Here is a 72,089-nt window from a genome sequence, read left to right on the forward strand (position 1 = left end):
GATTCGAGCCACCAATCACATTGAACCATGCATTGTATTTAAACAAAACATATCATTAATTGCCAATAGTAAATGTCAATCATAAGATTAAACCAAAAGAGTTGTGTAGCGGAAGCATATAGTAAATCGTTAAACAACTGTTTCATAATGAGTGTTCAAAACCAATGTATCAAATATATGTTTATCCAAGAGCCTCGATCCATGACCACTCCAGCACTCCCAGATAGCAAGTCCATGTCAAGCAATCTAACGACATGCAAACATGCAGACAAGTGTGTCAGACGACGCTGGTGAGTTCAAAGTTTTGTTAACGCGTTTAGTTACCAGATGTGTGTTACAACAGTTCAACGTTTAGTTTTGATGTTGTTATTACTCGATTACCGTATGTGGCGACTAGATCTGAATGCCCAACCCCAATGCCTCCATTTAGGCATTGGTCATGAGGTCAAGGTATCAAACAACCTTGAATAGATGTAAGGGGTCTTATATGAACACGATGAGAATGCCCAACCCCAATGCCTCTAACTAGGCATTGGTCATGAAGTCCAGGTAATTAGTTCACGCCCGTCCTTTCGGCCCGGTGTGAGGGTGCCAAACCTAATAGCGCTATCAACTAAATACCTCGTTGCTTCTTCAGCAACACGGTAGATGTATGGGGTCTTACATGATTTATACTATGTTCAATAACCAACATCCCAATTAAACAGTTTACCCAGTATTCCCTTCAGAAACAGAAACGTTTACCAGATGTCCCAAACCACCGGGACGCATGCATGGAAAAGTGCAGTGAACTCACCTTAGGTTTGCTCGGTAAGATTGTTTACTTGATTAACAGTTGAACAAACACGTCCTAAAAGGGTTACCAATAACAGTCAGTTTTTCATGCATTTTGCGTACGACTAATTAACGCATTCAAGTTTCACATCAAGCATATTCATTGCTCACGTAACACACACATGTAATCCAATTAACGACAGTTTATTCATCCACCTAGGGCACCAACCAAATACTTAACAGGTAATCACTCAAGCATGTCGTGTGCATACATACATAATCTGCTAGTACACCCTTCTACCTAGCTATTAAACATATATGCCCCAAAAATAAAGCATGTATGCATCACAATTACAACCTTCTAAACATTCATTGTCCGTCCAACATTGCTGGCCCAAAACCAATAGTTCTAATAATTTACTTAATCAATTATCAGCCCAAACATTATATACCTGTAATCTGTTGAAGTGTTCGGTCCAAACAAAAAGTCCCAAATCATGTGTATAATGTTCATAACAGTGATCAATTAACAATAAATCTTGCAATCTAATTAACAAATAAATCACTACTCATATGTATATGAAACCCTCTCCTATTGATACAGCAATCGAGCCATAACAATTAGATTAACCAATCCATTATCAAACCATGCTGACTTGTATTACTACTTCCTATAAATCAGACTACATCAAGAAATAACTAATCATAATAAACAGATTAAAAATAAAGATTCCATATACAATAACTTAGACAAAGTTGTGCAACAATTTTCATCACAAGTCAATCATGAATAAGCAAATAAAGAATAATCAAATCATAGCTAACATGGTATGGAATCACTAACCAGGTCTTTGATTAATGGGATGGTATCTCACGAGTGGGGGGGGGGGGGGGTATCTACTACCTTCGTAAATCACAGGAGGGGTAGGGTTTTGATTTGGTTTGTGTTTCAAGTTTTATCTAAAAAAAGCATATTACGTATCATATAATGTGAGGATTTTGGGCGGTTCACATTCTTAGCCGAAGTGGGCTCAGGCCCATCCACTTGGGTTGTCTCACATCTAACGAAAATGTGGCCGTTGACTAGTTTCCATTATAAGATTATCATTATCAATGTTTCTATTTCCTAACCAAGTTACATTTATCTACATGCCCACTATCAAAATTGCAATGCATCGATGAGACTATTTAAAATATAATAAGAAAATGTAAAGATCAAATGAAATAGGATTGTTATGTTGCAATTGGAGATTTTCAAGTAGTTCCGTGCACATCAAATATAAAACCAATGTTTCCACAAGTGGGCCGACCCCTAACACATTGTGTTAAATCACAACTGGGCCCAATTGATCAAAGTCCATTCGGAGAAGTTTGGGCTCAGTTCATGTTCGTTCGGGCCCAGGCCGGAGTGAGGTGTATCGCAAAGGTTGTTAATATTGCCCAACGACTTGCGGCCCGAAACAAAACCAACAAAACAACGCGGAACGTATAACACATCGAAGGGGAAATAATAAGAAATTAGATTAGAGAGTTAGACGTTACTGACCTCAAAGGTTCGGATTGTCACAATTTTAGCCTTTGCTTGCGATGACTAGAACAAAACTAGGAAAGCCCTTGACATTAGAAGTAGCTAGTGGTGAACCCGTTGTACTCGACTCCGTTCTTCGAAATTGCTAGTTGAATCTCAATAACCATCTTTTCCCTATTGACCTCACACCGATGCAACTCGGGAGCTTCGATGCTATAGTAGGAATGGATTGGTTATCAAAGTACCATGCTGAGGTGGTATGTTTTGAGAAGTTGGTCCGTATACCGCTTTCGACTGGTGAGATCCTAGAAGTTCATGGGGAGAAACCTGCTTGTAGCCTTAAACTCATGTCTTGTACCCAAGCCCACAAATACCTACGAAAGAAACATGTTGCTTTCTTGGCACATGTCGTAGAGGATAAAGGCAAGGGTAAGATGATCCAAGATATCCCTGTTGTTCGGGATTATCCTGAGGTATTTCCTGAAGAATTACCTGGTTTACCCCCTGTGCGCCAAGTTGAGTTCCGCATTGATCTTATGCCAGGCGCAAATCCTATTGCTAAATCACCTTATCGTCTTGCACTGTCTGAAATGCAAGAGCTATCTAAGCAGCTTCAGGAGCTATCTGACAAAGGATTCATCCGTCCAAGTTTTTCCCCTTGGGGCGCTCCTGTCCTATTTGTAAAAAAGAAAGATGGATCTTTTAGGATGTGTATCGATTACCGTGAGCTTAACAAGCTTACCATCAAAAATCGATATCCCCTTCCTCGCATTGATGACCTCTTTGATCAGCTACAGGGTGCTACTTGCTTTTCAAAGATTGCTCTACGTTCTGGGTATCATCAACTTCGAGTTCTCGAAGAAGATATTCCCATGACAGCTTTTCGTACGCGTTATGGTCACTATGAGTTCACTTTTATGCCTTTCGGTTTAACTAATGCTCCAGCTGTTTTCATGGACTTGATGAATAGGGTTTGTAAGCCTTATTTGGACAAGTTCATAATCGTTTTCATTGATGACATTTTGATCTATTCTAAGACTCGAGCTGCTCATGAGCAACATCTTCGTCTTACAATGGAGCTCCTAAAGAAAGAACAACTTTTCGCCAAGTTCTCCAAGTGTGAATTCTGGCTTAAGGAAGTTCAATTTTTGGGACACATTGTCAACGAACAAGGTCTACATGTAGATCCCGCCAAAATCAGTGTGATTAAGGACTGGGATACTCCTACTACTCCTACCGAGGTTCGTTCATTTCTTGGTCTAGCGGGTTATTACCGCCGTTTCATTGAAAACTTCTCCAAGATTGCGGTTCCTCTCACTACTTTAACTCATAAGAGTAGACCTTTTGAGCGGGGATCTAAACAGGAAGAAGCTTTCCAGACCTTGAAACAGAAACTCTGTGATGCACCTATTCTATCTTTGCCCGAGGGTAATGACGACTTTGTTGTGTACTGTGATGCATCTAACTTAGGCCTTGGCTGCGTTCTTATGCAAAGAAACAAAGTTATAGCCTATGCATCAAGACAGCTGAAGGTACACGAGAAGAACTACACCACTCATGATCTTGAGTTAGGTGCAGTAGCCTTTGCTCTCAAAATCTGGAGACACTACCTTTACGGTACAAAGTGTGTAGCCTTTACCGACCACAAGAGTCTCCAGCATATCTTCAATCAGAAAGAACTAAACATGAGGCAACGACGTTGGGTTGAACTCCTAAACGACTACGATTGCGAAATTCGCTACCATCCTGGTAAGGCGAATGTCGTGGCTGACGCATTGAGTCGTAAGGAACGTGTCAAGCTTCACTGTGTTCAGGTTCAATCTGACATTCAATCCCGCATAATTCAGGCTCAACATACTTGTGTTACACAAGACTTGATGGGTAAAGAGTTACCGTGTCACACTAATCCTGAGCTTGAACTGAGAGACTTTGGGATATTCTATTACATGGGCCGTTTGTGGGTCCCATGCATAAACGATCTTCGCACCTTGCTTATGGATGAAGCTCACAAGTCTCGTTATTCAATTCATCCTGGTGCAGACAAAATGTATAAGGATCTTCGAACCCAGTACTGGTGCCCGGGTATGAAGAAAGACGTAGCCTTATATGTTTCCAAATGCCTTACTTGTCTTATGGTTAAAGCAGAACACCAACATCCCTCTGGATTATTGGAGCAACCAGAGATTCCGGTTTGGAAATGGGAAAACATTTCTATGGATCTCATTACCAAGTTACCGCGCACTAAAAGAGGTCACGACGCCATTTGGGTTGTCGTTGATCGTCTTACAAAGTCAGCACATTTCTTGCCAATCCGTGAGAGTTTATCTGCTGATGATCTTGCCAAGATATATGTTGATGAGATTGTATCTCGACATGGTGTTCCTTTAAACATTATATCTGACAGAGATGCTCGATTCTCGTCTCGCTTTTGGAGAACCATGCAATCTGCCATGGGTACTCAACTTCATTTGAGCACAGCGTACCATCCGCAGACAGATGGTCAATCTAAGAGAACAATCCAGACACTGGAGGATATGCTTAGAGCTTGTGTGATTGACTTTGGTGGTAGTTGGGATTCGCATCTACCATTGATCGAATTCTCCTAAAACAATAGTTATCACTCTAGCATCAATATGGCTCCTTTCGAAGCTTTATACGGTCAAAAATGTCGTTCACCGGTCTGCTGGAATGAGATAGGTGAAGCTCAGCTTACTAGACCTGAACTCATTCTAGAGACTACAGGTCAAGAAGATTCGTGATAACCTACAGACAGCTAGAAGCCGTCAAAAGAGTTACGCGGATCGACGACGCAAGCCCTTAGAATTTCAAGTCGGTGATCACGTCCTACTCAAGGTATCCCCTTGGAAAGGTGTGATTAGATTTGGAAAGAAAGAAAAACTTGCACCTCGCTATGTTGGACCATTCAAGATCATTGAAAGAATCGGAAAAGTAGCATACAGACTTGAGCTACCTTCTGAACTTGGAAATATTCATCCAACATTCCACGTGTCCAATCTCAGAAAGTGTTTAGCTGATGAGAACCTCCACATACCACTTGATGAAATTCGTGTTGATAACACGATACATTTTGTCGAGAAACCTATGGAAATAGTGGACCGTACATTCAAACAGTTAAAAAACAAATGGGTTCGGTTGGTCAAAGTTCACTGGGAATCAAAACGTGGCCCAGAGTTTACTTGGGAATGTGAAGATCAGATGAAAGCGAAATATCCACATCTATTCTCACAAGTTTCCTCTAAATAAATTTCAGGACGAAATTTCCTGAAGTAGGGGAAACTGTGACTTCTGTGCTTGTGATATCATTGTATAGACTCTGAATAATACAATATTAATAAAACAGTGTGTTTTGATCCCAGTGTTTGTCATTTATGTTTGATTTTATGCACATGTTGATTTTTGATCGATTTTGAACTCTATATCGCTTTCTGGAGAGTTATACGCAAACTAATGCGTAAACACGATCAGTTTAATGTGACAAACACTCCGGGACAACAACATAAACTTAACATACCTTAAATAACCTTTACATAACTTAGAAATAAGTTTTGAAGGCTTTGGTATGGCAAAAACAAGTTTATTCGCTCTCAGGGACTATTTGCGTCAACTTGCAAAAGTTAGTCGTTTCGTAAGGAAACGTACAGTCTGGAACTTGATCATAAGTTAAACATACCATAAGTAACCTAAACATAGCTTAGAAATAAGCTTTGATAGGTTCGGTGTGCGAAAACATGCTTATATGATCTTACAGGGGATAAAAGTGTCAAAAATGGCGTAAGTTTGCATTTTCGCGCATATCTTACGTTCTGACCACATCTGGACAACCAAAATTTTTGAACACATTAAAATATTTTTATTTTAGTGATCGGCATGCAAAAATTGCATTCGTTTCGCAATTTGGATCGTTTTCACGCTCGTTACGATTTCCGTCGTAATTAGCCGAACAACGCAACCGTACGGCCAAACGAACCAACATCCGGCATATTTTTGAGCATGTTTCATGTTACCCATACTTTAACTTCATTATGGAGCTTAAAAATGGGCTTGACGGGTGTTAGAAGCGCCAAAATACGTCAAAACAAGCTCAAGGGCCAAATCTGCCATTTTGTGAAACTTGCTGATCTGCAGCAAGGGCCTTACGGACCGTAAGGGTCCCCTTGCGGACCGTAAAGCATGCCCAGCGACCAGAAACATGAAATTAGCTGCTGTTTTGTAAGATCAGGCCCTTGTATGCAAATTCCATGTTATGGGGAACAAGTTAACACCTCTCTAAGGCTTCTCTTCTGCTTGTAACAATTGTATAGCTAGGATTTCTTGCTTCTTGGCCACACAAACACTTGTTTTGATCTTGTTCTACCTCCACAACTACAAATAGCATGCTCCATCAACTCATTTCCTTGCTCATTCTTCTATTCTCTTCTCTACATCTGACTTGGGAGCTCTCTCAAGCATTTGGGACTTTATCTTCTTTGTAGAAAAGATAGCAAGGACCTTTAGTGAGCATTCTTTCATTCCTTTTATTGCTTTTCTTTATGTTAGTGCAGAAAGTCAAACTGTTTGGCCAACAGTTTGACTTTCGGTTTTGACCATCAATTGGTCATATCAAAGTTCAATTGAACTTTGAAATGTGATTGTAATCACGATAGTTATAATCCTTCGTGATTATAGCCGCTGATTACCACGTTAACTAGTTGTAGTGTCGAGTCAAAGTTTCGGTCAAAATGCGTTTTAGCACGCATTTTGCAACGGAACTACTTTAGGGTATCAAAACACTTTGTTTTGATACCAAATCAGTAGGTTAAACATGTTTTGACATGTTTAACTCGACACTATTAGTTTAGTGCTTGTTTAGGGTTGCAAGGTAAGCAGTCTAAACAACCGCTTAGACTTTCGAACCCGACCAATTTGGTCGATCTTTAGGATCTGACCAAGCTTAGTTAGTGATCATAGTTTCATAGGAAATAACCACTGAGGTTATACCTTATGATCGCATAGGTTTGGTTAGTCATTTGCTAGTTAGCTTGTGTGCCCATAAGAAATGACCAAAATGCCCTTTTGAAGCTAAAATCCGTATTTTGCCTATGTGAACATATTTTTGACATGTAAACTGATTTTGTAACATGTATAGGGATAATTGGGCATGTAAGACTTGACATAGCACATAGTTAACCATCCGAACGTAGTTTTACGCTAACGACGCCTTATAGTAGCTTATGTTACCATAATGTGTCGAAACGGGTCAAGAGCACTTAGGTAAACTTTCCAATCAGAATGTAGGGCCTATTAAATCATACCATATGAGTTCAATTACTCATTTGATTTATAGAACCTCATTCTATCCTATCTCCCGATTTAGGAGCCGATTTATTAACATAGTTACCTATACTAGGTGCCGATTGATTCCGTGATACTTGGAGCTTAAATTGGTCTTATTCTCAAGACTAATTAGCAATCCCAAGTGAGTACATAGTTCCCCTCTTTTACCGTTTTCAAATACTTTGGGGTGATACACATGTACATATGTGTTACTTTTGTGCATTTTATACTTTTATGACATAAACATGCTAGTTTCACCTAGTACACTTATAGTACATGCTTTCAATTATGTTTTGCTATGTATGTTAAGCATGCAAGCACACTGATTTATTACTCTTTTGTTGCATATGTTTACTTAGCATATGTACACATTGTTTTACATGACATTTCTGCTATGTGTGTTTACTGAGCATGCTAGCACATTGTTTTACACGAACATTTTCTACTAGGCATGTTTACTTGGCATACCTAGTACATGGTTTTCACATGCTACATTGGTTATGACATTTGGTGCGTTTAATCGGGACAATAATACATTCATTAACATTGATCACGCCGCTCGGACTTATGTAATGGTACCATAGGAATTGACAACTCCCGTTTCCGATTTCCTAGGTTTGTTTGGAAGTTGGGAATGATAGAATCTGACTACATAATTTAGATAAACATTTAATTCGTTTAAGGGTTTGTCGCCACAGTCGCAAGGCTTGAATGTATGCGATTAACATTACTGCAAAAATGTTTGTAATCATAAAACATTGTTTTTCTGCAAAACATAACATTCGATTTAAACTTAGGTTTATTTAAAAACCTTGTTTTGTACATTTTCTATGGGGTTGAGTAGCTTCTAGTTATTCACCATACAGGATATTTGTTACACATTGACATCTTCACATAGTTTAAGTAGATGATTTCCTACTTGCTATGCATTTCATTGGTTATACACAATACATACTACACATGACATTACACATGGTTTATACATAAACATTTTGACATTTAACATTACATTTTGGTTGGTTATTGATAAGTGACTTAAGTAACGGGGCTATGTGTTATATGATAAAAGCATGGTGGATACGCCGCTGGTACTTCCTATATATAAGTGCTTTTATTGTATTATACATCGTTGCGTTATACAAATCACTTGGGCAAGACATGAAACATTTTATACATAAACATGACATTGTTTTGCAAAGTATACATTCTATACAAAATTCATTTTCACTTGCTTATTCATTTAGCCATGCATTGTCCCTTCATTATCATTTGATTTTCATATCGATTTTCACATGGTTTTACAAAGGAAAACATATTACAAGGTTCATGACTACATTTTGTTAAATATTTTTTAAACCACAAGTCATGAATCTTGCATAAACAAAACCTATGTATCTCACAGGCATTTTTATGCTGACGTACCTATTTTTACATGTGTTTCAGGTGCTAATGCATGATGATGCTTGTGCTTCACTTAGGCGGACTCGGGCCTTAGTGACTTAAAAGACTGTTAATTATGTTATTTTAGTTTGAACTTAAAGACAATGTAAACTTTAACCTTAATAATACATAACTTTAATTGCCATGGTTGTTGAAACAATAATTCTGTCGCAACTCACCTCCCCGGCGTTTCCGCCGCGGTTTGTTGTTTTAGGCGGCCGGGGTGTAACAGGTGTAACCTCTTCCTGGACGGGTTACATGTCTCTAAACCTCGTGTTATTGGTAGTCTTTTGTTGAGTCTCATGAACTCGTTTTAAACAAGACATGGTTTGTAACTTATTTTGGGGTTGACATTTTAAGACAATGTTGTTGTGCATTTTTCTAAACTATATTAATGGATGAACATCATGTATTTTTATCATATAGTATTGTTGTGATTGTTGTTATGGTATTAAGAAGTCACACCAAATAATCCACGCTTCCGCAAAAGCCAGGGTGTGACACCGTCGGAGGCTTCGGAGAATTGTTAAGATGATGAAATCACAGAGTGTTGAAGTTAGTAGGGTAGTCGTTGATACCTATGAAAAATGTTTATTATATGGGTAAAGTGACTATTAATGGGCATAAAAGAAATATCCGCATTGATGAAAAACAGACTTTTGTGGAGCAAAATGGCACATACTCCACATAGTTGAGTTTTTCAGAGAATAGAGAGGACTGAATTTGCCAAGTTTGAGGGGGAAATTCAGCGATGAGTTTAGAAAGGTCAGAATCTGCCAAAGATAAGGGGAATAATTTTTTTTTTTCAAATATTAGAACATTTTTGGAAATTCAGACAAGAAAAAGTGCAACAGTATTCGAGTGGTTCAGACTTGAAATTGTTGGGTGATGTAGAGTATCTGGATTTGTTTATCTGTGGTCATAGGAAGTTCGGATCTTTTAGATCGTGATCAGGTTGATGTCTGAGGGTTTGAGTCCCGAGTCTTTGTATAAGTCGGTTGGCAGGATTAGTGTCAGGAGGATGCATCAGTATTATCGATACTTATAAGATGTCAAAGCACTTTCAAGATATTAAATACATGACAACTTGATGATAGTCTAAAGTGTCAGAATGGTTAATCTTCAAGCATATGAGTTGTTTTTCGGATTAACTGCCAGGGTGTGATGATGTTTGTAGATTAAGTTGCTACCACGACTAACAGTGAATGCTATAAACCTGTTATCACGACTGAAGAGGAAGAATGTGAATTTGATCGTTGAAGAATGTTTCTTAGATCACATGTATTACTAGATGATTTGTTATCCGATGAAGATTTTCTAATTGTGGAGATTACCATTTACATTGACCAGTGTTTGAAGATTGGTTGTCCATAACGATGGTTATGGAAGACAGAATTTTAGTTTTTCGTGGGTATTCACAAACTTGAAGTTTACCAGTATGGTGTTCGAAGTTTCTATCAATTGTCGGTTGGTTTTTTTGAAGATTAAAAGTTTGAGCTATGGGAGGTAGTTCAAAAACCGAACGCGGTTGTGGTTAATGTTGAGATGAAGAAGCTACTTTGTGTTGGATCAAGTTGGTGATTATTCGTGAAGATTGTAGTTAAAAAAATTAAAGGAGGCCAGGAACCGTGCAAACAAAGAACTGGAGATTCATTTCAGGGAGCAATTATTGGTTATAATGCAAACCCGAATCATCAATCAAGGGGGAATTATTTGAAGATTACAAATGCTTGATTGAAGTTGCAGAATATTCAAACACAACTTTGATATTTGAAGATCAAGATTCAACAGTGACGTACAAGGGGGAATGTTAGTGCATATTCTGTGTGTCCGCCACTGTACGAATAGGCTAGATAGAGCGTGTGTTGAATATTGTATATAGTTGCGAGTTAGAAAAGAACACATGACATTTTGGAGACGATGAGATCTCATCCGTACGGACAAGCTAATATGTCCCAAATGTCAATGTCTATAAATAGGTGTCATGTGTTCATAATTGATATGTTTTAGGAGTGTTGGCTGGAGAGATTGCCCGATGCTCTCTCCAGTCTGTCAATGATGTATGCTCTTTCGGTATAAATGGAATCCTTTTTAACTATTCTTATGAGATTTCTACCGAATTAGCTTTATCTTATCCAAACTTCCGTCTAAACCCGTTGCATCCGGAACTTTAAAATTCAACTGAAGAATGAAGGCTACTGATTTCAACAAGAGCATTCAAACAATTTAAAATATTGTTTCTTGCCTATCCCCATAATCCAGAACTTAACTACTCCATATGAGTAGAATTTTTGTGTAATTTAACTAGCAAACATCTTATTATTCATTTTTGTAAAACACTTTACAAGTTGATAACACATAAAAATTCTATAACCCCAAGATTATTATGTATTAGTTTCTAATTCCGCATAAAACATAAGTTAATTTTTTTATTAAGATCATTAAAAAATTTAGTTATTGATGAATATGGGACCAACAACATGCATTGTTGTGAATGGGAGGAGGGTATGTATATATAGAGAAAGGATAAATAGAAAACTTATTTCTAGTGAGAAAACCTTGTAAACTCTATTTGTGACTATTGATCACCATGATCTAATGGTTGTGAAAATAAAAGGCTTTATTGATTTAAATCAATTAGATTCTTTGGGTTGAGAAGTACATTGAGGGGTACCTGGTTAAAAACAACATGCACCAGGTACTTAAGGTACTATTAAATATATCAAAACATCTCCCATTCTCTCTCTTCTAGTACATATCATCACCATCAAACTATCATCACCCCATATCTCTCATTCTCTCTCTTCGTGATTCAAAATTCAAAATTCTAAATATCAAAACCATCATCACCTCCATTCGATCTCTCCATCTATGTGAGAGAAAGTTGTTTTGTGAAGATAAACAAATTTTTGTTTTAGAGAGAGAAAGTTGTTGGTTAAGAGAGGGAAACAGGAATCTCGTGTTCATCTAGAACACCAAGAATACACGCACAAGTGTGTAAGAGAGAAGCAAGTCTGAAATCGACTGGTTTTTCACACCCATTATCACTACAGAAAAAAAAGGTTTTCTAAGACTAAAAAGTTAGTCTTTGATACCCCTAAATCAGTCCTTAATGGTTATCAAGGACGGATTTTCCTAGTCCACTACCAGTCACCTATTCCTTGTGACAGATACTGTCATCGGTGACTCAATGTGAGTGCCTATTGTATGGCATTATCTTTGACTAAATATGAGTCTCCAATATATATAAATTCAGTCCTTAGTTTGTCCTCGGGTAACATGTTATTTTAGTCTCCGATACATTTCTTTTGTAACTGAAAATCAACCTCTAATACTCGATATTTCAGTCCCAAAAGTAACTCTTTAATGACTAAATATTAATCTTCAATATACATAAATTCAGTCATTATTCTGTCCCTGAGTACCACATCATTTTAGTCTTTGTTATATTTCTCCTCTGACTAATAATTAGTCTTTGATACCATGCTATTTTAGTCCCAAATTTATTTCTTTGGGGACTGAAAATCAGTCTTTGAAAAAAATTTGTATCTTGTAGCTAATATGTTGCACACTTTCACTAGGTCGGGGTTACATGGCAATTCAGTCTTTAATAATGAGTTATGTAAACTGGAAATCAGTCTATGATACCACGTCATTTCAGTTCTTAACTTTAGTTTAAGGACTGAAAATAGTCTTAAATAGTATATCATTTTTCCAAATGTTTTTAGAGACAGAAAATTAGTATCTTACAACTAGTATTATGAATCTCAAATAAGTTAGGCTCTCATAAAACCATTCACTAATACGTTCACCGAGTGACTGAAAGACAGTCTCTGGTGTTATGTCTCAATTCCAATGTGTTTCTGTTAGAGACTAAAAATCAGTGTCAATAACAAATTTGTCTTCTCTAATTTGTTTATTTTAAGTCTGAAAATTAGTTCATGATATGTTCCTATAGTGATTGAACTATAGTCTTTGATACCATACATATTTAGTTCCTAATTAGTATCTATAGTACCTAATATATTTATTTTTGCCACTCAAAATAGTCTTAGATACTAAATATTCGAGTCTGATAAATTAGTATTGATGCTTTAGTCCTTAATGATCATTTTTGTAGTATATTTCCCACATCTTTCTTCTCTAGAAATCAAAAGCTTTGAATCCATGTGTGTGAGAGAAAGTTGTTGTTTTAGATAGAGAAACAAATTATTATTTTTAGAGAGTGAAAGTTGTTGAACACCAGGAACATACGCACAAGCGTGTGAGAGGGAAGCAAATTTGAATATCTTATTGTTGGGTTTCATGGGTTTCACCATAACTTGGGGGTTTCTATTTATTTTTTTTTTCGAAACTAATGTTATAACAATTGAGTTCTCTTGTGGATTATTTTATAAACATGGTAGATTAATTCCTATAGCTGTTTGATATAATGCAATTATTTGCTCGACTTAGGTTTTTCCATCACATAAATGAGATTTGAGATTTTTTCTATAATTAAAATTAAATGAGATATGAAAAGAAGAAGTTTTGGTTACTGTTTTGTGGTAATATAATACTATATGTGAGGTCTTATTTTGTTTTTATGTTTAAGTGGTTGAAAGGATAGCAAAAATGCACTCGTAAAAGCGGGCAATTCGCCAAAAAGAAAAAAGAAAATGAGCCCGTTGATTGAAAGCATGTCAAAAGTGTACTCTGAAAAGTGGGCGAATTGCGTACTTGTTACATGTGTATTCACAGTTATTGTTACACATCTTACTGGAAAAGAGTTCATTACATATATAATTTGTTATTAGATATATAAAGAAAACTAAATATTATGAAATATTAATGAATAAATTGAGCAGACATATACACTTAAAATACAACAAAACATTTATATTATGTAACCTTCTCCGGACATTTCAATTAAAACATATTGAAATCAAACCTTTATTTTACCCTAGCGTTTCAATATACGAATATACTATGGTATATCGCGTTCATAGTAGATTATAACCTCTACGAAAAACGTTGTATATATTAATGGTAGTCAACAAATGAAAATCATATCTTATTGTGATTTTTGTTACCATAAAAGCAAAGTTTCTTTCATCGTTCTTCATTCTATAACATTCCACAGCTTGTAATGTAACTAAATTGATCTTTTATCTTCTTACAAACACATCAAGTTCTATCTTCCTTCTCACAAACATGATCAAAGTCCTTTTACAGGGGCGTCTCTGAGAATTCATATACCATATTCGAGCTCGAAAAAATGTGTCATTCCGTAATGTTTTATTATTATTTAATTTTAAAATCAAATGGGTATTGGTCTCACTAAAGCTAATGTCAATGGGCTAACTTCCAAACCATAAACATTGTTTTGTAAATGGGCCTATCTTGGAGTTGGTATATATATACTATTTAAAAAAAATTAACATATATATATCAAATCTTTTTTATAAAAAACACCTGCTCATCGAAATCATGGGCCCTGTGCGGTGGTCCTCCCCGCACACCCTCATCACCGCCCATGCCCTTTGACATCCTAATGAAGAATTCAACAAAGGATTTTTTTATATCGATATGTTATTTCACAATGGGATACCTGATTCATATCTTTAGGTTATTAGTCTCTTCTACATATTTGATTATATTTATATGGATAAAAAATCCTTTGGGGTTCTTTAATCTCTAGCATTTAGATATGTATATTGATGAAAAAAAAAACTTAGATGTCAATGATAATCTTATTTACATTTTGGCTTCCATTAATTGTTAATAATATATCAAAATAATCTTTACTATTCATAAAAGGAAAGATGAGCATGACATCACAATGCTGACATGGCAGCCATCTAGGCTATCCAAGAATACTAATCTTATGTCATTATTGCATTATCAAATTTATATCTTCAACTAATATTTAATATTAATATCTAAAATACATAATTATTTTACCCCTTTATTTGAATTTCAAAATTTAAAACGTATATATCTTAGACGTACCAGGGATTTAATACAACATAATTATTTTACCCCTTTATTTGAATTTCAAAATTTAAAACATATATATCTTAGACGTTCCAGGGATTTAATACGGACATTTCAAATTTCAAACCTATCTTACTCTCTCTCTCTCTCTTTAAGAAATATTTGGGGAATTCAAACATGCTTAACACTCTCTCTCTCTCTCTCTCTCTCTCTCTCTCTCTCTTTTCCAATCATTCAATCTAATTTTCCTCTTGAAGACAAACCCTAGAATCCATGAGGAGAAATAGAATCGGTAAGGTTAGATTGTAATCCAATCTTTCCATTGACGAATCTTGAATTCCTGTTGTTTGCTCTTTTGATATGTGATTCTCGAATTCAGTTTCTAATTATAACTCCGATTGAAAATTTTTAACTCTTTGTGTATATTCACTTCTAATTTTTCAGATTCAGGATTAAATGGTTGAGTATATGGCGGTGAGGATATGCAGATCTGGTATGTGTTCTTTAATTTAGGGTTTTATATTTTATACAAATTTTGTAACTTCAAATTCAGGGTTTTTTATTACTTACATTTTAAGGGTTTGATCTCACTATGTAAAATTTCTGTTTCTACCAACCATTAATGTTCTAATCAAGGACGGTTATGTTCATGAGATCTTTTTCTGATTCAGCAGCTTCGGAGATAAGTTAAGTTTGATTGATAGAAATTGATTGTTGTTATTCAACTTCGATGTGATGTTGTACCTATTAGTCGAAAGTTGTGACTTTTGTAACTTCAAATTCAGGGTTTTTTATTACTTACATTTTAAGGGTTTGATCTCACTATGTAAAATTTCTATTTCTACCAACCATTAATGTTCTAATCAAGGACGGTTATGTTCATCAGATCTTTTTCTGATTCAGCTTCGGAGATAAGTTAAGGAGACACGGACCGGAGAATTACAGGTTTTGATTGATAGAAATTGATTGTTGTTATTCAACTTCGATGTGATGTTGTACCTATTAGTCGAAAGTTGAGACTAAAGTGTTGCGGGATAAGTGAGAGGTTAAACATGTAAGATCTGTTGGTATTGTGTGTGCTGAGTCTGGCCTTTGCCATGACAGGTGCGCTTGCATGGCAGGTCACAAGTGTTAAGGAAATAGTTGTTTTTGTTTTTTGGAAGGAGATATTACAGGGTTGAGAATTAAGTGTTGCGGGATAGGTGAGAGGTTAGACATGTAAGAATTTTTGTTCAATTTAGTGAGGATTTTTAGTTCTTAATGAGCTATTGAAGTCTTTTTCACAGTTTGATGTCGAATCAGAAGGATATTGCCGCGTAGTTTGTTCTTTCATCCCATTTACAATCACAAAAAAATGGGTTTCTTAGTCTAGGTATGTGTTTAAAATTGTTAATGAAATCATGTTTGATTAAATGAAGTGACATTTAGATGTACTTTCTTGGAGTTATCTATGCGGGTTCAGTTTGTTAGTTTTCTTAATCATCTTATATTTTTAAACTTGTAAAATTTTAATTACTTAGAAACTCATTTGTGCATTAGAAACTCAGCTGTGGATGATGCAGCAGCATGGCTAGGTAGGGGCCTTTCATGTGCTTGTCCTCAGGTAACTGAAGATTCCTGGTTGTTATTTAACTCTCCCCTGCACAAGTCATGTTTGGATTGCTGATTTGCATCAAGTTCCAGCACTTAAGTCAGAAATTTGAGGTCTTAAACAGGAACTGCAACATGCAAGGTTTGGCTGACATAATACATTTTGTCCAAATCTTACCTCTCGCTTGGCTATTATGAGTTCAATTTGTTTTCCAACAATTTACTTGATGAAGAACTCCATTTACCATACTGTGGTTTAGCTGCCCTCAGTCCAAACGCTGAGCGAGAGGTAATTAGAGTTCATATTTTTTGATTAGTGATGTTGGAATTTGAATAAGTTTGTTAAACTTTTTATAGGTGGTGACAAAGTTGGTCGGCTCATTTGGTAATAGTGCTCCTGAATTATCATCTAATAGTCAAGGATCTAAAAAATGTAGGTATAAGCTGTAGTTAAAATGTGTAAGCTGTAGTTAAACTGTGTGTTGGATTGACGTGATTTGAGGCGCTGCCATTTCCAATTCAAGTTTGATTGCAAATGGTATGTGTTGTTCTAAATATTTATTTCGTTGAGTTGTAGCATTGAATTGAAGCGTATATTATGGTCCTTTATGTAATCATTACTGTTTTCATGAACAAGTTTGTATAGGCCTTTCAAAGGTCCAGTTCAGAAACAACCTTGGCATGAATGTCTGACTTACTCAGATAGTCAGATCAACTCTATCTATGTTTCAAACCAAACAAGAAGCAAAAGGTATTGAGTTTCAAATATTTCGTTCACAGTTCAATTCACAACCAAGAAAATAGTGTAATGCTCTTTGGTTCTTGCAGGGATGTTGTGTAGATAGAGTAGTGTTTGTGATTTTGTATCAAGGTGTGAGACAGTTCTATTGATGAAAATATTGACATGTGATTACCGGTTGGAAAAAATTATATATTAATCAACTTTTATTTGTATAGGGCTGAAACTTTCTCAAATTCTCCGAATATCCTAATAACAATAGCAAGTGGATCTCTACTTTCGATTTTCCCTAATTTCGAGTCCACCGGTTGGTTTTTTTTCCCTCCTTTTGCCTTATTTGAGTTTGTTTTACCACTGATTTAATCATTTTTTTTAATTTTAAGAAAATAATAGTCATTGTTCTTGGTGTATCAGCAGACACTTTAGATGACTTTGGTTTGCTTTTTGACGGAAAACCGAATTTTTTAAAGCCTTTTTTCCATAATTTGTTCTTGGATTGGATTGAGCTATATAAGATCGAGTTAAAATCGTAATTGTATTGGGCTAATTAAAAAAAACATTATGTGATATTTGGCTCAAACCGGATTCAATTGTACTGGGCTAATTAAAAAAACATTATGTGCTATTTGGCTCAAACCGGATTCAGATTTTTGATAACCGAACAATTTGGCTCAAACCGGATTCAGAGTTTTGAAAACCGAACAGAATATCGAATACCCAATTGGAGTTTCGACTGGATAACTGAATATGTATTTTGGTTTGGTTTTAAAAGGTTTAGGATTGGTTTGGTTTTGTTTTTTTTTTCGGTTAAAAATAGAATAATGAACACTCCAAAGATTAAGATCAAATTGAGACTGTATTTGGATTTTTAATTTATGATTATCACTTTCAGGTCAATGATCTTGCGGATGCAGCAAGTGTTTATGACAATTTGAGTAAAGTAATGGATTGCGATGTGAAAACCGACACAGTGCAAGCATCCGAAAGCCTGACTCGCAAGGTTACATAATATAAATGCTTTATTATCTTTTACATCTTTTAATCATGTGATCCAACTGCTTAGTTATCAATTATCATATATTCATATTTTACATGTTAATCATTCTTGTATTCTTCCGGTGATTACTCATTGAAAGAAGCAGCTTCATCTGCTTATAAACCTTAGACCGAGAGAGGTCTCAAAGCAAGCTTGGCATTTGTTACATACTAAACGATTGTTTTACTATATTCTCAATTCAGGTTAACATCATTTGTTTGCGATATTCCTCACCACCATCACTGGGCTCATCTTGGGTCCTTTACCTGTAGATGCATGGGTTTTTTGTGTGTTTAATGATCTGTGTTGTAACTAAAACACTGACGTTCAAAAATGCGTTTGCGGCTTTTACCAACGAAGTGATATGGTTGATAGTGGTGTCGTTTTTCTTCAGTAGAGGGTTTGTGAAAACCGGTCTTGGTGATCGCTTGGCAATGTACCGCTAGAACGGGCGGGATATTCTTGCTGATTACTCATTCATTGGTGATTGCCAGTGAGAGTGGTCCTATAGACGGGTCTGCTCGCAAACTTGGTGCATTCCTTATTCAATCTTAGTTACAGGTTAGCTGATTAGTAACGTTTTTCTAACTTCCTATCAATTTATTTTATCAAGTTATATATATATATATATATATATATATATATATATATATATATATATATAGGTAGGGTTCTAGAGTGAATAACCTCCCAATAGTGAACCGTGTGAACTGATCTGGACCCTTGATTTCCTTTTTAGTTATTAAGGGTAGGATTGTAGTAATATAAAAATTAGATTTAAATCATTATTTTAATAATTGAATTAAGTTACATCTTTCCTATTTTAAATTTATTATCCACAACATCTTTTATTCCTTAAGAAGATAATTATCAAAACAAACAACAAATCACTAAATTTCAATTTCATTTTTAAGATCAACAGTAACTTTCAGATTTCATCACCAGAATTCAAATTTTGATTTTTAGGATCCACATAACCTTCATATTTCAACGGTATACACATGTGTACTTGGATATGAATAGAACAGTACACATGTGTACTCAGCATCGTACATATGTATAATTAGCTACATAATACATACATAGAAACAATACATGTAAAAATATTTTATATTTAACAAATTACAAGTTCCATAATGCTTGCCAAACCAAGCAAAAAAACATACAGTTACAAGTTTCAGTTTCGTAAAAACAATAAACCCAACATAATCGGAAAAACAAAAAACATAGTCTTTTACAACTATTCGCCACGTTGTATGCTGAATCATCCTTATCGACCAAGCAAACAAACATACATGAATCATCCTTATCGACCTCATACGTGAATCATCCTTATCGACCTTCCATCTCCACTTTTCTCGTTGACGACATCTCCTATAATAGCACACAAAAACTCAGCAATTAATATTTTGCATAATTCACAAGTGTACATCAACAACTTTACACATTCAATACACAAAAAATTATGAGATATCACAAAAACAGATGTTATACACATGTGTACATCGCATTAAAAACAGAGAAAAATCAGAATACACATGTGTACATCGCTTTAAAACAGAGCAAAATCAAAATACACATGTGTACAATGCATTAAAAACAGAGCAAATCAGAATACACATGTGTGCATCGCATTAAAACAGAGCAAAATCAGAACCCTAATAGTCTGGTTGATAGATTTTTCTCATTTTCCGCTTGTAATCATGTTGTATAAACAACATTATTGTCAAATTTTACTCAAAGCAGAAAATAACCTCTTCAATCATAATAATGTTGACCTGTACTTTTAGCTCATAATTTGAACTAGTTAGCTACCCTATGGACTGAAATCCATTTCTACAATTACAATTTGAAGATGAAACTTAATTCTTCCTGTGGGAACACTGATATGGTGTAGCCAAATTGATATAATCTTTCGTGTTCGTATGCAACCTTTATCATCTAGGTAGGCTTAAATCAAACAACAAAAAACAACTTCTTTTTTTTTTTTAAGAAACAACTTAAATGACAACATTGTTCCAAAATTAATAAAATCCAACTGAATAAAACTAAACATCTAGATGATAACAATTACATATAAATAACAATAATCGGATAAGAATTACCTTATCTGATTGCTTTCGATTACAAACCTTCTCCTACTTGTAATCGACGACGAATGAAAGCCTAGGCCTACAAGCCAACAACATTTTGGGCGGCGAGAAGTTCGGCGAATCGATACCGGCGATGAATCATTTTTCTTCAATTCGGATCTGAAAAACGACCGGAGGAGATCAATGTCGGCGATGAAACGGCGATGTCCCGTTTTTTCTTCGATTCGGATCTGAAAAACCATCCGGCGATACTTCTTCAATCTGGGCGATGAAGGTGAGAGAGAAAGTTGGATCTGGGCGATGAAGGTGAGAGAAAGATTGAATATGATGATTTTCTTCGATCTGGGCGATGAAGGTGAGAGAGAAAGTTGGATGATGAAGAAAGATTGAATATGATGATTTGTGAGAGAGAACGAGATTTATGCAATCAGTTTAAAATGGAAATTACACATATACCCTTATTCATTTATTTAAATAGTAACAATTAATCAAATAATTACCATCATGCCATTGACCTAAAATCTCAAGATCATAAAAATCAAGGGCCAAGATCAATTCACACAGTTCACTTTGGAGAAGTTGTTCACATTTGAACCTAATCATATATATATATATATATATATTGTAACACCTCGAAAAATTTCGTCCAATAATGTCTTGACACGTGTCATAAGGTTCCGTTATGTGAAAACATACTTTAGAGGGACTAAAAGTGACAAACAGTGAAAACTATGGAACGTAAGGGTCCAAAGTGTCAACAATGGATAAATAGACTCTATGATAACCCTACATAATGTTTATAACCTTAAACGGATGGTTCATGGATCATACGACGCGGAAATTGCACAAAAGTGAAGTATTTCAAACTATAGGGGCCAAAAGTGTCAACATGTTTAATTTATACCTCTGAGTGAACTTTTGGCAGACCCGAAGCTTTGTATAGCTAAAATATACTCACTAGAATATGTGGTAAAAATTTCATGAAGTTTCGTCAACGTATGAGAAAGTTATGGCCAAAACCGTACTTAAGGGACTAAAAGCGTCAACGTCGAATTTCATGGCTTTTCGGTTGAGCGCAAAGTTATCCAAGGACATTACCATGTTGGTAAAAGTCCTAAGGTTCTTAAAAACCAAGTTTGGGGGTTTACGGGTCGAGAAAAGTAGCCGAAACATCGCACGCAAGCTCAGGAACTAAAGCTGCCAAAAATAAAAACTTGTTTTACTGAACCAGGGTCAGGCGACCCGCCTGGTAAAGCCCAAGCGGGCCGCGTGGGACTGCCAGCGAGCAGAAAATCGGATTTGGGTCGAATTGGGTCCGAATTTGAGTGGAATCCAGTTGTCTTTGCCTCCAAATGCTCCAATAAGAAGCCATGCATGGCTAGGCAAACAGTAAACCTCAAAACTTCAGCTTTAAATCCGAATTCATCTCATTTTTGATCATTTACAATTGGGAACAAGAACTCTCAAGACTTGCAAAGGCTCTCAAGACTTCCTGGAGCTAATCCGATCATCAAAGCTGCTTTCTAGTGTTCACTAAACATCTATAGGACCTTTGTAAGCTTTCAATTCGTTCTTTAATCCGTTCTTGTTGTGTTTATTGATAAAAGTCAAACTGGGTGTTCATAACCTTTGACTTTCTGATTAAACGGATTTCTTTCAGTCATTTCTCGAATTGAAACTTGTTATAGATTGGTATTTATGTGGGAAACAAACCCTCTAAAGGGCACTATCTGATTCCCACTACATGCATTCTAAATGTCGAGTCAAACCTATTTCTAAAAAGTCAACAGAATTGATTTTCGCAAAAATAAGCTTGAATGTTAATATATTAGACATGAAATCTGATTGATCATCATAAGTAACTTGTATTACATATAAGAATGTGTTTTAATCATCATCAACTCGACAATCTATAGTATAGCCACGAATCGGAACCGAAAGTCTTGTAAAACGATTATTTCGTGGACTATCGATTCGGATTCGTACATGCATGTTCGAGATCTGTATTGGAAAGTATTTTTGACTATTTTTATTTTAGTTAAACTTTCTGGAATTTCCTTTGATTGAGTCTATGCTTAGCCTATTCGAATGCATGTTTCCGATTTATGCATAAAGTTGACTATTTTGCCCTTTTTGTTTTGGAACGTGATTTTTGGAAAAGTGAAAGGATAGAAATCTTTATTTCTAATATATGAACTTGCACCGAAAATTTCGGATCAGTTGGTGGCCCAGATTGTGAGTTATGGCCATTAGCGTAAAACTATATTATAAATTTACATAAACGGTCCTTTTCGCATAGAACCCGTTTCTGGCCACGTTTTGGTACAAAACTTTTTACCAACTGAAGTAATATAATATTCTGGGAATTTTGATGATTTTTAATTAATTTTTGGCTGAACGGATCCTAGATCGCCTAGTCATTTCGGCTTATGTCGGTTTTGACCGTTTTAGCCATAAAATGGGTTTTACACATCCTTTTGACCCGAAACCTTTTTCTACTGATTTTATATGATGAATAAATTATTTTAAGTATTCTGGAAATATAAAAATCTCAGATTTAATTTGAAAACCCGAAAACGCCCTTAAATCGCATATTTAGCGTTTTAAGCGCATAGTGAGCGTTATACTCGTTTTAAACATATAAGACCTATACCTACTGATGTAACTTGCATATTTTCATATAATAACAGTAAGTATAAGTATATAAACTCAGACTTCCAGTTTTGGCGTTTTTAGCCCTTGTGAAATTACTAAAATACCCCTACGGTGCATAGTTTGGTTTTAAATGATAAATTTGATATATGGGTCATACCCTACTGTTATAATATGTTAAATGAGGTATATTTACTGTATGAACCAGACCCGAAACTCAAATTTCTAATTTTACTCTTTTATTATCTTTTAAATGACCAAAATGCCCTTCTAAGGCATAAATTGAGTTTAAAATTATTCCGGGCAATATAGAACATAACTTACTGATATTATATCATAATTAAAGCATATTATATCAGGGAACTTGCATTTGAATCATTTGTCTACCCGTATCGTCCTTTTCGCGTTCGGTTCGGTTTACGTAACTAGTTTGCGTAAATTGACCGAAACGGGTCAAACGATATCATTTTTATTTCAAAATCCAGAATGTATTTAGTATACCCATATTATACAAGTATTCAAACTTGTCGGGTCTAAATCACATTCTATCCGGTCTTTCGCTTAATCGTGCGTAAACCGTATCATTCTTAAGACTAACCGGTCAAAGCTTAGGCTTAAATAAAAAGACCCGTTAGGAATCTAATAGGTTAATTATAAACCTTTGTTCCAGATTAGGAGGCCCGGTAAAAGCTACCAACACTTATCGTTTGTGACTTATACTTGCTCAGGTAAATACATTTTGACTTATTTTCCCTATACGGGCTTGGGGTACGGTATTTAAAATACCGCTTGATCGGGCGCACAAGTCCTGCGCCTTATAGGTGTACAGTCTTGAATAGCTTGTGCGACTTCGTTTAAACAGTTTTGTCTTACTTAAAGGCTTTGGGGGGTTGTTGACCGTGTCCCGGATATCCTTGGCATTATCTTACGAGATGGCCACGACCAGAGCACGGGGTGTAGGCGTACACCCGGCGTGTATAACTCTTTAATGTGGTGTGTCATTTAATCCCTAGCCCGGACAGTAGATCCCGGGCCACCAGAGATAAAAGTGCATGTAATTCGTTCACAAGTTTATATTATATAATTATCCCAAGTTAATAAAAATATTTATGCCTTGTGCATTTAAATAAATTTTCAATCATTTTCAAAATGAGTCAGTCGATTTGTATTTACCAGTGTAAACTGACGTATTTTTCCCAAAAGATTAAGTGCAGGTACTATACGGAAATAGGCTGGCTGTTTCCTAAGAGCGTCCACTATAGTCTCGCAAGCTTGGACGACAATTATCTGTTGAACTATTTTTATCTTATTTTAATTGATCCGCCTGTGGATCCATTTCAACTACTGTGATATTTATTATTGCACTTTATTTAAAGTTGAAATGTTTCTATTCTGCTTCCGCTGTGCATTATTATATTGTGTTGATTGTCTATGACGATGCCAACTACGTCACTGTACCCCACATCGGGCCCACCGGTGACACGTGGAATTCGGGGTGTGACATATATATATATATATATATATATATAAACAAGAACCCATTTGGGTATAATTTCTAGAGGTGTTCATGGTCTGGTTTTGACGGTTTAGAGATCAAACCGTTAGTCATGGTTTTTATAAACGAAATGTGAAACCGAACAGTTACAAAAATAAGGATATAACTTTCAGTTTGTTTTGGACTACACATTATAGTATGTATGTTGAATGTATATAATTATAATACATTAATACATAAGACGGAACTGCTATAACGGAGAAGACATGTGTGTTTTATGCGAAGACGGACCTGAAACAACGGATCGTCTCTTCTGTTGCTATTACGCGGCTGCTGTGTTGTGGAATCGGGTCCGTCTCTGGTGCAAGATAAGTCCCATCTACGGTTTTTCGGTTAAAGACTTGCTGGAAATTTACGAGTACGCAGGCTTGAAGAAGCACGAGGAAGATATCTTGGAAGGTATTATTATGGTAGACTGATGGGTCTTATGTAAAAGGAGTAATGACATCAGGTCTTCTGGCAGTAGCATGGATATTGGTAAAAATTTTCACAATGTAATGGATCTTGTTTTTTTTTTTTTTTTTTTTTTTTTTGTATAGGAGTAGATCTAAAAATAGAGAATTGTCTTGGTCTAACTGGTGCTCTATTCAAATGTAGTAAAGGCCCTGTTGTTGTGTTTTGTTGCTACCCCTGATTTGGGGTTGGTGATGTGTATGAAAGTTTACTTTCAAAAAAAGAATCAACACACTTTCATATTGCATCAAGTGGTAAGTTCAATCATGAAAAAAAGAACTCATAAGGATAAAACTGAACATATTTCTTGTCTAAACATAAAAAGTTAACATAAAAAAATAAATTAAACTCTTGTATAAACCAGTAACCTCAAACAAAAAGAAACATGTGATAGGAATTAACTCATTTTTTAATAAGCGTTAACCAAATTTGATTTTGGGCTGTCAAACATAAAATGAAAACACAGTGGGCACTTGGCACTTTGGCAGTGGACTCACGGGCCAATTCAAGTTAATTTAAAGAAGCCCAATTTTATTCATATAATTTATAGATAGCAAGAAAAGTGGTCGCGCGCGTTGCGCCGCGGGCAACGAAATTGGCGTGCAATCGATCAGATTTTCACCGGTTGTGTTTAAGCTTATCATAATTCTTTCGTCATCAAAATCCGAATAACAGCTATAACTACAACGTTATATAAATAATTGTATACACTAATAAACACGTTATATAAATAATTGCGTACACTAATAAACACAAGTTGATGACAGACAAATACAATAACTGATTCTTTCAAGAGTTTATCTGTTTCATTTTCCGTGCTCCTGGTAGATGCTGTTTTGACACGTATTAACATGGAGTAAACTTAAAAGTTGAGTGGATATTTGCAGGCCGGTCAATGATCATCGATTTTAGCGATTGTGAAAAGTGGCCAGGGAGGGTGTGCGAAGATAGAAGGTAGGAGGCTAACGACAAGGTCCGATGCTAAAGTTAAAGGAATGATAGCACGTTGAATATGGATATAAATAGCAGCTTGAATGTATTTTTATACAAGTTCATGGTCTATTTAATCAATGGAATTACAGCAGGTAGTGTGGATCTTTTGTGCAAGTTTAGATTAATGGGATTATAGCAATTTAAATGTATGCCTTTTGTTTTACGAAGTCCATGGTTTGCTATAAAGTACCATCTTCCAATAAAGTAGGTATACGAGTTGCATTAGATTTTATCATGTGATTGTGATTGTTGTTGACATTGTATTGTTAAGAAACTATAGTCCTTTTATTGTTAAGAAATCTTTTCGTATATTTTGATACAAAATGGCTTATGTAAATGATGTATAGTCATTCATTGTTTAATAAAATGTGATATGTAAATTTTCTAAAAATCACTTGTGTTTTCACACGTGTTTTAGATCTAGTAACAAATCAAAGTTATTACTACTTTCTTGTATTACTTGCTGTTAACTTATCATAGTTATCCAAGAGCTAATCTTTAGAATATATGTTAGTATTTCACTTGTTATATATCACAAAAGTGTCTTGCTATGCATATTGCTAATAAATATTTCTTCATATAAAGTTGATTTGTAAAATTTTTAGCTATGTAGAACTTGAACCATATATAAAATTTAGGAATCAAAAAACTTTTTATTTGTAATAGAAATTAAGTTACAAATTCTGTAATGAATTATAGCATCCTATAATATTTGTTCTTCTAGAAAATAAAAAAGTTAAGTCTAAGTTTCTTGTAAATTTTATAAACTTTTGGGTTAACATTATTTATAGTATTTAGTTGTTGTTACTGCATTTAATGCATTTATCTTAGATTTTAATGCTGCATTTACTTCTTATTGAAAATTTTAAAACTTTTAGGAACATTATTTCATGTTAACATTTTTTTAACGGTGAGAATTTTTAACTTGTTGTGAGAGAGATCTCATACCCTCCTAAACAAAGGGCTCTAACCCTACTATAGCCAGACTATGTTGTCTTAACCGGGTCCATGCTGATGTTAGAGTTTGGCTAACGGCGTTCCTCGGGAAATTATACCACTCACTGCCAGTGGCAGGGGCTTGCGCCGCCACAAGAGAGAATCTCTTTGGCGTAACGGACGATGGACTAAAACCCAAGGTGGCTCAGGCTCGAACTCTTCTGGGAGAAATAGCCTTCATTGCTTTTATCCACCAAATACAGTAATAATGGGAATTGAACTTGGGTCTACAAGAAAAACATAAATTTTTTTCAACCACTAAACCACAAATGATGGATTCAATTTCATGTTAACATGACAAGTGTAAAACCAATAGTATAGATTATTAAAAGTCAGTAGTTTATTGTAATTTAACAAAAAGAAAATTATAGCATGCTATTGTTGTAAATAGTTAATGGAAAAGATTATAAAATATAATGCAATTAATAATAACTTATGTTTGTTCTAAATTTTTATTATAATTACTGGTTTAAGATATATATGGTAATATCTTTATATGATTACACTTTTCTAATTTATATGTGTTAATTTTATGATTACACTTTTCTAATTTATATGTGTTAATTTTGAATATCTTTAACATCTTTATAATCCGTGTTTTTCTTTAAAATTTATTACGACAAAACTCTTTTTTGAAAATTGTTTTACATATAGGTTGACACTTAGTATTTGATTTGTACATTAAAAGATAAAAGTAGTAGAAGATAAGAATATGTTATCATAACTTTAAAGAAAATAAGTATTTTCTGATAAGATGACAAATTAATAGCAAAAAATCTAAAGCAACATGCAGTAAATTAGAAAAAAATTGTAATGATATGTAATAATGATTTTCCATGACATAAACCAATGGAAAATATTCCAAATTGTAACAATTAAAGTTAATTATATGCCTTGTATTTTGTTATTTTTTCTATTAACTACCTGATAATAAAATTTTGAAATACTTTATTGAAACACAAAAGATTGAGTTCTTTATACATTTAAGTAAAATTAAACAATAAATGCCCAAGGTAAAGAAAATCAGATCACATACATATACATGAATTCAATTGTTTGTACAAAAATATATTATACAATGAAATACACGCAACACGATATTAACTCTATTACATTTATTCCAGGGGAATTCTATTCTCACACCTTCTTATCTATCTATACATCTTGGCTTTTTTAGTACGCATCGTATAGGCCTATACGATGCGTATTGTTTCAAAAGTCAAAAGTTAAATCTGCATGTGTCAATTCTTGTCTGGCGGCTGACTTTTTCAATACGCATTGTATAGGCCTATACGGGTCGTATTGCTTTAGTTTTTTTTTACAAATTTTTTGTATATATTTAATCATAGTTTTAATAAAGTTTAACAAAAGAATTCTTTTATTTTTTAAACAAAAAACATTTTTAAAAATTTATCATGTCTTATAGGTTTGGTACATGTTTATTATACTATACTATCTATGTTATAACCGTATTATATACTACACTTTTTTTTACATATGTTTGTAAACATTTAATCATAGTTTTAACAAAGTTAAATAAAAGAATTCTTTTATTTTTTAAACAAAAAACATTCTTAAAAATTTATCATGCGTATAGGTTTGGTACATGTTTATTATACTATACTATCTATGTTATAACTGTATTATATACTACACTTTTTTAATTTCTACTTACAAGTAAAACATTAAAAAAAACTAGGATATAAAACATTTTTTATACTTTATAAAACAGAAAAAAAACATGAATTTTGAAGTTTTTATACCTCATCTATCTATACTATACTACATTATACATGGTATTCTTAAAAAAATTAAGAAAGATTTTATTTAAAAAAATAAATATTTTTTTAGAAGACTTTGTTAAAACCATAAACAAATGTATAAATAAAAACCTTAACCAATACGACCCGTATAGGCCTATACGATACGTATTATATCCCCAAAATTACTGAAATACCCCTGTTTTTTTTTATAAATTCAGGGGTATTTTTGAGAAATTCAGAGTTTAATACGCATCATGTAGGCCTATACGATGCGTATTAATCTGCTATACGATACAACATAGGCCTATACGATCGTATATGGCATAATAAGAAAATTTGTTTTATCGTGTTTTCCTCGGTTCGACGTGTATACGTGTCGTTTTTTGTCGAACTTTCGATTCAATTAACAGGACATTGTTAACAGGGGGAATCTATTGGAACACCTGATCGAGAGAAACTTCTTCGAGCTAACTGCCGATATCTCACCCTTCTTATCTTGCTATTAAACGAGGTATAATAGCTAATAAAATATGTCTAACTTTTGAAGGTTCTTTATATGCTTCTTTCCTGATGCATGTATGTGTCGAACAATTTCTCCGTCGCTAATTTCTCCACTCACCGTGAAATCGAAGCTGTTATTTCTGTTGTTCAGTACTTCCGAGACGATTCAAGTAAGTCCTATGAAGCAAGTGTTTGTCTATTCAATTGAGAGGAATCATTGCATTACATCCCCGTTGATGAAACCCTTGATTTGAAACACAATTTTTAGAAATCTATAGTTTAATATGCATCGTATAGGCCTATACGATGCGTATTAACCGATTAATTTACTGAAATACCCTTGTTTTCTGATAAATTACTCGCGTATTTTGACGTATTTTTCCCTATTTTGACGTATTCTAACATATGTTGAGTATTTTATAGTATTTTTGACGTATTTGAACGTATTCTAACGTATTTTAGCTTATTTTAACCTATTTTAGGGTATTTTTACATATTTCAGCGTATTTTAACGTATTTTCATGTATTTTTTCGTAATATGACGTATATTTACATATTGCAGCGTATTTTAGCATATTTTCATGTATTTTATAGTATTTTAGAGTATTTTAGCTTATGTTGAAGGATAACCGCAACCGTTTTTTTACTACGGAAACGATGGTTATGCGAAATACAAACCGCAATCGTTTGTGATTATGGGAAACACAAGTTTTCTTTTTGAGCTTGATGGATGTCCGTTATCTCAACGCTTCTCCTTATATTACTGATCTGGAATTGGAGAACCATTGTGTATTTGCTTACTGATCTGGAATTGGAGAACCGTTGTGTATCTGAATCAGGTTCTCAAACAAACACTACTAAAGATGAGTTGGTATTGAACCAATAATATGAAGATCACGGTGCAAACACGTGGGGAAGAAAGTCATTGGACTGTCGCAACTACAACTTTACGACACGCTTACCTTAATCACATCTTCCATGGAGTCACAGATCCGATAATAGGGCCAACGGATCTTATGCCCACCCGAGACCGATCTCTGGATTACACGTTGTACATGGTATTTTTAAAAAAAATATACGGGACATTTACTACACCTATATATGCTCATACATGACCTATACCTCATCTATACTGTACTACATTGTACATGGTATTAAAAAATAAAGAAGTTTTTATTAAAAAATAAATATTTTTTAGAAAACTTTGTTAAAACCATAAACAAATGTATAAAAATCTGTAAAAAAGACTTAACCAGTATGACCCGTACTCATACAGGACCTATACCTCATCTATCTATACTATACTACATTATACATGGTATTCTTAAAAAAAATTATGGAAGTTTTTATTTAAAAAAATAAATATTTTTTAGAAAACTTTGTTAAAACCATAAACAAATGTATAAAAAAATTGTAAAAAAAAGACTTAACCAATACGACCCATGCTCATACATAACCTATACCTTATCTATACTATACTACATTGTACATGGTAAAAAAATTAAGGAAGTTTTTATTTAAAAAAATAAATAGTTTTTAGAAAACTTTGTTAAAACCGTAAACAAATGTATAAAAAAAATTGTAAAAAAAAAACCTTAATCAATACGACCCGTATAGGTCTAGTCAAAAAGATAAAATCTGATACATAAATCTTTATTGGAAATTGAAAAAGTAATACGCATCGTATAGGCCTATACAATGCGTATTGAGGGTGTCGATTTAGAGGGACAAGTGTGCCAATAATACAACCCTATCAAAAGGCATGAACAGTGTTTTAATATTTATTTATTTTTTTTTTTGCTTTTTTACTTTTTTGCCATTTTGTCTTTACCTTTTTTGTTTTTATAGTTTTATTTTTTGACTTTTTTGGCTTTTTGCGTTTTTTATTTTATTTTATTGCTTGAACAGTGGTTGTTATCTACATGGCAGGTATTTGTTGCTTTTAGTTTTTTTATTCTTTTATACTTTTGTGATTTCTTTTATCTTTTATCTTTTATCTTTTGCTTTTTATTTATAGTTTTTTTATTTTTTTACCTTTTAACTTTAAGCGTTGACATTTACAACCCTTTAATTTTATAAAAACTTTGTAATCAAGTTTTACGTGTTTATTTTTATTTACGTGTTGGTATAAATTAAAATTGATTTGAGTTATTTTGCGTTTAGATGTAATTTTTTTGCGGAAATGAGTTGGGTCAATTATAATATGTTCACATCCGTATAATTATGTATGTTTTACTTAGTCTATATTTTAACGTAATTTTTTGGAAAATGAGTCGGGTCAAATATAATACACTTTCGCACTTATTTTTATTTACGTTTTCAAATTTCACTACGTTTTGACGTAAATTTTGTTCGAAAACGAGTATAGTAAAATATAATACGTTTTCATTAGACTGTATAAATTCGAGTCATTTTACGTTTTGACATCGCCGCAACTCGCCGTAACTATTTTCTTACATGCTTATTTTAGTGCACGTCTCGGTACAAATTCAAGTTGGTTTACCTTTCTATGTAATTTTTTTTTCAGAATATTTTAACTCAAATATAACACGTTTCTATGATTATTTTTATGTACTTTTTTTTCTTTCTTGATTTTTTTTTCTAGATTTTATTATTTTTATTTCTTTACTTTTCTTTATGTTTAGTGTTTTAGTTTTATGTTCCTTTTTTTTTATTGAAGTTATATTTAAGATAACGTTTAAGTTTTCATTTACAATTAATTTAAAATCATACCATCTCGCTGTCCGATTTAAATTTATTTTTATGGTTTTCGATCGATGTAAAAAATTTGTCAATATTCTTTTGAGTTTCTTTCTTTCGATTGGTTATTATATTGAACCAGAATAGATATCGAACGAAATCCCGCAGCGTAGCGCGGGTAATCTCACTAGTACTTCACATTTATCACATAATATTTTATAGTCAACCATTTTTTCTCATTGTTTGTATCAACCACACACACACACACACACACATATATATATATATATAATATTGGGGTTCATTTGAGAAGAAAAATTAATTGAGAAGAAAAAGAACAAAGAGTAAAATTGTAAAACATCAAATATTTTTTTCCCTTTGATTTATTATTATCTTTAACTAATTAATTAGTCATAAAGACTTTCATCCTCCACAATAAAATTTTTTGACTACACACATCAAAATTTATTTTATACATTTCGAAATTTATCCTACACATATTGAAATGTATCTTACACATATCGAAATTTATGATACACAACTCGTAATTTATCTTACACATCTCGTAACTTATCCTATATTCTAAATTATTATTTTTTTAAATATATTTTTTTTGAAAATAAGTTACAAATTTAATGTAGTTAATTAAAGATGAAGATTACTAATTAATGATCTATTTAAGTTTACCAATATACCCTTACAATAATATTAAATACAAATGTTAAATGAAGCAAAATAAAGCATTCTTATTGGTTAAAAAATCTTCTTTCTTCTTCTTACAATTTTTTTCTCATTTGAACTCTCCAATATATATATATATATATATATATATATATATATATATATATATATATATATATATATATATATATATATATAGTGGAGAGTTCAAATGAGAAAAAACTTTTTGTAAGAAAAAAAAAGAAGAAATTTCAACCAATAAAAATGCTTTATTTTACTTCATTTAATATAAGTATTTAATGTTACTATAAGGGTAATATGGTAAACCTACAAAGATCATTACTTAGTAGTATTCCTCTTTAATAGGTAATTACATTAAAATTTGTAACTTATCTTCAAAATATATATTTTTCAAAAAAATAAAATAAAATAATTTAGAGTGTAGGATAAATTACAATGCGTATATGATAAATTAAGGGTTGTGTAGGATAAATTTCAACATGTGTAGGTAAATTTGAAAGGTGTATGGTAACTTTTGATGTGTGTAGTCAAAAAAACATTAGTGTGAATGATGACAATTTTTATAACTAATTAATTAGTCAAAGATGATAATAAATGAGATAAATGAAAAAGTATTTAATGTTTTCCAATTGTAATCTTTGTTCTTTTTATTCTTAATTAAATTTTTTTCTCAAATGAACCTATATATATATATATATATATATCGTTTCCTAAGAATTACCGGATTTGCCTTAATCTAATTGGTCAATTAAATATATAAATGTAAAAATGAATTTGTACACAATTAACTCTAAATACTTTTAAGAGCATTAGATAATATCGTTAATGTTACAAACAAAAAGTTAGAAATATAGACTTATTTTAATAACTCTAAATACTTTTAAGAGTATTAGATAATATCATATGAGATACGTTTTACATTAATATCTTTAGCTAATTGGGTTGTGCCAAATGCTATGATTCTATGAAATGACATTTAAATCACAGTGAGGAAGTTATTAGAATTTTATTTTTGTAGCAGGAAAATAATGAAAAATCTAAATTTTTAAGTTGTAAAAAGGATTGAATTGTGATTTTAATCATATTTTTATTTACACCCCTAAAGATACAACAAGATTCTCTTCCTTTCCTCTTCCATTGCTTATAAATATGGTCTTCCTTCACATCACTAACACACAATTGATTATAGAGTCTCACTTGTTGATTGAAAGGTATTTAGGAGAAAGCTCCTTCCTTGTTCTAGCCACTAATCCCAACAAGTGATAAAGTACCTCATTGTATGTGTTTTATTTTGTATTTGTAACCATACCCTTTTTATTTTTGTTTGTTATTTCTCAATTTTTTAGTTTGAGGTTTGGGCATGAGATTATTTATTATTCTTATTTGAACTTTACTGATAATGATTTTTAGTCATTTTTTTACTGTATTGAAATTGCAAGGGGTGTTAGCTTTTCACACTCAACTCGAAAAATAGAGATATATCAAAATTCATAATTCGTTTTCCGAATCAACTTACGGATTGTTGAGTTTTGAACTGACCAGGTTCTGTTCTAAAATTTGAATCCAAAATACTCGATATAAAACCCTAACCCTCCCTTGTCTTGTTGCTACATTTTATATTTTATTTCTCTTAATACGGTTGTTTTAGATTAATCTGAATTGTAATTTGTTTCATAAAATCTGAATTGAGTTCATTCCAAAGTTCAAAATGTTAAAAAAAATATTTACTTAACATAAGGGAAAAAGACGGATAAGATTAATACCCTACTTTTTACTTTGTTTTTTTCCTTGTTATTATTATAGTTTGTTTTTTTTTTTCATAATATATATATATATATATATATATATATATGCCGGTTAATGTACAATGCTCTTTAACGTATGAGCGTACGCTGTGAAATTACGCACGTTGTGAAACTCAAAATACAAATCACGCATGTTGTGAAACCATAATTACGCATGTTGAAAAGACATAATCACGCATGTTGAAAACCATAACATGCTTCATTACATAATTATAACATGTTTCATTACATAATTATAACATGCGTGATTATGGTTTTTCAATATGCATGATTACAGTTTTGAGTTTTACAACGTGTGCAATTTCATAGCGTACGCTCGTACGTTAAACAATATTGTATTTTACACTTTGAATATATATATATATATATATATATATATATATATATATATATATATAGGGTAGGGTTCATGAGTGAACAATGATTTATTTGTGAACAAAATGAACTTATCTTGACCATTGATTTTGTAGATCTTGATTTTTTCTTTAATGGCAAGATTGTAATTATCTTTTGTAACTTACATGTAATTTAATAGACACAAGGGTATAATTGTATATTTCTATCTTCATTTAATTAATTAATTAATTTTTTCTCTCTCCTGATTTCTCTTTCCAATTAAAAGAATTTTTAATTAAATTCTCTATATTTTTTCCTCTCACATATTACCTAACTTATTATTTCATAATTTAAAAAAAATACAAATATTATAAAATATTGTTCCATCTAGAACATAATTAAAAATATTTAATTACATTCTCTATACATATATGTATTAGATCAATGTTTGATGAAAAGATGTATAGTGGAAACAATATGTATTAATACGCAAGTGTATAAGTCTGGTATATATCGACATGTATACACTATGTACTTGAATAATACACATGTGTATACGTCTGGTATATACCGACCCGTATACACATATGTACTTGAATAATACACAAGTGTATAAATCTGGTTTATACCGACCCGTGGAAACAAGATGTAATAATACACATGTGTATAAGTCTTGTATATACTGACCTCTATACACATATGTTAAAAATCATAATTTAATTACGTTTAATATTTAATTTTAAAAGGAACATAACAGTTTATTTAAAAAAAACATTAGCCTTTCAATCTCTTATAATTAAAATAATAGAGAAATAATTAAAAATGAGAGAGAGAGAGAGAGAGGGAGAGTTAAGAGAGGAGAAAATTAAGGGATTTTAATTAAAAGTACTTACCTAATGTCAATCCTACCCTTTTAATCTAAAAAATGATCAAGGGCCAAGATTAGTTCACTTAGTTCACTCTCAAGATGTTGTTCACTCATGATCCTAATCCTATATATATATATATATATATATATATATATATATATATATAACTTTTTTTATTCCATAACTGAAAAGGAAATATTTGTTATAGATCTTCAAAAGGCACAATTTTTTCTTAAGAATTTATAACATTTAATTATAGTAATTTTTAGGAAAAAACATATATAAATTTGTTTTCATTCAATAACTGAAAAAGAAATACTATCAAGTCTGAGTTATTTAATATAAAATCTTCAGGAAAAACAAATTCTTTTAGAAAAATTATGCGATTTAGTTATAGTTTGTTTACGAAAAGGCTAAAAACTTATTTACATTCTATAACTGAACAGGAAATACTATATATCAAGTCTGAATTATTTATTATAAATCTTCATAAACACATTCTTTTAAAGAGTATAAGAATTAATTATAGTTTATATTTTGAGAAAAACTTCTTAGATCAATTTACTAGTCTTTGTTAAGTCTGAGTTATTTATTATAAATCTTCATAAATACATTCTTTTAAAGAGTTTATAAGAATTAATTATAGTTTATATGAGAAAAACTTTTTTGATCAATTTACCAGTCTTTGTTAATGGTGGGTAGTGTTGTAAATAAATATTAACAGGGATTGATGTTTGGTGTAATTTTAAATACTCTTAGTTCTCATGTTTTCATTCGTTGTCTACGGATGTTGTTACTTTTTATTTTTTCTTATGCTTTTATTGTTCTTATAGGTGGATTTTAAATACATTGTGTTTTCTGAATTTTAAATATGATTTTGCAGACATAATCCAAAAATGGAAGGAAATAGTAATCAAAGGGCTATGGAAGGAGTATCTTCGACCACGTCCGATGAAAATAAGAATTATGAATCCGTATCTAATAACGAACAGGAAATCAATCTTGGTGGTTCTTCTTCGAGCTCACGACAATATAGTCGTCACACACCAAAGCAAATTGAAGAACTAGAAAGGTAATACTCAATTTTTCTTTCAAATATCGACCAAAACCCCGAGTGCTTGCTTGCATGCATGCATACTTCTTTTAGTTTATTTCATTTTGTTATGTGATTATAGATTCTTTAAGAAGAACGCTCACCCTACCGAGAAAGAAAGGATTGAGATAGGAAGCAAACTCAACATAAGTGATAAACAAGTAGTTTTTTGGTTCCAAAATAGAAGAACTCAGTTAAAGGTAATGTTTGATGATGTATTTTTTTTTTTTTTAATTTTGTAGTAAAAATCTATGGTAAAATATATATGTTTAAGAAATATATAATCATCTAACATTATAAAGCATAACTTGAATTATTTCCCTTTATTATTATAATTATTTGGTATTAAAAAAATATAAAAGTAACTATGTACATTTATGTAGACTCAAAATGAGCGCCATGAGAATACACTTCTGAAGAAAGAGAACAGGCAACTAAAGCTTGAGAATTCGGCACTGAAAGAAGTCATAAAGAACTCGCTTTGCAACAAATGTGGTGCGCAAGCAACAATATTGGACGAATCCATTCACAAACAAAGAGTCGAGAAAGAAAACATGTGGTTGAAAGAGGAGCTTAGCCGCATGACTAGTCTCGTCAATCAAATGTGGGGTAGGCCATTGTCAAACAATGTGATAAATCCTAGTGACATTATAAACCCAATTACGAATCAATCACAAATGAGCTTCGACATACCCATTCAAAGGAATGGATATCTTATGCAGGCATCAAGAGCTATGGAAGAGCTCTTGAAGCTTGGGGTTGTTAACGTTCCAATATGGAATAAGAACAAGGAAGATGGAGGGGAAACCCTTAACTTTGTTGAATATCTAAGGGCTTTTCCTCCTTGCCTTGGCACAAAACCACTTGGATTTGTATCCGAGGCTACACGATTTAGTAGCGTGGTACCGATGACTTGTTCAACCATTATAGAAGTATTACTTAATGCGGTAACTTATCTTTTTGTTCAAGTTAGTTTCATAGAAAACCAAAGATTATATTAACTTATACAAAATTAAACATGATTTTGTAGGATCAATGGAAAGAAGTGTTTATGGGCATGATTGGTAGTTGTACTACAATGGAAGTGATTTCCAATGGTACAGGAGGATCAAGAAATGGTGCTCTCCAACTTGTAAGCCTTCTTGGATTTGTTTTGTTTTTTATTTCCTCAATATAGATTAATGTTCCAAAAAATAAAATTTGTGCTAAAAAAATCAAAATTTAATGTAGATGAAAGCTGAAATTCAACTCATTTCGCCTTTAGTACCAGTTCGAGTCCTACAGTTTATTAGATTCGCAAAACAGCAAGTGCAGGGGCTATGGATTGTGGTTGATTTGTCCTTCGATTCTGGAATGGAAGGACACATGACAAGAAGGTGTCCTTCCGGTTGTATCCTACTTGATATGCAACATGGTTTGACAATGGTACAATTACATATATGATCATTCTTGTATATGTTTTTATACCGCATAATTATATCTAACTTTGATATAATTTGTAATCAATATGTGTAGGTTACTTGGATTGAACATACTGAATATGATGAACAATTGGTCTCCTGTCAATATCGTCAGTTAATCAGCTCAGGTGTGGGCTTTGGTGCACAAAGATGGATTAATGCACTATTGAGGCATTGTGAAAGCTTAAATGCCATCACATCAACCACCCTCAACCACCACTTGTTTCCAGATACAAAAAGAAGCTTAAAAGCTCTAGCACAACGCATGACTAGTACCTTTTGTGGTGGGATTTGTTTGACTGACGGTCAACAATGGGATTCGGTTGTGGATCATGCACCAGGAATACCACGAATCATGGCACGCAAGTGCATAACTGGTTCTGGTGAATCAATGGGAATAGTCACTAGTGCAACCTATTCGATTTGGATACCAACAAATCACCAACACTTGTTTAATATGTTGCTAACAAAAGACAGGTGTATATGGGATGTGATATGCCATAGGATTGCTGCTAGAAACATGATTCATTTACCGTTGGGCCAAGATGAAACAAGTCCTAACTGCATCTCCATTTTAAATTCCAATATTGTAAGTTTACAAAGTTAGTTTTTAATTATATGTACTAGTCTTAAATATCATATGTTAATTTCCTAACTTTATTGTTTTCTCACATGTAAAGGCGACACCAACAGAAGATGATCAGATTATGGTGTTGCAAGAGACAACGAGTGATATGACGGGATCACTCTTGGTCTATGCAACGGTGGATATCCCGACAGTATCCGTGGTGATGAACGGCGATGACATTTCTTCGGTGGCTCTCTTACCATCAGGGTTTTATATTGTCCCAGGCCATGGCAAAGGCAATGGCAATGCAGGTGGTGAACGTGGATCAATGGTGACTGTGGGGTTCCAACTATTACACCCAGATATAGCTACCTCAAACCTGATCACAATGGAAACCATTAGCATGATAAATGATCTAGTGAGACGAACAGTTCAAGGAGTCAAAGAAATTGTTCGATCGAATCAATAATAATTATGTGTAGATTAGATGGGGTGAAGGGTTGCATGGTTTGAGTATTTTTTTTTTTTTGAAAGGCATGGTTTGAGTATTTGATTATTGTCTAAGCATGCTATCTTCAGGCGGTAAATGATCTAGTGGGATGAACTGATGTATTAATTGTATTGGTTTTGTGTAAAAGTGAGAACCTTTATTAAACGTTACACATTATTGTTACAATTATAATTTGTATTATTATTAAACTCATTTTAAGAATTACTTTTTTATATAGTTAAGTTTTATAGCTTATAATTTAATGTAAATAATGGTCCAAATTTTAATATTTTATAGTACATCAAACTGCAACATCCCTAAGTTCGGGCTTTAAAATAAAATGATGAATATTGTATATTTAGTTACTTTCTGGATTTGGTGTTAAACAAAACTTTTTGGTTAAACACTTATGGTAAAAAAAAAACTTTTTTGTTCATCACATATGGTCAATTGACATGTGAACTACGTTTTGTTGCAAAATTATGCTTAATAAGTAAGAAAATTTATTAAGCAAATAATAGAAGTTGTTAATTGAAATAAAGGGTGGTGGCTAAAGATGTAAAAACGGAAACCTAATTAAATAGTAGATTAAAAGTTAAAACTTGTGGGTGGGGATTGAAGTTCACGATCGGGTCGCTCTCTTCTCTTTTCATGATTGCAAAACAGAAGGTAGGACTATAGGAGTAAAGGATGGGTAACAAACAGGAAAATTGGTTTTTAATAAACCAACCTTTGTCCCGTTGGTAAATAATAATCTTACCTACGTAATTGGTATACAATAATCCTACCTATCAACATGTTGGTACTCAATGAACTTTCGTTAATTTTTTTTAACTGAAGTTAGCTTTTAAGTTTTATTTATTACACAAACAGTCCCTATAGTTGTAAACCTAGCTATTTAAATGGCACAAACCATAATTCCCTTCATTTTTGAATCAGACAAACAAAACACTGGCCTCTCTTATCTTCTCTACTCCCTCGATCCTCTGTCTGACATGCATATCAGCCGGTTGCTAGCTGTAATACCGGTGGCGGAGTTGTTGGCTCACCCCACACACAAACCCACCTGCAAATCACCCCACCCTCTTCCTTTTCGATCTGTATGACGGCCGACCACCACCACCACCACCATCTGGTGGTGGCACGATGACACAGCAAGAGAGAGAGAGAGATGAGGCGGAGGTGGTCCGGCGAGGACTTTTAACGTCGACAGCGCCGTGAGCGATGGCCGATGGCAACGCCGCGGCGGCGGTGGCTGAGTTCTTTTGTCCGAAATTCCAACTTTGGTGGTCGTTTACTTGATCCGTCGGAGAACTCCCATGGCGGTGGCGGTGGCGATGGTAGTTGTTTACATTGGAAATCAAAATCGAGGAAAAGGAGGATTTTCGAGTGGTGTTTATGATAAATCTAGAACTAGTACACATATGTATATATAAAATTTAATTACATGGCCCTTGACGTTTTTTTTGTTTTACAAAATAGTTAAAACTAGTAAATTATAATTACAATGTTGTTTGTGTAATAAATAAAACTTAAAAACTAACTTCAGTTAAAAATAATTAACGGAAGTTCATTAAGAACCAACATGTTGATAGGTAGGATTATTGTATACCAATTATGTAAGTAGGATTATTATTTACAAATGGGGCAAAGGTTGTTTTATTAAAAACCAATTTTCCAACATATATAGTGTAAATTTGAGGTAGTATTAATGTGTGGGTCGAACCCCACCTTAATCTTGGTGAAATACTTCTATATATATTGCAAGGATATGTATGTATTAGAAAGTTGTTGTGTAGGATGATTATTGATAACTGAAGCCTATTGTTTGGAACGTAATATGATATGTAAAATGAAAAGTGCTTCCTTAATATCAGTATTGTTGTAATTTAAAAGGTTTAATTGATGATCAAACAAGTACTAATTTATGTATAAAAGAACATCGACCACTAAAATGCAGTGCCAAACTAAAAATTTTTTCCCTAGGGTGCGAAATATTTTTAAATATTTTAGGCCCCTAACTATATAAAAAAAATTCGGTTTATAGCGGGTCAGGTAAAATAAAAGAATATCAAACTAAAATTTAAATATTCATCAAAAGCACGTTAAAATGTTAAATGTCATTACAAACATATTTAAAATTAGGGCCTATAGGTTTTCATTTTTTTAAATCTATCCAAAACATCATCTAGAGCAACTTTCCTATGCAAGTCTTTCATATACAACTATCACTTAAATTTTCAATCCCTTTCATCTTGAAAATCGTTCCATAAGATCTTTATTCATGGTTCCTTTCACATATAAATCGCTCCAAAAGTCCATAAAACAATGCTAAACACTTAAACAAATAAACAATCATCACCCATAGTCTATAATTTTCAATTTTAAGTTTCAAACATTCAAGCACTAGTTTTAAATGTTAATTACTTGTTGCTAATCATTTAAACAAACAAAACTTTAAATAAAACAACAAAATCATTAACTAAAAGTCTAGAACAAAAAAAAATTTTAATCAAGAGACAAAACTAGAAAATTTTAATCGACTCCTAATATACATTTTTTTACATTTGTATCAATCAATTACCTTAGGGACATTTAATTTGAGTTTTTTTTTTTTTCTAGGATCATTTCAGACAGAAATGATATAGAATATACATATATAATTAATATCGAGAGATATGGATCTTTAAGCAAACTAATAATTTAATAAGATAAAAAAGTAAAAAATAATGAATTAAGTAATAGTAAATAAAGTTATTGAAAAGGGAAAAGATCACGTGCCATTCTGCAACAAGAATTTTGAGTATGTAAAATTACTTGCCCCTATTCTAAATAAGGTCTTCTTCTCCAACATTTTGCCCCACCTACAAGTAATCTGATGAACACCATTTTTACTCTCTTTTCTTTTAGTTCAAACACATTTTACTTCCACTATTCGTTCATTATCAATTTTATGGGGTGCGGAGTCAAAATTGAATAGTATATATACTTATAAAACCAAAAGCCCGCCCACCCACGGATCCAAATGAGTCCGCCCCTGCTAAAATGTATGTTGAAAATATATAGTTTAATGTGATTCGTGCTTAAATTAGTAGAAAGCTCAAGTTAGATGATCGAAAATAGTAAAGCTGATGGAAAGGAAACCTAGCTGTTGATACGCTTTCTAAAATTGTATAAATTCAACCAAGTATCCGTTTGGGGTGTATTTTATATGGTTGGAAAGCCCCTTGAATCTACTTTCTATAGATTTTTAGTATGAAAGAAAAGACGAAGCTTAGTTGTAAGAAAATTACAAAACAAAAAGGCCCTACAGAATGTAACAAAGCTGAAATTTGGTTTTTATGAATATGTCCAGTTTTCTACAAGAATCATAGAAAAGGTATATTTGCATTTTGGCTGCAAATTTATAACGCCCACTTTGTCTCCTTCAAAAGTAAGGTGACGACATACTATTTTTAATGAAATTTGGGCATGACCTATTCGTACTATAAACGGTTCCCTGTTTTTATAAAATCAACATTCAAACTAATACTATGGCACGTTTCAATAAAAATAACATAACCGTAATTATAATAAAGTTATACTACATTCTAGAATTTACAAAATGACAAAACATGTTTAAGTTTAAAATTCAACTACTAAACATAAGCCATTTAACAAAAGTGTTTTGACCCTTTTACATGTTTTACAAAATTTGCGAAAGCGCACGAACGGCATACAAAGTGTGTTCGATCCAAGCGAAGCATAACCACCTAAACTTGAGTTTTACCTAAGACCAACACAACAAAAACAACACTAGCATATAATTCATAATTCAGCTAATTTCAATGAACATGATGAACAAATAATTCGCCATCTTAAGTTTTGTACAATACTTTACTAACTCTTTCTTGAATCCGACTTTCTTGATTTCGCAACCAAATCGGTTACACCATTCTTTCTCATATGACTCATTCAGAATGAGTTTATTACTTATTCATTCTTGCTCATTAGGCTCTTCCTATCATAAACCGTTTACAACTGATTTGCAACATAACACCCTTGTCACGATTCATTCTAATTATTCGACCCGTTCGAGACGGGTGCTAGTAACTCTTTCTCCAAATTCACATATCAATTATTTGACCCATTTACAATAAGTCATCATCACAAACCTATATCTAACATACCCTTCTAATGAATTGACCCATTCGGGTTAATTCGACAACAAAAACACATAGCAAATTCACCTTGATAAAAATAAACAACCAATTCTAAGATTTAAGACATAAGGACACCTTTACTATAATTCAAATTGTACAAGTGACGTACCTCGATCTTGATCCCTTGTTGCTTCACTTGACTTGAACTTTCTTCCTTAACACCTATACATAACCATTCACACGTTAATTTATGTCTTATGCCCGTTTACACACACCACTTGATAAGACAACATACAATCTACATTTACTTCATAAACACCTTCAAATCTCATAAAGTTTATGACTAACAAGGCTGAAATCTTTATTAAGGCATTTCATCCAACACTTGGTGTGCATAACGTCAACGAAGCATAAAGTACAAGTGTTCAAAGCATGGTTCTACTAATTCATTCTTAGATTATCATGATCAACCAAAATTTCCTACAACAATCATTTCAAATCAGTTTTAACTTTCATTTATTCACCAATAACAATTCTCACACCAAGCCATTACAATAATTTCACATAATTCATTCATATTCTTCACTATCTTCCTAATTCAAGTGGGTTTAAGCTTCAAATCGTTCGATTAACTAAACTCAAACAAATTTCTTGTTCTATTGTGAAATCCTAACTCACAACTACACAATTATTCACATTACTACAAGATTGGGTTGAAACCCACTTTCTACAAATCATCAAAACATAAATTTCGACTTACCAATCGTTGAACAAGCTTAGATTATTTGAGTTTTGGGTTCATGCATCAGTTTGGGCTCTTAAACTCCTTCTGCTTTTGAGAATTTTATGAACTTAGGGTTTCTCCTTGGCCCCCTTTTTGCTCTGGTCGATCCACAAAACACATAAAGGTGTGTGTTTTGTGTTTTTGTTTTAATTAATAACTTTCATTCTTTTTAACAAGTTTAACCCCTCTAGTTATTATTGTTGTTTATTTGTCACATATCTTTCCTTCTTATTGAATTACTAACATATGCATTAAACTACGTTAACATAACATAACTAGACATTTAGGTAACGTAATAAATTGCATATTTTTGGGGTGTTACAAAATACATTTAAAAGCACAATAATCAATTACGCATTTTGGGGTGTTACAAGTCCACCCCCTTTAAAGAAGGTTTCGTCCTCGAAACCTGAATAGGTACGGTTTAATAACATGCATACACATTATGTAGTCCAACTCTTTCGGGTATAAATGGTCCTACTACGATCATACATACCTTAGTACTCAAATTTATTACGTATAATTTACATGCTCACAAATCTATTAAACAAATGCTAATCACAACATATATGCGGATGATTCTTTTGCATAATAAACTACATCCCGTGCATACACATTCACTTAATTTCCTTTGAACACCCTACTATAATAGGCGCACCATTTTTTTATAAGCATGTTACCATATACTAGTTACGTCACTTCACATATCTATAGTGTCTCAATAAGTTTTACTTATTAAAAACTTAGCCATGTCCATAAAGAAAACATATCAACATACATACCACATCTTCGTACTTGCCCTCCTAAGTTTCCGTTCTTACATGTACCTCACAATACTCTATAGTAGGCTTGGAATACCTTTGGGAAGCTTTTCGGGGCCTTGAAAGCAAGGAAAAGTGAGAAAGAACGCGAAAAACGGGTTTCCAACGCCGGACCCGCGTAGACAACAAGATAAGGCGTCGGCTGCAACAGGGCAGGGCGTCGACGACGCCTCCTCTGTAGCTCAGACGCTGATTTTGCGTTTTGTTCTTTCTACTCACTAACCGTGTGTCCCAAGGGTTCTAATACGTGAAATAAATCATTATTCAACTTCTCAATTCATTCCATACCTTTCCCAACCCAATCCACATGTTCTTCGGCTAAATCTTTATACTAAAAGTTTTGACTCGCTTGCCCCTACGTTGAGGTTTCACCGGATTGACATCGAACGACCATTACAACCATTCTCATCCTAGCAATTCCATTATTTGTAGATCCTTACTTGATTCAGTGTTCCAAATATAGATAACTTTATCTAAAAAAAATAAGAAGTGAGATCGATAGTCAGTTACATTAAGCGTCCGTATTCGTGATCACTTCCTCGCCTCCTTTTGACCCATTTGCCTTTCGTGCTTGCGTCATCTTGACATGATGCTTATCATTACATGTCACCCCATTCACATTCTTATTAGCATACAAGATTTTATATATCACTTATCATATCTAGTTCATATCTCGCATTTGACTTTCACTTATCATTTGTAACAAGCACAAGGCATAGATTCAATAATACATCATTCCAAATTCACGCAAATTTTACATATCATTAAGTATATCATACAAGGATCCATCATGCATCATTCAATCCTTCTTTTCTTACAATCATATTAGGATCTCTAATCATGTTATTCTCATACTCATTGACTTTTCTAAAAAGTCAACGATCAATTTCTCTACGTTTTAACGTAAATTTTGTTCGAAAACGAGTAGAGTAAAATATAATACGTTTTCATTAGACTGTATAAATTCGAGTCATTTTACGTTTTGACATCGCCGTAAATCGCCGTAACTATTTTCTTACGTGCTTATTTTAGTGCACATCTCCGTACAAATTCAAGTTGGTTTACCTTTCTACGTATTTTTTTTTTCAGAATATTTTAACTCAAATATAACACGTTTCTATGATTATTTTTATGTACTTTTTTTTCTTTCTTGATTTTTTTCTAGACTTTTTTACTTCTATTTCTATAGTTTTCTTTATGTTTAATGTTTTAGTTTTATGTTCACGTTTCTATGATTATCTTTCTTGAATCCGACTTTCTTGATTTCGCAACCAAATCGGTTACACCATTCTTTCTCATATGTCTCATTTGGAATGAGTTTATTACTTATTCATTCTTCCTCATTAGGCTCTTCCTATCTTAACCCGTTTACAACTGATTTGCAACATAACATCCTTGTCACGATTCATTCTAATTATTCGACCCGTTCAAGACGGGTGCTAGTAACTCTTTCTCAAAATTCACATATCAATTATTTGACCCGTTTACAACAAGTCATCATCACAAACCTATATCTAACACACCCTTCTAATGAATTGACCCATTCAGGTTAATTCGACAACAAAAACACATAGCAAATTCACCTTAATAAAAATAAGCAACCAATTCTACAATTTAAGACATAAGGACACCTTTACTATAATTCAAATTGTACAAGTGACGTACCTCGATCTTGATTCCCTTGTTGCTTCGCTTGACTTGAACTTTCTTCCTTAACACCTATACATAACTATTCACACATTAATTTATGTCTTATACCCGTTTACACACACCACTTGATAAGACAACATACAATCTACATTTACTTCATAAACACCTTCAAATCACATAAAGTTTATGACTAACAAGGCTGAAATCTTTATTAAGGCATTTCATCCAACACTTGGTGTGCATAACGTCAACGAAGCATAAAGTACAAGTGTTCAAAGCATGGTTCTACTAATTCATTCTTAGATTATCAAGATCAACCAAAATTTCCTACAACAATCATTTCAAATCAGTTTTAACTTTCATTTATTCACCAAGAACAATTCTCACACTAAGCCATTACAATAATTTGCACATAATTCATTCATATTCTTCACTATCTTCCTAATTCAAGTGGGTTTAAGCTTCAAATCGTTCGATTAACTAAACTCAAACAAATTTCTTGTTCTATTGTGAAATCCTAACTCACAACTACACAATTATTCACATTACTACAAGATTGGGTTGAAACCCACTTTCTACAAATCATCAAAACATAAATTTCGACTTACCAATCGTTGAATAAGCTTAGATTATTCGAGTTTTGGGTTCATGCAACCGTTTGGGCTCTTAAACTCCTTCTGATTTTGAGAATTTTATGAACTTAGGGTTTCTCCTTGGCCCCTTTTTGCTCTGGTCATCCACAGAACACACAAAGGTGTGTGTTTTTTGTTTTTGTTTTAATTAATAACTTCCATTCTTTTTAACAAGTTCATCCCCTCTAGTTATTATTGTTGTTTATTTGTCACATATCTTTCCTTCTTATTGAATTACTAACATATGCATTTAATTAGGTTAACATAACATAACTAGACATTTAGGTAACGTAATAAATTGCATATTTTTGGGGTGTTACAAAATACATCTAAAGGCACAATAATTAATTACGCATTTTGGGGTGTTACAAGTCCACCCCCTTAAAGAAGGTTTCGTCCTCGAAACCTGAATAGCTATGGTTTAATAACATGCATACACATTATGTAGTCCAACTCTTTCGGGTATAAATGGTCCTACTACGATCATACATACCTTACTACTCAAATTTATTACGTATAATTTACATGCTCACAAATCTATTAAACAAATGCTTATCACAATATCTATGCGGATGATTCTTTTGCATAATAATCTACATCCCGTGCAGACACATTCACTTAATTTCCTTTGAACATCCTACTATAATAGGCGCACCATTTTTTTATAAGCATGTTACCATATACTAGTTACGTCACTTCACATATCTATAGTGTCTCAATAAGTTTTACTTATTAAAAACTTAGCCATGTCCATAAAGAAAACATATCAACATACATACCACATCTTCATACTTGCCCTCCTAAGTTTTTGTTCTTACATGTATCTCACAATAATCTATAGTAGGCTTGGGACATCTTTGGGAAGCTTATCGGGGCCTTGAAAGCAAGGAAAAGTGAGAAAGAACGCAAAAAATGGGTTTCCAACACCGAACCCGCGTAGACAACAAGATAAGGCGTCGGCTGCAACAGGGCAGGGCGTCGACGATGCCTCCTCTGTAGCTCAGACGCTGATTTTGCATTTTGTTCTTTCTACTCACTAACCGTGTGTCCCAAGGGTTCTAATACATGAAATAAATCATTATTCAAGTTCTCAATTCATTCCATACCTTTCCTAACCCAATCTACATGTTCTTCGGCTAAATCTTTATACTAAAAGTTTTGACTCGCTTGCCCCTACGTTGAGGTTTCACCGGATTGACATCGAACGACCATTACAACCATTCTCATCCTAGCAATTCCATTATTTGTAGATCCTTACTTGATTTTAGTGTTCCAAATATAGATAACTTTATCTAAACAAAATAAGAAGTGAGATCGATAGTCACTTACATTAAGCGTCCGTATTTGTCATCACTTCCTCGCCTCCTTTTGACCCATTTGCCTTTCGTGCTTGCGTCATCTTGACATGATGCTTATCATTACATGTCACCCCATTCACATTCTTATTAGCATACAAGATTTTATATATCACTTATCATATCTAGTTCATATCTCGCATTTGACTTTCACTTATCATTTGTAACAAGCACAAGGCATAGATTCAATAATACATCATTCCAAATTCACGCAAATTTAACATATCATTAAGTATATCATACAAGGATCCATCATGCATCATTCAATCCTTCTTTTCTTACAATCATATTAGGATTTCTAATCATTTTATTCTCATACTCATTGACTTTTCTGAAAAGTCAACGATCAAGTATGCAAACTTCCAACTTAGGAACATATGTCCATATCAATGTAGTCGATTATGCTAATGATACCATAATCATTTCGTACCCAGTTAGTACACAACCATGTAATCACCTAATTACATACACAAATACACATAATCAATTTTACACATGCTAATGATTTCATTATCTTACATTTGACAAGCACAAGGTTAGTCAATTTAACATAATCATAACATCATCCTTGACTAGCAAGTTTATATGTTTTACTTTTAGCACACATTCACTTCTTGATCGCAAATTAAGTAATTAATATAAAACATGGCGAGTATCACCCATTCAAGCACAATGTGCAAGCCTCTATTGCATAATCGTTTCCAAAACATATATTCTACCCGAATCCTTGTACGGGTTCCATCTATAACACATTCTTCAAGTTAGTTTACAACTAACTACATCATTATCATATTTCATTCATATATGTCAAGTCTTTCATACAATCTAACATCCTAACTTCACTTAGACATTTCATCATTTTCATTATTCTCGTAAACCTCATGTTTATATTCCTTCTATTACATTATATTTGGCTTACTCATCCACTTGATTTCATCAGTTTAATCCATTTGAATAATAGTAAATTAATAAACATTTAACCCGCTCACAACGGAATAAATACATGAGTATTTCAAACATTATATTCTAGCTCGTTGACCCGCTTCTATCGGATTCGTCTACATATTCATTTTAAACATAACATTCTTATTCTTTGACTCATTCGTACTGGAATGTCAACATATTCATTCTAAACATAACATTCTTTTTCTTTGACTCATTCGTACTGGATCGTCAACATATTCATTCTAAACATAACATTCTTATTCTTTGACCGGTTCGTACCGGATCAACTGTATGACCATATTAAGCATTTCATTCTAGTTCGTTGACCCGCTTCTACCGGATCAACTGTATGACCATATTAAATATTTCATTTTAGTTCGTATAGAAACATTATTCTGTCTATAACGTTCTATTTATCATTCACAAGTCAAATACTTTACTAACCTTATTATTAGCATAAACAACGATCCATATCCCGGTTCAGCCCGCCCCTTCATGAGCGAGTGTTAAAAACTAGATTGACCTCGTCCATCCATGTGATGTGCTTCCACTCATGTGCATCTTTTCACTAACTTTACTAGTTTTATCACACCAAGAGTTCGTCCATTCTCATCTACAAATCAAGGGTTAGCACATTTCATTCAGTTTCCCTCAAGCATGGCATTTATCAAATCATCATGTTTACATACTAGTCCTTACTAGATTCTTTTAAAACATAATTTGTTTGACCCGTTCGTAACGGGTCAATACATGACTGTTCCTTAACATATCATTTTTATTTGTTTGACCCGTTTATGACATGTCAATACATCACCATTCTTTAACATACTATCATTTTTATTCAGGTATTCATTGTATTCAGTGTTAACTCACCTATATTTCTTTCACAAATTTCTCACTTATTTGATATACTACATTACACACTTCGTTTCTTACGTACTACTCTTGCAGTTTATCAATTATATGCTAAATTCTGCAGTTTGACTTTCCAAGGTTAATCTGCCACTTATTACTTATTGTATACTTATATTGGATCATGTGTTGTACTTACTTTCAATTCACACATTTTAAAAAAACATCATTTCACTGTGTTAGCAGTTCGCGGACAACTTTTCTTCCTCGTCCATACTTATGCCATTCTCCGTGTCGTAGCCCGTCATCCACCCCAACTCACACGAGTTGACTTTTAATATGTTTCTTACAAAATTTTGTTTATGTGACATTTAGCTTCATCTCCATTTCCATCATATTGTCATTGGTTTTACACTTATCCATATAACCCGTTTGACTCCAACAAGATCGAACCGTTAATACATTTTTTTTAATCTCAACCTATCCTTCGCTTGTTCGTAAATGCATCATATGTATATATGCATCATGTTAGTCAAGTGACCTACTTGACTCGACAAGGCTACCAACATCACTCACTTACAAGGTTTATACTTACTTAGTAGGATGAATAACCACATTCTCTCCCTCACTTTTACCCATTTCCATTTATTTATGGATTCGACCTTTTGTTCTTACGTGTTTGGTTTGCAGATACTTATGGATTCAAGCTTTTCATTCTTACTTATGACTCTTATATGTTCGATCCGTATTTGCTTACGGGTTTTACCTTTCATTATTATGTTCCATTCTTATAAGTTTAATCCGTACAACCCTTCTCGTAACGATACCCATTTAAATCCGTGGTATTTGCATCTCCTTCATTTGCCATCTACAATTACATACTCCTATTTGATAGCATTCCATTCATTCTCTTTATCATTCTATACTTTGTTAGTTTTTTTTTAACAATTCATTCTCGTAGATCGTTCTTCATTATAAACATCCTAGACGTGTTAATTCAACCATACATTGATTCATGTACTTAACTTCCCCATCGTTCATGCTTTTACTAATGGCATTCACGTTAATCAGCTTGTATTCTTGATTTCATTGGCGTTTTGGGGCTTGACGGAAGGTTTTCGGGAGGCATTACGTAGTATTGGAAGCATACACACAAGTTGGAAGGTCAAAAAGTGAAAAACCTGAAGTTTTGTAACATTTGGCGCCACTAGGCGCTGATTTCAGCACACCACAGTTGGAAAGTTCATTTTGGCGCACTAGGCACTGTTTTTGGCGCACTGGGCGCTGAATCCCAGACCTGACTTGCAATTGCTGTTTTTATTCATTTTTACCCAAAAACTTCATTCCTGAGCCCCGGTTCAACCCGAAAAGGTTCCGTGAAGTCCAGAAACCTCCCGTAACATTTTGTAGTGTTCCAACCCAGGTTATTCTAGTGAGTTAACTATAACCCCTTCCCGTTTCTGACTAAAAACATAAATCGAAAATTTATAAATTACTTACTTGCATAGCGCTTCGGAACGAACACGCCTTCATACGAGCTTTTGTTTTGAGTTCAAGCATATTAACTCTAATACATGAATCCCTCAAACCTCGGCTCTGATACCAACTTATAACGCCCACTTTGTCTACTTCAAAAGTAAGGTGACGACATACTATTTTTAATGAAATTTGGGCATGACCCGTTCGTACTATGAACGGTTCCCTGTTTTTATAAAATCAACATTCAAACTAATACTATGACACGTTTCAATAAAACATAACATAACCGTAATTATAATAAAGTGAAGGGGTAAGGTCCCAAAAACCTCGCTTCGAGTACTTGGACCATACCACAACTTCATCCTTTTTCGGGAAGGCACAGTTATCCAAGCGTTAGGGGCGAGTGGGTAAGAACCACAAAAGCGAGTGCACGTGCGCGTGTGAAACACGGTCAGTAACGTACAACTGACAATGACAGCCTGTCACACGTCAACAGTCATTATTGCACCTTTTCGCAGACCCAAGGTCAAGATTTTCAAAATCAGAATAATGAGCAAGAGTATCTTCTCCTAGAAGATTCTCCACTTTCGCACCTATCTCTCATAGTCCAGTGCTCCACTTATTTGCATAAGAGCAACACTAGACTGGGGGGGACTTGAAGGGGTAAGGTCCCAAAAACCTTTCTTCGAGTACTTGGACCATACCACAACTTCATCCTTTTAACCTTCTTTAGACCTTGCGCGGCCACGCACTGCTTCAGCAAAGAGAACTTAGAAGAAAAATAACAAGCAACACCTATGCGCCAAAAGGAAACTAACGAATCCTTGCGCCTCTCTCCATAACAGATAAGGATAAAAGTCCTAATAAACACTCCCACATAAATAATAGGCAGGCTTGGATATTATTCACTTCACTGATGCCATATAGTAAGGAGCCACACAGGATTACAGTTGTAACCTTCTGGAAGACTCTATCGTGCATCACTAGATGGTTATAACCGTCTCACCACATGTCATCATCCCGGGCTCTCTTGAAGTCACGATGATGGCATGGAATAGAAGAGAGATCTTCACTTGCCCACTTAATACGTGGCAATACCCCAGCCGTTGATCAAATATTGCGATCCGTGTGCTCTCACCATCGTTAAAATGATTAACGGAAGGAAAAATAACTACCTACGGAGTTAGCATTTTCTGTCAATATTTCAATAACATGTTTTCACGCCCAAAATTCGGCTATAAATAGAAGGATAATTCAGGTATAATCTTCAAGTTACATTCACTTCACTTATACTTCTTCTTCTTTAAATACCGATACTTATTCTCAAGCCGGAGGATGGTCACGGAGAGAACCCCCATTCTCCCCGTGGCGAGTCTAACGGTTGTTGTTTTGCAGTTGTCGTGAAGAGAAGAAGATCTGCCACCCCTGAATCGAAAGAGGAGAAAGCAACCCTTTTATGCAGAACCTAACCCCCTGGTTTATCTGATTCCGGTCATTTAACCAGTGTTTCTTCATTGGTGCCCACCGTGGGGCTCGGACCTTCTTCTCAGGCTGACCTTCAGCCTCAATATCGGTTTGTTTCCTTTTACCCGCTTTCTTCCTCAACAAATGTTCCGGACTCGACTCTAAGTCGATAGGATCATCAGGGTTCGATAGAGGGATATCAGCAGCATCTTTTGGTTCCGGCTACGGTCTTCTCATAACTACAGGCGCAAGACCCTCCAATGAGTCAGATACCACCACATAATCACACTAGGAGTCAGAGGAATGGCGCATACCTTTCTTCTCTCCTCCCACATTTTTAGCCTTAGAAGCCTGAGCTTTCACTGCATCACTCTTCTTTGGCGCAATAGTAGTAGTAGGCGCACGTCTTTTCTTCTCAGAGCCTATGCCCAAATTAGACAGTTCACCTACTAAGAAGCACAAGCATTGATTTATTCAAGCGCGCAAAAACAACAAACAAACAAACATCATGATAAAAACTTACCAGCGCCAGCAACAGGCTGCGCAGTCAAATCACCATCCCGCGGAAGAGCAAAGTTCCTCACGATGCGGTGGTACCAAAGCTCCTCATCAGGCTTTTTGGCAACAGTAGCCATTCTCCCACCTTCTCTCTCAAACGCAACGACATACAAAGAAACAACTACAAAGAAACAGAAGCAAAGCCAAATTCAAAAAAAAAAAAAAGAGAAGAGAAGAAACATGGCAAACCCCAAATCTTACATTTATCGCCCTCCATGTACACCGGCTTCTCTTCCCGATTCATCCGCCAGTTCAGGCTCATGCTAGCACCAACAAGGGCTTTCTCCGGTAAAGCAATAGACGGAACGTCCTTCAAATCCTGGTACCAATTTTCATCAACAGGAGTCTGAATGGTCTCAGTGGGGACATCCTCTTTTCCCCTGAACGTCATCCTCATCGGGATAACCCCTACTTTAATAAAAAAGAATTTTTTCTTTCAGTCATGAAACGATTTTGGAGGTTGAAGCAAGATCTTTTTTGCATACTCTCTTTGCACAAAAGAATAAAATCCCTGAGAACAGTGCATTTGATGAAAAACTCGAAATCGAGGAACCGTCGTTTCAATATACATCGTACGACACACAAACTCAAAATGTCGAACCCTAACCATACCAATAGGGTGCATCTGGGAGATATAAAACTTGTAATAATCAAGAATATCAAGAAAGAACTTCGCTACAGGCAATCGGAAATTGTCTGAAGAGAAAAAAAATCCCAAAATAAGGTTATATACCCGGCCGGAGCATCCGCCGCCGTTTGACCCTCGTCAGGGTATTGAGCACCCCAACCTTCCGGAAATTTGAAATTACGAATCAAACCATCAAACGTTGCCGTGGACCACTTCAACGGTGGAAGTTCGGCAGCCATTTCTTCAGTAGAGTCTTCGTGATGATCCCCGATTGACATAAGAGAAAGAAATTGCAAATTCTTTCCAAAGAACTAATAAAGAAGACAAAGAAGAAAGGGGTTTTCAAGAAAGTAATGATTAACGAGAATTTGTAATTGAAAAAACTTATATACTCACCGCCATAAATATCCTAGGTAACTGCAACAGCACCTTTTTCAGGAAGGCACAGTTATCCAAGCGTCAGGGGCGAGTGGGTAAGAACCACAAAAGCGAGTGCACGTGCTCGTGTGAAACACGGTCAGTAACGTACAACTGACAATGACAGCCTGTCACACGTCAATAGTCATTATTGCACCTTTTCGCAGACCCAAGTTCAAGATTTTTAAAATCAGAATAATGAGCAAGAGTATCTTCTCCTAGAATATTTCTCCACTTTCGCGCCTAAAACTCTACAGCCAAAAGCACCTATCTCTCATAGTCCAGTGCTCCACTTATTTGCATAAGAGCAACACTAGACTGGGGGGGGGGGGACTTGAAGGGGTAAGGTCCCAAAAACCTTTCTTCGAGTACTTGGACCATACCACAACTTCATCCTTTTAACCTTCTTTAGACCTTGCGCGGCCGCGCACTGCTCCAGCAAAGAGAACTTAGAAGAAAAATAACAAGCAACACCTGCGCGCCAAAAGGAAACTAACGAATCCTTGCGCCTCTCTCCATAACAGATAAGGATAAAAGTCCTAACAAACACTCCCGCATAAATAATATCCGGACTTAGATATTATTCACTTCACTGATGCCATACAGTAAGGAGCCACACAGGATTACAGTTGTAATCTTCTGGAAGACTCTATCGTGCATCACCAGACGGTTATAACCGTCTGGCCACGTGTCATCATCCCGGGCTCTCTTGAAGTCACGATGATGGCATGGAATTGAATAGAGATCTTCACTTGCCCACTTTCCACGTGGCAATACCCCAGTCGTTGATCAAAGATTGCAATCCATGTGCTCTCACCATCGTTAAAATGATTAACGGAAGGAAAAATAACCGCCTACGGAGTTAGCATTTTCCATCAATATTTCAATAACAGGTTTTCCCACCCAAACTTCGGCTATAAATAGAAGGATAATTCAGGTATAATCTTCAAGTTACATTCACTTCACTTATACTTTTCTTCTTCATATACCGATACTTATTCTCACGCCGGAGGGTGGTCACGGAGAGAACCCCCATTCTCCTCGTGGCGAGTCTAACGGTTGTTGTTTTGCAGTTGTCGTGAAGAGAAGAAGATTTGTCACCCCTAAACCGAACGAGAAGAAACCAACCCTTTTATGCAGAACCTAACCCCCTGTTGTATCTGATTCTGGTCATTTAACCAGTGTTTCTTCATAAAGTTTTACTACATTCTAGAATTTACAAAACAACAAAACATGTTTAAGTTTAAAATTCAACTACTAAACATAAGCCATTTAACAAAAGTGTTTTGACCCTTTTACATGTTTTACAAAATTTGCGGAAGCACATGAACGGCGTTCAAAGTGTGTTCGATCCAAGCGAAGCATAACCACCTAAACTTGAGTTTACGTAAAACCAACACAACAAAAACAACGTTAGCAGATCATTCATAATTCAACTAATTTCAATGAACATGATGAACTAATAATTCGCCATCTTAAGTTTTGTACAATACTTTACTAACTCTTTCTTGAATCCGACTTTCTTGATTTCGCAACCAAATCGGTTACACCGTTCACTAATAACAATTCTCACACTAAGCCATTACAATAATTTGCACATAATTCATTCATGTTCTTCACTATCTTCCTAATTCAAGTGGGTTTAAGCTTCAAATTGTTCGATTAACTAAACTCAAACAAATTTCTTGTTCTATTGTGAAATCCTAACTCACAACTACACAATTATTCACACTACTACACGATTGGGTTGAAACCCACTTTCTACAAATCAGCAAAACAGAAATTTTGACTTACCAATCGTTGAACAAGCTTAGATTATTCAAGTTTTGGGTTCATGCATCTGTTTGGGCTCTTAAACTCCTTCCGATTTTGAGAATTTTATGAACTTAGGGTTTCTCCTTGGTCCCTTTTTGCTCTGGTCGATCCACAGAACACACAAAGGTGTGTGTTTTGTGTTTTTGTTTTAATTAATAACTTTCATTCTTTCTTACAAGTTTAACCCCTCTAGTTATTATTGTTGTTTATTTGTCACATATCTTTCCTTCTTATTGAATTACTAACATATGCATTTAACTTGGTTAATATAACATAACTAGACATTTAGGTAACATAATAAATTGCATATTTTTGGGGTGTTACAAAATACATTTAAAGGCACAATAATCAATTACGCATTTTGGGGTGTTACCAAATTGTTGTTTGGTCTTTGGGAATTCATATAATTTTGTTAAAATTCTCATATCTAACAACTTTAAGTGTTTTGCTTATAGGTAACGGAAATGAACTTACGGATGTTGATCAAGCATTGCAGAAGAACCGAACACGCATGCAAAAGAAGCTCCCGCAAATGAAAATCTATAACCTTTGTCACTAAATACTTTGGTGTCGTTTTTATCAAATGTTTGTAAATATGGTACAAATGTTTTGCAAGTTAAGTATGTGCTAGTAAACTAGATGTTCTAAATCTTTGTAAACTTTGTTTGAAGGTTTTGAACTCTATGTAAATGTCGGTTTATCGATGTTTTTGGAACAACGGTAGAATAAAATAGTTATATGCTATATAAAATATTAAATGGTGATAAGGTTCTTACAAGTTGGTAATCAGAGCCAGGTTAAGACAAAATGTGTTCGGTTCGAAGCTTGATCGAGACATCCGGTAAGAGTTACTTATAAACGAGTCTAGAACTAAAGATTCAAATAAAATAAAAGTGTATGGGAGGAGTGTAGGACCGGTTTTGACGCCGTTCGATTGCGTAACGAACGTTCGACGTGCGGAATCCGTGAACGTGCGTGACCAAACACACAATAACGTACTAGAACCGTGATTTTATTGATGAAGATGACGTGTACAAGCAAAAATCACGTGGAGAGTACTTTCTCTCTCTAAACTTGAATCTGTAAAATCACCAAATGGAGTAAAAGTCCTCAACATTAAATCTAAGGCTCCTATTTATAGGCCTTGGAATTAATGAGACTTCTCATTAATTACCAAAACACCACCTTACTAATTCTATCTAAATATTACAATAAGAGCTTGATTTCTTCGGTTTCTCGCTATGACTCGGATTGACGAAGGCAATAGACATTAAATGCACTAACAATCTCCCCCTTGGATATTACCGCAGTCAATCTCGTAGCGTCTTGTCTTTCTCTTTCTCGAACAGAATCCCCGTGGATCTGTCTTCGAGCTTCCGTTGCTCTCCCTCTTGGTAGTCTCTTTTTTCAGGCTCCCCCTTTCGTCAAGCTTCCGTGCTGTTAGGATCGACGCCTGACTTTCTGTAGCAACAGAATCAGAAACCTACACATCTCAACCACTCTATTACCAAACAATATTGTGATTCAACTAAATGAATCAACTAAACATTTGAGGATTTTTCACCTTTGAAATTTATCAACTTTGAAACATTCCAAATTCTGATTCAACATTTCAAACCAATTGACCAATCCAACTGTTCATCTTGTTTAGCCTTTGAGATTTTGAATATCAGCTTTTCACCATCAGTTGTCGAAAATCTTTTTGGATTTTTCATACTATGAAACATAAATGCAACAGCAGAAATTAAATGCAGAAATGAAATATTTACAAACATATTTTTGTGAGTTTGTGCAAGAGGATCATATCAGTTTTTGAGACATATCACCAACACCGTTAAGCTTTTAAACATTTCAAGTTTTAAACAATTTACCTAGGTTGTCAGTATATTGGTCCACTTTAAATTTTCACACAAATTTCAATTGAATCGAGATACGATATTAATGTTTTAGAAACTTGAACTTAAATGTGTATCACTCCACTTGAATATACTCCCGTATCCAGATCCCAATGTTCAGTCTTACAGGTGAGTATACCACAGATGATATCTGTTAAGGGGTAAATTGCGAGGGCCGTGAGAGCTCAGGTCGATACTTCCGTATACGCATAGATATGACGGCTTCGACTTTCGGTGGGTCCCCTTTAAAGGATCTTTTATTACAACAGCAGTGACTATCAATTTTATTGTTTTATCAACTTGCTGAGGGTTGCGCTTATATTTCAAAGCATTTTGCAGAAAGTATTATTCGGGGACTAGGTCAGTATTTCCATACAGCAGAAGTCCCGGAATAATACCCCAGATATCACAGAGTATAAAGACCTAGTATCTCAGAAAGAGGGATCTTTCAAACAAGATTTCGGGGGTTACCCATATATCCAAGAATAGTTACCCACGAATTAAGCAAGTTTGAATTTAGGTTTATTTCTCATTTCAATTTACTAAGTGTGCAAAAATCTACCGACACATCCGTAGTAAGATTGTTTATCACTTTTAAACATTACATATCTTTAGCGTGTTGTGATAGACCACTGATGTACTATCATTTCCTCTTTTATGCAACAAAAACTCAATTTTGATTTTTCAATGTTTTTGACTTTTTCAAATTTTCTAATTTTTTAAAATTTTTCTCCCCCTAAAATCAAAATATGTTTCAATTTTGATTTTCTGGGAAAATTTGAAACAAACTATACAAACTTGACAACTTGATGAGAATCATCAATTCTCCATCCACCTAGCGTAAACAATCAGAACTCCCCCTGACAACAAACTATTTTCCCATTATGATTTCAAAACACTTAAGTTTGTTTTAATCAAAATGGTTTTTTCTGGAAAATTAGCTTTGTGTGTCATTTCATAAACTTGGGGTTTCATCACCTTGTTCTCTTCCTCCACATGACAGATTTAACAATTTCAGTTTTTAAATCTCAAACATCAATTGCAGAAAATCTAGTACAACTTAATGTCCCTGATTTACCACATGTAAAGCAAAAAATCACCAAAGTGAAATTTCTCAAGAAATGTGCCAATTCCAACTCCCCAATTACCAACCTGGGAGTTCCGGCAAGTCAGGATTTTAAGCAACGAATGTAGGCACCCAAGCCTGACCAGCCTTGGGTATATTTGAGTTATTTTCACTCGGGGTTTGAACATTCCTTTTTGTTTCATAAAATTCTTTAACCCCTTTAACCTTTCCCTCAACCATCTTTCCAAAAATATTTTTCACTTTTCCATTAAAAGCCTTTTCGACATTAAATTCTTTCTTTTCAGAATAGAATTGATTAGAAATTTTCACTTTACCATCTTTTTGTTTAAAATTTTCAGTTCGCAATGGTGGAAAGTTTGTGTCATCCATTGGCGGAACTGAATTTTCACTTTTGAGCTCAACTTGTGGCTCCTCTGATTTTGACGAATCAGAATCATCGCCTGAATGTGGCTTGTCTGACTTTGACACGTTAGATTCATCGCCGACCATTTTCTTCTTCTTCCCTTCTTTCGTCCTCAGATTTGTATCTGATAAATTCATCTTGCTTGACTTTGCAGTCGAGGGAGTTGATTCATCAGAACTCTTATTCAAACTGACCGGTGAACCCGAGGACAAAATCTTTTCGAGATACTCTCGTGCTTTCTTCCTCTTCTTCCTCAGTTTGTCTTTCTACCCTTGTGAAAGCCTCACTTTCTTTTCTTGAACTTTAGGTTCTTGAACCTTCTGTTCTTTGGGCTTGACATTGACTGGAATCTTTTCCAATTTCTGAGAATTAACCCTCAATCTTTCATTTGATCTCCTTGGGCAATCCCTGGCAATGTGACCTTTGATTTGACAATTATAGCATCTTCTCGTCTCATAGCTCCAATTCTGGCAGTTAACAGCAATGTGTCCTTGATAGCCGCATTGGTAACACACTCTGTTATCGTACCAATCACCATTTTCACACCAAACGCTCAGATCAAAGCACTGTTTGGCTTGGTGATACTCTTTTCTTCTCTTGATTGCTGGATTTGACTTTTGAGCACTGTGGTCTGACCTGCACCACTTATTACCAACAATTTTTGAGTTTTTGTTTTTCAATTTTTGTGCTTGTTGGATGCGATTGGATGATCGATCTGATGAGCTTTTATTTTCTTTTTGTACAATTTTCTCAGTTTTAATTTTTTGTTTTTGTTCCACTTTCTTCTTCAAAGGTTTTTGCTTATAGCATTCTCCCTTTTCAGTCGATTGCAAAACAGTTTTCTGAAATTTTTCTTTTAATTTCAAAAACAATTTTTGTTTTTCAATTTTTTCTTTTTCATCATCAGATTTCTCATCACAATCTTCAACTTTGACATTGTCAAAGTTTGTGACATCGTCACTTATTGGAATAGAATTGATCGGTTCTGGACACACATATGGTGCAGAAGTCACAAAACCTTTCAATTGACTTTCTAACTCAGCAATTTTAATCCGATCACTCTTAGCTTCTTTTTCAAGCTGAATGATTTTAGCAAGATGAGAATTGATTGCAATTTGTTTTTCAACATTATCTTTATCAAAAATATCTCTCTCATCTTCTAAAATCTTGATTTGTTTTTGAAAATCTTTTTCCATTTTTGATTTTTCATTTTCAAAAACTTTTTCTTTTTCTTTCAAAATTTTGTTTTCCAATGTCAAACTGTCCAAATCACTTAACAGTTTGACATTGTCTAATTCAAATTTGTCATATTTTGAGCACTTCTCGGTCATCTTTACATCCTTAGCTTTCTTCTCAACCTTGATAGCTGAAATGTCTTTAACCTGCTCTTCTTCCTGAACAATTTCCTTAGATTTGAATTTTGCTTCATCAGTTTCTGCATTACTAATCTTTTGGAGTTCAAGTTCTCGCTCTTCAATTTTCTCGATAAACAAGCTCAAATTCAAGTTTAAATATATCTTCTTCAAATCTAACAAATACGTTCTCCACATATCATCCGGTAAAACATTTGCCAACTTGTCAACCCACTCCTCATTAGTCTTGGTTATTTTCAATCTCTCCATCTCTAAATATAACTTGACATACCTTTTGATCAACTCTTCAATTGATTCTCCCTTAATACCTGTAAAATTTTCAAATTTGTTCAGTGTAACATAAATCTCAGAACCCATATTTCGGTATTAAAGGATTCACAAAAATGGATTTTCAAATAATTATGAAATTCACACAATCTAAAATCCGTTCAATCTCTTTTTCAAAACAAATGAATCAGATGAATATCTGATAAACCGGTGACAACAGATCGAGTGAAGATTCGCTCGGGCGGGTATCCAATACTTGACAAATCACCTCGGATTTCCTGCAAACAAACAAGTAAATGATCAGTTTAAAACAAAACAAATACGTAACAGTATACGTTTGATGAAGTCAATCTAAGACTTGTGTCAAAGATTCGCAAACTCGTTTCACTATTGTTCAAGTGAAGATCACTGAATGAATGGGTCTAATCGAAAGAACCACGATATATGGGCTTTGAATTGTTTTAACTCTATACACCAACTCTTAATTTTGGCCCTACAATATGGATGACAATCTAAATCACATGGGCTTAGTGTTAATGGGGCCTCGAATTAAGACAAATGTTGTTTTAGTATAAGGCCATTAAGTTTGAACATTTATCCACACATGGACCGAACAAACTTATTGTTATTATTACACTGATTAGGTCGTTATATTATGAATGTGATTGGACCGTTTGTTCCTCGTGGACTTATGTTTAAAAAGACTCGATCAAATCAATGCAAACTAACACAAACTATCGCATGAATTGGACTTGAATTAATATTCAACAAACTGTGATTGGGCCAATTTTTTAAACCAATTACATGTGTTGGTCGGTTGTGTTGTCACATATTCACACAACAAATCTCATTGAGCCACAACTATTAGTGGGTCGGTTATTTTTTAAACTATAGAACCGATTTAATGGGTTGACAATGTGTATGATGATTGGGCCTTTTGTTCACTAAGCCGACATGCAAACCACTTTTGTATTTCAACTCACATGCACTCTATTAAGATCTCGTGACCAACAAAACAATTCACATGCTTTGGCATCAATTCAGAATTCACATGTAACATTAATGAGCTGACAAACAAAACAAAATGATTGGACCAAAACTTTAATCAGTGAACACATGGGTCTGTGATATAATGAGCCGACAAGTTTGATTTACTAAAATGTGATTGGGCCTCAAAGTTTAGTGGGTCGGTGACTCAAAGCATGGACGACACATGATTGGGCCACACATTAAATGATGCAGTATTTGTTCGGTGACTTTGAACTTTAATTATTCAGTATTTAATGTTCACTCACACATGGACGACAACAATGCATGTCCTACAACTGTTAATTGTTCAAACACAATGATTACAATGACAGTTCTAAACGATGACTAATAAGCGAACCTATTGGACGTATTTATGAGCGAACCATAAAAGCGATACTACCTGACAAATGAGCGAACCATACTGACTAATAAGCGGACCAAGAAATGACCTATAAGCGGAACTATTTATCTGACTAAAGAGCGGAACCACTTAAATCAACTTATGAACGGACCTCAACAGCGAACCACTAATTTTTACCCTATAAGCGAACCACAACAGTCACAATAAGCGAACCTAGCTTGTTCGTAAAAGCGAACCTGACGCAAAAACCGAACAGAAAAACCTCGATTACTCCTAAACGGTTAGGAGATTTGTTCTGAAACTTGGTAGGGTTATAGATCAATGATTTTCGCACAACATGTTAAAAATTCAGACGAATCGGACCGTGAAAACCCGTTCAATTTGGCGTTTTTCAGTAAAAAAAAGTGAAAAATGGGTAGAAGATGAAGAAATGATGAAATTCGGATCTGAATCGGCTGAAATCTGGTACGAATCAATGCGTTTGATCGTGCAATCGAGCTCCTAGCTCTGATACCACTTGTAGGACCGGTTTTGACACTGTTCGATTGCGTAACGAACGTTCGACGTGCGAAATCCGTGAACGTGCGTGACCGAACACACAATAACGTACTAGAACCGTGATTTTATTGATGAAGATAATGTGTACAAGCAAAAATCACGTGGAGAGTACTTTCTCTCTCTAGACTTTCTCTCTCTAAACTTGAATCTGTAAAATCACCAAATGGAGTAAAAGTCCTAAACATTAAATCTAAGGCTCCTATTTATAGGCCTTGGAATTAATGAGACTTCTCATTAATTACCAAAACGCCACCTTACTAATTCTATCTAAATATTACAATAAGAGCTTGATTTCTTCGGTTTCTCACCACGACTCGGATTGACGAAGGCAGTAGACATTAAATGCACTAACAAGGAGTGTATAAATACGCTCGAACCCGGGAAATATACTAAGTATGAAAGGTAAGGCAAGTTATATACTTGACAAAACCGAAAAAGAATAAAACATTACTTATGATTAAGTATGCGTGATATAAATTTCCATGTTAAACGATGGAAATGAATAAAATAGTTATTGATTAACTATTATGAACATTTCAGTTAAAGAAATGTCCGGTGCAACCGGAGGTGATTCGGTATCACAATTAACTGAAAAGATGAAAGCTAAAATTTCCGAGGAAGTCAGAAAGGCTTTAGAAGCTAGTCTACCACAGTTTATCTATAGACTACAAACCACACTCTTATCGGTAATGGATGATAAGATGAATGAAATGAAAGAAAGAGACACGGGTAAATTGAAAGCATGTCCATATAACAAATTTATGGCATGCAAACCCCCGATCTATAATGGTGAAGTTGATCCGATTGTATGTCAACAATGGATTAGCGACGTAGAAGGGGTATTCAAAAGAACCCATTGTGATGAGACTGATTTCGTGGCATACGGGACCGGTTAATTAAGAGGCCAAGCTAAGGATTGGTGGGATAATCTGAAGAAGGAACAAGGAATTGAGGCCACGAGAAATATGACGTGGGAGGAATTCAAGACACCGTTCCTTAGACACCATAGCCCGAAAGCTGTGATTAACAAGATCAAATAAGAGTTTATTCAGCTGAGGTAGAAGGGAGAATCGATAGACAAGATCACAGGAGTGTTTCTTAACAAGCTCAGGTTTTGTGATGAGCTAGTTCAAACCGAAGAACAAAAGATATATTATTACTACAACATGTTAAGTGCGGAGTATCGAGAGTTCATGGCTCCTTCGAAATACGGTCATCTTACCGAGATAGTAAACGCCACACACGAAAGAGAAATCAAGCTGAAGAAACAGATCGAAAGAGGTGAAAGAAGGTTGTTTGACGTGAACCCAAACCCCGCAAAGAAATTAAAGCCTAATGAAGCTCCTAAGAAAGGAGTTGCAAAAGTGGGGTTACCTCAATGTAAAATATGTGGGATAAATCACAAGGGCGAAAGCTACTTTAAAAACAAACCATGTCCTACTTGCGGAAAAGTGGGACATGTGGTTGAAAATTGGCCAGGAAAAGTGTCAGTGTGTTATAAATGCTATAAACCAGGACATAAGAAGTCTGAATGTCCGAAGTTGATTGGAACCAAAGAAATAACTGACACAAAGTCTGATGCCCAGAAGTCAAGGGCAAGGTCTTTCCACATGACAGCCGCAGAGGCTAAAGTTAAATCTGATGTCATTTCAGGTATATTTCTTGTAAATTCAGTTCTAGCATGAGTTTTATTTGATACGGGTGCGAATAGATCTTTTGTTTCACATCAATTTATTCAACACCCAACATTTACATTAACGAAATTACCTATGCCTCTAGAAGTAGAAATAGGTAATAATAAAAGTTTTATTTTTTGTGATATGTGTTGGAACTGCAAATTGAACATTGACGAGGAAGAATACTTCGTCGATTTAATTCCCATGTCGATGGGAGAATTTAAAGTGATAATCGGGATGGATTAGCTAGTTCGATATCATGCAAAGGTAATATGCTACCGTAAGGAGATACAATTAACATCTCCGAGCGGGAACCATGTTACTATCTTTGGGGAGAAAAGTTGTAGTCCCCTAATCTGCTCGTTCATTGAAGCTTATAAGCTTGTTCAACATGGATGTAAGGCGTATATGGCTTACATACATGATTCGACTAAAGAGTCTCTAGAAATTAAAGACGTACCGCTTGTATGGGAGTTTGAAGATGTTTTCCCGGAAGATTTACCAGGGATACCACCTGAGCGCAAGGTGGAATTTGGCATCGAATTAGTTTCGGGCGCAAAGCCGGTAGCTAAAGCTACGTATGGATTAGCACCATCGGAACTACAAGAATTGTTGTCGCAATTGCAAGATCTTCTCGACAAAGGATTTATTAGGCCGAGCGTTTTTCCGTGGGGAGCGCCGGTATTATTCGTAAAGAAGAAAGACGGAAGCATGCAAATGTGTATTGATTACCGGGAGTTAAATAAACTCACGGTAAAGAATCGATACCCGCTTTTGAGGATTGACGACTTGTTCGATTAGTTGCAAGGCACAAGTTGGTTTTCAAAGATCGACTTAAGGTCGAGTTTTGAAAGATTGACTTAAGGTCGAGTTATAATCAGTTAAACCCGAGTTTTCAAGGTCCTTACTTGACACGTTACTCGTTTCGCAAAGTGTTTTCATAATTCATTTGCATTGTAACTTGTTCATGTTTGATATATGTTTGGTGTATTGTATTATAGTTTGGTAAGTAATAAACTTATGAACTTATGAACTGTTTGAGTTATAAACTTAACACATGCATTCTCATCCTTATGACTACGAAACATAAAATTTTCGCCAGAACCCTCACTCGACGAAACCTAGGGGTTTCGTCATACACATCACGACGAAACATAGGTGTTTTGCCATGTGGGCCTGTTGCCCAGATGAGGCCCAGTTGCGAACCAGTTATATTAACCTCATAACATCACATAAGATCACAAACGGTGAAACCCTAACACTCTTTTCCTCTCCCTTGCACTCGACGGCAATCATCATCCCTCTCGAAGCTATTCCCAGTCTCATCTTACGATCGGTTAGTATGTGATTACCCGACTTAATCTACTTGATACATTGATTGATGATTATTATGCGATGGTCGTGATCTGTTATGAATATAGGGATTCGTTAGAAACCAATCTCTTATGCTATGACAATTAGGGTTTTGATGTTTTATTACTAGTCGATTAGATTAGCATATACAGGATGAGAACTCTATGATTTGTATTCATTCATGTTCACTGCTTGGAGTCGATGTTTCTATTTGATGTTGTATGTTATCTGTTGATGTTGTATACGAGTACGGACATTGTGATGATCTGTTAATCTAGGGTTCATGGCTAGATATAATGTTGGTGATTGATAAGTTAAGGGTTCATGAGATTATTGGCAGTTGGATCGGATGATGTTTAGAACTGCCAGGTTTAGAGTTGTGAATCTTGAAACTAATGTGTTAGGCGACGAAAGTCACCTTGACGAAAGTGTTTCGTAACCCCTATCTCGACGAATAACAACAGAGTTTCATCACCCACACCTCGACGAAACACCTTAGTGTTTCGTCACACTCATATCGACGAACAACCATGCTGTTTCGTCGTTAGGAAGGAATCATGTCATCAGACTGTAGGTTATAATGTGCATGTTAATGAACGACTATGTTACTGTTTGTAATGATGACTGAGGAACATTAAATTGGCTTTTATGGATGGCACAATTAACTGTTAAGCGTGGTTATGAATCATATATGTGAAGTATGGTTTTGCATGGGCTTGAAATGCTGTTATGTGGTATTTAGTGATCATTGTTTTAAATGTACACTGTGACTATAAATGTCACACCCCGACCACGTAGAACATACCAAACGTGGCGGAAATGTCGGGGAGTGTTGTAACAGAATTAATTGTTTCAAATCCATGGCAATTGAAGTTTCGTTTTATTGATCAAACATGAAAGTTTACATTGTTTAAATAAGAACCAAAGAGTACATAACATAAATTAACTAGTTCTTGTCTCGTTTTAAGTCACTAAGGCACAGGTCCGCCTAAGTATATCTTGATAAATCCTATGCATCATCTCCTGAAAACACATGTGAAAATAGGTACGTCAGCATAAAAATGCCTATGAGATACATTGGTTTTGTGAAAACGGAATTCATGACTTATGTTTGAGAAAATGTTTAGTCATGAACCTTGTAATTTGCTTTGTTTTGTAAATCATTTGAAAAACGATAAGATCAGATGATATGTATAAATAAGAGAACACTGTATGGTTAAATGGATAACCATGTAAAACGAGTTTGTATAAGGTAAGTTGTTTGTAAAACAATGTCTTGTGAAGAATATGTGATTTGTGTAAAATGTAATGTATCTAAACTGAAATGACTTGGATAACGCTACGATATGTAATACTATACAAGCATTTATATATAGGAAGTACCAGCGGCGTATCCACCATGTTTGTATCATATTACATACGCCACGTTACACCAACCATTTACCCAAACCATCCACCATGTAAATTGTTCATGTATAAACCAAATGTCAAGTGTTATTGTGTAAACCATGTCGAAATGTCTATGTTCAATGTAAACCACCAAGTATGTGTATAAATGTCAAAATGTTTATGTTCAATGTAGATAATGTAATGTCTACCCAAAATATATCTTGTATGGTAAGCGAGATGTATCAACTCAACCATATGTAAAATGCACAAAACAAGGTGTTGAAGTAAAACATGGTTTAAATCAACATTATGTTTCGTTGAACAATGCATGCTCTACTGATATAAACATTTGTACAGTATTGTGAAATATGCATATATCCAAGCCTTGAGACTGTGGCGATAAACCTTTAAACAAATCAAAGGTTTATCTAAGTTATGTATATCGAATTCGGTCATTCCTTCCAATCCAAAGAAACCCAGGATTTCAGGAACGGGAGTTGTCAATTCCTATGGTACCACTACTTACTAACGAACGGCGTAGCTAATGTTAATGAATGTATTGTTCCATGTTAAACAAACCAAATGTGATACCAAAATGAAGGCATGTGATGTAAACAATTGTACTAAGTATGCACACAATGGGCATAAGAAGCATGAAATGCAATGTGAAACAATGTACTAAGTACGCACACAATGGGCATACATAGCATGAAATGTAATGTAAAGCAATGTACTAAGTACGCACACAATGGGCATACATAGCATGAAATGTAATGTAAAACAATGTACTAAGTACGCACACAATGGGCATACATAGCATGAAATGTAATGTGAACCAATGTACTAAGTACGCACACAATGGGCATACATAGCATGAAATGTAATGTAAAGCAATGTACTAAGTACGCACACAATGGGCATACATAGCATGAAATGTAATGTAAAACAATGTACTAAGTACGCACACAATGGGCATACATAGCATGAAATGTAATGAAATCATGTACTATAATGTACTAACGAACATAGCAGGCATATGATGTGAAAACAGGGAAAGCATGAAAGTAACAAGTAGGCACATGTGTTTCACCCCAAAACAGTTTGGAAAACAGTAAAAGAGGGGTTCAATGTACTCACCTGAGATTGCTTTGAATTCCTTGTGTAATAATCACACAATGCTAGAGATCACGGGATATCAAACGGCACCTAATAGGTAGCTATATTAATATACCGGACCAAAATCGGAAGGATCGGATAGTATGCGGGTTCGTAAACCAAACGAGTATGGAGACTCGTGAAATATGGTTTAACAAAGCCTACATACTAAAATGAAACCTAACCTAAGTGCTTGCGACCCATTACGACCCGTTTAGGTAGCTTATGCTACCTTACGCGTCATTCGCGTAGAACGCGTCTGGAACGCCTAACATCGTGACCACAAGGTATAACCTCAGAAGGTTATAGCTATGGTCACCTAATGTGTTTGGTCGGATCCTAATGATCGACCAAATGGGTCGGGTTCGAAAGTATAAGCGATGGTTTAGATCGCTTACCTTACGACCCTATATATGCACTAAACTAAAAGTGACGAGCTAAGCATGTTAGAACATGCTTAACTAAGTTTAGAAAACAGGTTTGGTATCAAAACAAACGGTTTTGATACCCACGAGTAGTTTGGTTACAAAATACGCAAGAATGCGCATTTTGGCCGAAACTACGACTCGTCACTGAGCCTAGATAACGTGGTAATCAGTAGGTATAGTCACTACGGACTATAACCATCGTGATCACGCTCACGTTATGAAGTTCCAACGAACTTCGCATCGACCATAAACTGGTCATTGCAGAAAGTCAAACATAGTTCGACTTTCGGACTCGAAAAGCGATAAAACAACGAAGGAATACTTACAAAGGGTCCCCGTATGCTAATCTCGATCCAAGAAACTCAGGTATGAAGCAATGGCTCCAACTTAGAGTTTTAGATCAGATTCTTGTGGGTTTTACACCAAAGGGGGGGGGTATTTATAGGAAAAGTAGAGCCGTTAGGATCGTTTCTTGAATATCGTGCCACGATCTCGCCCGTACACTTGTCACAATGTTATGGTACAACAGGTTTTGCCCCTTATTGGCTGGAAGAGACAAGGGCCAGCTTGGCCTTTCGCTACATGAAGAGGCAACTGCATTAAATGATGAATCTGCTGTTCTGGGGAAGCCTTATGGACCGTATGGGTGATGGCTTACGGTCCGTAAGCCCTTAGTTTGGCAGATTTACAGTTTTGGTACTTGCAGCCACAAAACTTGATATTTGATGCATTTTTGACACGTTTAAGCCCTGTTAACCCCATTTCAAAGCTCTAAAATGAAGTTAAAGTATAGGGAACTTAAAATATTCTCAAAAATATCTCGGATGTCGGTTCGTTTAGCCGTACGGTCGCGATGTTCGGTTAATTACGACGGAATGCGCATAAGTGCGAAAAATGATCCAAATGACGCGACGAATGGATTTTTCTCATGCCAAACACTAAGGCATAATATTAGGATGCTTACATAAATTTTTGGATGTCCGGATGTACTCAGAACGTAAGTTATGCGCGAAAGCGCAAACTTGTGCACTTTTTGACACTTTTAGTCCCTGAATGATCCAAAAGTTTGTTTTAGCATACCAAACCTCTCCAAGCCTATTTCTAAGCTATGTAAAGGATATTTATGGTATGTTGAGTATATGTTGATGTTCCGGAGTATTTGTCGCATTAAACTGAGTACGTTTACGCACCAGTTTGCGTATAATTCTCCAGAAAGCGATGTAGAGTTTGAAATCGAACAAGACTTGATATGTGCAAATGATACACATATTTGTACAAACCCCAAATATGAAATACAATATCTCATTGGTTTGGTATTTGTTTGATGGTCGCAGTGACCCAGGTGTCACAGTCTCCCCTACTTTAGGAAATTTCGTCCCGAAATTCATTCAGAGGAAACTTGTGAGATTTTAAAACATGGAGTTGAAAAGATCGAACAACATTGGTTAGGGTTCTGAACTTCTAATAACTTTAATAACATCATGCTTGCAATGTAAGAGGGATACTTATATACAAGTATATGAAGCGTCATTGGTGCGTCCACCGTACCTCCATTACATCGTTCTCATTTTGTTATTGTTGTTACTATCGGTTCTTACACATAATAAATCCTACTGGGTTTCTGTGCACCAAATTTCATAATTATGTATGCGTCCATAATTACACAATTCCTTGCATAGTTCACTCAGTCTATTTTATAATGTGTAGGGGAAAACCAAATGAATAAACCCTGTGATGAATGTGACTAGACCACCATAGGGTCCCTTTTATTAAATCAATAAATGATTTTAATAGACAACCAAGGGTCTTTTCAGCTTATATCATCACATGTCATTCTTAACCAGATTTTTGAATCAATCTTTTGACTAGACCATTAAAAGGGTCTCTTATGAATCATGGAGTGGTACTATATAATCCAAGGGTCTTAACTTATTACATAGAAGCCCATTAAGGATTTAAGGTAGCACCTTTTTGAATATCCTACTACGAATCCCTCATATGAAGATATGAAAGATTCCACGAGGATTTGGATAACGAATATCCAGAGTATACAAAAACACAAAATGCATAATAGAAAACACAAGATGCATAAACACATAGTCATATAACCACAAAGATTGTTTAACT

General features: G+C 34.5%; 1 protein-coding gene and 1 long non-coding RNA gene across 2 annotated transcripts; one reads left to right on the forward strand and one right to left on the reverse strand.

The window, feature by feature from the left end:
• Positions 1-24,923: 24,923 nt before the first annotated feature.
• LOC110906878 (homeobox-leucine zipper protein ROC6) lies at positions 24,924-39,425 on the forward strand. The gene is made up of 10 exons (XM_022151943.1): positions 24,924-25,116; positions 25,257-25,310; positions 26,058-26,124; positions 36,719-36,907; positions 37,011-37,128; positions 37,312-37,875; positions 37,959-38,060; positions 38,159-38,353; positions 38,444-38,977; positions 39,069-39,425. Exons 1-10 carry the CDS (start codon positions 24,924-24,926, stop codon positions 39,423-39,425), a joined length of 2,373 nt encoding a protein of 790 aa, XP_022007635.1.
• A 3,722-nt stretch (positions 39,426-43,147) lies between these two features.
• On the reverse strand, positions 43,148-57,095 carry LOC110905542. Its single transcript, XR_002573213.1, has 3 exons — positions 56,968-57,095; positions 46,859-46,912; positions 43,148-43,215 (listed from the first exon to the last, which is right to left on the reverse strand). It is a non-coding gene; the product is annotated as an uncharacterized LOC110905542 (long non-coding RNA).
• Positions 57,096-72,089: the final 14,994 nt, after the last annotated feature.

The sequence above is a fragment of the Helianthus annuus genome, chromosome 14 (genome assembly GCF_002127325.2).
Source record: "Helianthus annuus cultivar XRQ/B chromosome 14, HanXRQr2.0-SUNRISE, whole genome shotgun sequence".
Taxonomy (NCBI): domain Eukaryota; kingdom Viridiplantae; phylum Streptophyta; class Magnoliopsida; order Asterales; family Asteraceae; genus Helianthus; species Helianthus annuus.

Bases quoted from the DNA above. Each gene is read 5' to 3' on its own strand.
- LOC110906878 (XM_022151943.1), top strand. From the start codon at position 24,924: ATGTGTGTTTTATGCGAAGACGGACCTGAAACAACGGATCGTCTCTTC. The intron at 25,311-26,057 runs GTAGTAAAGGCC...GGATATTTGCAG, and splicing joins AACTGGTGCTCTATTCAAAT to GCCGGTCAATGATCATCGAT. The intron at 38,354-38,443 runs GTACAATTACAT...CAATATGTGTAG, and splicing joins TGCAACATGGTTTGACAATG to GTTACTTGGATTGAACATAC.